The sequence below is a fragment of the Triticum dicoccoides genome, chromosome 6A, assembly GCF_002162155.2.
Source record: "Triticum dicoccoides isolate Atlit2015 ecotype Zavitan chromosome 6A, WEW_v2.0, whole genome shotgun sequence".
Classification (NCBI taxonomy): Eukaryota; Viridiplantae; Streptophyta; class Magnoliopsida; order Poales; family Poaceae; genus Triticum; species Triticum dicoccoides.
The window spans coordinates 493,956,545-494,028,633 of record NC_041390.1 but is presented as its reverse complement, the minus strand read 5'-3'; the positions used below and the strand labels follow the sequence as shown (position 1 = coordinate 494,028,633).

The following is a 72,089-nucleotide window of genomic DNA, read 5'->3' as shown; positions in this document are numbered from 1 at the left end:
TGGACCTCACCCGGACTGACGTTGTTTCAGCAGAACTGCCATGGTGTTATTTTTGTGCAGAAACAAAAGTTTTGGGAATGACCTGAAAATCAACGGAGATTATTTTTGGAATATATAAAAAATACTAGAAGAAGAATCCACGTCAGGGGGCCCACACCCAGTCCACGAGGGTGGGGGGCGCGCCCCCTGCCTCGTGGGCCCCCTGAAGCTCCACCGACCTCAACTCCAACTCCATATATTTGTGTTCAAGGAGAAAAAACTCAAAGAGAAGGATTCATCGCGTTTTACGATACGGAGCCGGTGCCAAGCCCTAAACTCTCTCGGGAGGGCTGATCTGGGGTCCGTTTGGGGCTCCGGAGAGGGGAATCCATCGCCATCGTCATCATCAACCTTCCTCCATCACCAATTTCATGATGCTCACCGCCGTGCGTGAGTAATTCCATCGTAGGCTTGCTGGACGGTGATGGGTTGGATGAGATTTATCATGTAATCAAGTTAGTTTTGTTAGGGTTTGATCCCTAGTATCCATTATGTTCTGAGATTGATGTTGCTATGACTTTCCTATGCTTAATGCTTGTCACTAGGGCCCGAGTGCCATGATTTTAGATCTGAACCTATTATGTTCTCATGAATATATGTGAGTTCTTGATCCTATCTTGCAAGTCTATAGTCACCAATTATGTGTTATGATCTGTTAACCCCGAAGTGACAATAACCAGGACCATTATCGGTGATGACCGCAGTTTGAGGAGTTCATGTATTCACTATGTGTTAATACTTTGGTCCGGTACTCTATTAAAAGGAGGCCTTAATATCCCTTAGTTTCCAATAGGACCCCGCTGCCATGGGAGGGTAGGACAAAATATGTCATGCAAGTTCTTTCCCATAAGCACGTATGACTATATTCGGAATACATGCCTACATTACATTGATGAACTGGAGCTAGTTCTGTGTCACCCTATGTTATAACGGTTGCATGATCGATCGCATCCGACATAATTCTCCATCACCGATCCAATGCCTACGAGCTTTTCCTATATTGTTCTTCGCTTATTTACTTTTCCGTTGCTATTGTTACAATCACTAATAAACCAAAAATATTACTTTTGCTACCATTACCACAACTATCATATTACTTTGCTACTAAACACTTTGCTGCAGATATTAAGTTTCCAGGTGTGGTTGAATTGACAACTCAGCTGCTAATACTTGAGAATATTCTTTGGTTCCTGTTGAATCAATAAATTTGGGTTGAATACTCTACCCTTGAAAACTGTTGCGATCCCCTATACTTGTGGGTTATCACAGTATCAAAAAGAACTATTGAAGTAAATGACTTAACCAAAAACTTACCGATAACTACATCTGGCTGCTCCTCAACCTCCTCCACATTCACGTGGTTCACTTGTCCCTTGTTGAAAGGGTTGGGCTTCTTCCCAGAGCTTCCATTGCCATTTCCATTCTTGAGTTTAGGACACTCATTGGCATAGTGCATAGTCTTCCCGCACTTGAAACAAGTAAGGTGACTTTGGTCCTTCTTGGCGGGCGTGCTTGGGTTAGAGCGGTTCTGACTGCTTGCTCCACTCCCATTTCCATTCATAGAGCCATTGTGGTTATTCGAACTTCCTCCATTGTGGTTATGGCCTCCATGGTTATGGGTATATCCTCCCGAGTTCGGGGCAAAACATGGCTTCTGCTGAGCTCCTGAATTGTACTTCCATTGTCCATTCTTCCTTTTGCGTCTCTCAATTTGTTGTTGCTTTCCTTCAATCATAAGAGCCTTATATACCAACTCCTGGTAGTTGTTAAATGTTGCCACCATTAACTGCATGCTCATCTGATCATTCAGCCCTTCCATAAATTTCTCTTGCTTCGCGACATCTGTGGTCACATCATCTGGGGCATAACGAGCTAACTTGCTAAACTCATCCACGTAGTGCCCCACAGTACGATTGCCCTGGCGTAAGTTGCGAAACTCACGCTTCTTCATGCTCATAGATCTAGTTGAGACATGAGTAGTGCAGAACGCTTGCTGAAACTGCTCCCAAGTAACATTGGCTATGGGGAAGGTGGCTGTGTAATTCTCCCACCATGAGGCTGCAGATCCATCCAATTGGTGTGCGGCAAAACGAACCTTCTCAGCATCTATGCAACCTGTAGTGGTTAACTCCCTTCCAATCCTGCATAGCCATCCGCAACTATGGGCTCGGTGCTACTGGAAAACACCGGCCGTTGTAACCTCAGAAAATGGGCAAAGTTGTCAACTGGAGGTGGTGGCGGTGGGTTGTTGTTATTATTGTTGTTGTTGTTGCCTTGATTCTGAACTAGCAACTACATCAGTGTATTCTGCTGTTGGATCAACTGAGTGAGCTCCGGTGGGAAAGCAAATCCGGGGTCATGTCTAGGAGGCATCTGATGGGTTTAGAGGGGAGAGATTAGGATAGAATGAGATCTAGTGAGAAAACACTATCCATATGCACATGAGACAAACACAAACACATCACACCAAAACAATTTTCAAACAAGGCATACAATCGATCTAACTATCATTACAGTGCTTGGACTACTAATATATACATGGGGGAAATACTGCTAATAGTATGGCGGTCTACTAAAAAATTTGATCCGTAGATGACTCCATGATATCTGCTCTAGCTTCGTCTTCATAATCATCATCACTGGGGTCGGAGTCGGTGTCATCGATGATGATGTAGTCCTTGGGGTGGTCGTCATCTCCTCCTGGCGCAGGGTCTCCCATGAATACTCCTAGCTTCCTTGACAGGTCGTCGTTCTTCTCCACTAGTATTGTGATTTCCTCCTCATATCCGTCACATGTAGACTTGAGTTCCTCTTCGAGCTCCATGTTCCTAGTCATCAACTTCTTCAGATCTATCATTCTTGCGCACATTTGGTTCTCCTAGCGACGAATGTGTTGGTTTAACTCCTGGATGTAAGCTGCAATGGACTTGCCCTTCCCTGTGCTGATCATCTCCCATTTCTCATCTTGGCGCCCACATATCTGGTAGATGGTGTCCTTAAGATCCTTGTGATAAACTTCGCCGATGCGTCCTATGGTGATGTGGGCTGCCATGCTCTTTCCTAGACTCCAGGTTGGTGCATCAAAGGAAAACTCTATGGGCTCAGTTACTGGCATGAATGTCCTTCCTGGAACTTGAACTCGAATCATCCAACGCTCCTCTTCTGGTAAAGTGGTGGTGCAGGTCCTGGTGAACCTTGGTATTCCAATGTTTAGGTATCTAGTGACTTCCTTCAAGTGTCGCCCAAAGGGTGTATTTTCATCCGGTTGTGCAAACTTATTCCTTGTGTCCGCCATCCTATAGACTAGAAAATGCAAAGAAGTCAGAAATGAGTAGAGAAGAGTGACCTATTGCTCATCTTAGTGGTTGTGTCCTACATTCAACGTGTGCTCTGATACCATCTCGTAGTGATCCGACCTCAAATGGTAAAATCTCTGTGCATAAGTGTCATCCTTGGATCGGTAATACTGACACACACAGTACTTGAAGGATTTATAACAGAGTGGCAATCGCACACTTATTACATCCAATGTCTCAAAGAGAACTTATTACAATAAATATGGCTGAAGGCCATCTAGATAAGATAACAGCGGAAGGCTTGGAAGATAAAGTGAGTCCATCAACTCCAACGGCATAGCTGAGTGCACGACAACGACCTAGTGCACCTTACTCTTCGTCTGAAAAGTCTGCAACATGATATGTTACAGCCTGAAACGGGTCAGCACATGGAATATGCTGGCAAGATAACACAGTAGAGCAATGAAACAAGTAAAGTCTATCACTACATGCATATATGGCTGCTGGAGGCTCTATGGTTATAATTTTTTTGCGAAAAGCCAATTTTTCCCTACAACAAAGGAATATATTTTATTTAACTATCATGGTAGTTGAAAAACATTCAGAATGGTAAATCCCCATCTCAATCCCAATTAAAAGTAATTAATATCCCAACAAATTAATTTAGAGTGATGAGATCAACATGATAATCCAAGAACCAGATACTCAAGATGTTCATAACCAGGGACACGACTAACCATGATTAGTTTTGTACACTCTGCAGAGGTTTGCGCACTTTTCCCCACAAGACTCGATCTCCTCCGTTGTATTTCTCGCACTGTATGGTGTCTGAGAAATGGATGACTGAGACACAGTCTTTCCGAAGAGGTCCCCTTGACCGATAGATAGGCCGGTACACCTACAATCCCCTACATCTGCTAGACCATCATGGAAAGGATCCCCACAACTTACCCAACTATGCTAGAGCCCATAATGGCTTGTGGCTGCACACGGAAGTTTCTACATGAATAATCTTATGATCCCTTTGAGCCTGGGTGGCGACCCAAAAAGGACATCACTGGTATATCCCCAGGTGCCCATAACCAATCCACCTAGATGTGTATTTAAGTAGCCACCTTAAGTAAACCATTAATTAATAATCTCACATCTGTCATGGATACACTCAAACCCAATCCACGTCTACGAGCATAGCTTGGCAATAAATAGCACAACATAGAAGTAACTCCCAGGGGTTTGATAATAAAAAGGGTAATAGGTTCTACCTCATCATCTACTTCCCAAAACCCACATGTTAAGAGATCCTACTCATGCAATGTTTGAGGGTTGAGCTAATGCATACAAACTGGGTAATAAAAGGGTATGATCAATTTGTTACTTGCCTTGCTGATGATCCGCAAAACCTAGTGACTCATAGTAGCACGCTGCACACTCCGGGAATTCTAGCGCAAACAAACAATAGCATACATAAGCACTCAAGCAAAGATTCAAGGGGAAAACTTCAAATAAGAAGACCGAAACTGAAAGTTCAACTGAAGAGGTTCGATTTGCAAAAAGAATCGATCAAAACGGAGATACGGAACTGAAACTACGGTCAAAAGAACCTCGTAGATAAATCTTCTTGAAACCAAATTTTAAATTTGTCAAAACCTTGTTCAAGTTGATTAAGCGGAAAGAGGGTTTCAAAACAAAGATTTTGGCATTGGTTTCACTGGATTTGGACAAAGGGTTAAGAATCAGTGAGGGTTTTAAGATCAGGGGCTAATCTGCGATAAAAATAATCGCGGATAGGTCTGTGGCCGAAAATAAAATAAAAAGAAAAGACTAACGAACGAAGTGTTCGCTGTCTGAACCTAACTAGAAAACAACATTCTTTAAAACAAACGAACGGACAAACTTCCGCTAAATAAATAAACCGACGAAAACCGACCTAAGAAAATAACCGCAAAACTAAAAAACCGGGGTTAACCGAAGAAAAACCGACCGGTCAACGGCGGCGGTGTCCGGCGAGATCCGGCGGGCGGGCCGCGGTGCTCGGCGAGGTGGCACGGGGCGGCGGCGGCGGCTGCAGGCAACGGCGGCAGCGGCTGCTGCGCTGCTGCTACTGCGGGGCGGGGCGAGGTGGTGGCAAGGGGCAGTGGCGGCGGCGCTATATAAGAGGGGGAGGGGCGGGGCCGTCTTGGGGAAGGAGCAGGCCGCGGCGGCGGGGGCAACCCGGACTCTGACCGGAGTCTAGCTCAGGCACGCGCGCGAGCGGGAAGGCGGCGACGCTGCCCTAGGCCTGCTGGGCCTTCGGCCCAGTTCGGTCCGGAACTTCTTCTTTAAAAAATGATTCCGCCGAGAAAAATCCTAAATAAAATAAAATAAAAATCTAAAAATGCCAAAACAAATTTTCACCGTCTAAATAAAATATTTAGAACTTAGTGAACATTTTCTTGGCCTAAAAATGCAATTTTGAAAAATGCATATTTTTTCTAATTCAAATAAAATAGCAATAAAATCCAAATAAAATAATTTATTTGATTTTATAATTTTCCTCCAATATTTCATTTATTTTGGAGAAGTCATATTATCTCCTCTCATATATTTTTAATATTGGAAATATTATTTGGAAAGAAAAATAATTAAAACCAAAGTGATCCACTTTTCAATATTTGAGAAAATTCAAATATGAAACAATAAAATCCTAAACTCTCTCCGTGGGTCCTTGAGTTACTTAGGATTTTGGGATCACAAAGCCAAAATGCAAATAAAATATGATATGCATATGATGACCTATGTATAACATTACAAATTGGAAAATCTGGGATGTTACAATAGCTTGCCACGAGGCTATTCTTGTCGAACACCCCAATAACCGTAAGATATCTATCTGACGGTGCCAGTTATTGCATGTACACAGCAGTATAAAAAGAAGTACCATGGCATATGCTACACCACGGCCGAGAACACGTGCCCACGTTACGACATCCGGGAATAGTGCAACACTTCGAAACTAGAACCGTCAATAAATTTTGAGCTTGAGTCTCGTCACATTTCAAATTACTGCTGCCACGCTATATTTAATTGCAAACCTGTTCACACCGATCACACCCTAAATGGTTTCCCACTTAGGAGCGTATTAGTAGTACTCGGTTATAAATACTACTATGCCAAGATGATGACACATTCCTCCTCAACTCCTCATCCACAAAAAATAATCAAGTCATTCAGCATCGTTCCCTTGCATCTGCCATGGCTAGCGTGAGTTCTGGGGCAAGAGGTTTCCACCAAGGAGAGGCGAGCATGGAAGAGGAAGCACGAGAGATGTCCCGCCTCGCCGCGAAAGCAGCCGACATGTCTAGCCGTGCAGCAGTAGCAACACAGAGGTCCCGTCGCGCCGCTGAAGCACCACGGAGGTCCCGCCGCGCTCTCAATGTAGCAGATTGGTCTGACCATGCCGCGGAAGCAGCAGAGATGTCCCACCGTACCGCCGAAGCAGCACGGAGGTCCCGCCGCGCTACGGCGGCCTTGGAAAATTTTTCGCGGGCAGGCGAGGACTCTTTCAGGTGCATGCATGCGATCGTTCGTAGCCAGAGGGATCAGATCTCCGGCTGGGCGAGGTTGTAGGATGAGGCTACCGGTGTCATCCGGCAACTAGGGGAGGGCAATGCGAAGCTCCGGGCCGAGCGCGACCTGCTGAGGGCGAAGATCGCCGGAAGGGTGAAGCAGGCCGAGGAGACTGCTGCCTTGTTGCAGAGGACAGGCGTCATCATCAAGAAACTTATGGACGAGAATGCCATGCTCCGCATCGAGCGCAACAAGTTGGTGGAGGAATCCGGGGATGCTGCCAAGCAGCATATCAAGGACATGAAACTGATGAAAGAGATCATCGCCGCTCGCCGCGAGAACTAGTCTCCGCGACCTGCAGCGCATAAAGAAAGTAGAGATCAGCGAGCCAGATCGGTGTATGCGTATTCCTTCTTCTTTTGCCCTTGTGTATTTCGGGCATAGTCGCATGTGGCTTTGCATTTCTTCAGGGCATCATTCAGTTTTTCATGAGACGCGTTATTCTGCTTGCACCTGTAGGGCCATACTTCTGGCAGTGAACATATTACATGTGCTAAATTACATACCAGTGCACATATAGTTAATATGCTTTAGTTTTGTCCTAAGTATTACTATACTTCCTAGATATCACTGCCTACTATTTTACTTCTTGCATGCTATATTTATGATAATGGTGTTGTTCCGATGCCACCTGTTAGTTCCATCAGACTGCTTCATGTTCTCTATGCTTAATTACACATCAGCAAACTACATGTGGTTTCCGCTGGTTTTTGTTTGTTTTACCGTACATTTTCTGATGCTAGCTATTACATCACTGCTCTGAGCCTATGTTCATTACTTTTGTGTGTGTTCTTGATCTTCCCAAGTTGCATGACTAATTTTGTGCTTCTATTAATTATGGAGCTGCCAACCCCATCAAGCAAAATGTTTGTTCTTTTGGGGCTGGCACCTCAAACAAACATAAAAATAGAGGGAAGCAGATATATTGTCGTGTATGCACACGCCCTTCTTTCATTAGTTTAGATGAACCATTGATGATCAATTCGAACCAGTGCATGCGATTAAAATTAATTTTACCTAAATAGAGGGTGCAGAATAAACTACAACAAGTAGATTTGCAACCACAGGATGCTGACGATATCTTCAACGAACATTGCAACAGCAGCGAGGCTTCACAGCCAGTGTGTTTTAGTACATGTGAAATGTAATGCGTGTGGGCTGATTTCTTGGCTTGTGCCCTCAACCTGTAATCCTACAGAATACCAAATAGTCCAGTTGTCTGCTTTGCTGTATTGCTTGATTCAAATGCTTGTTTGTTACTTGTTACGCTATACCTGAGTTGGCCAATATGTCAGCAGTGCCTATTGTACTATTATAAAGAAATGCATGCCTAGTTCATTTGAGTCCTTAACTTTTCCTCTGAACTTCATCACAAGACTGTCTTCGTAGTTTATATGAGGCCACACTGTTAAGTGCTTTCTTAGATTATTTCAACTGCTTAGATGCCTTGGCAACTTAAATATAGCGGTGGTACACTCCCTTTTAACTAGGGATGTCAAATGGGTCCCGTTTAATCCTAATTAAAGTCCACTAGTGGTATGATAGTTCAAAAGAGTTTTTGTTTTTTGAGGAAAATGAACCAGGGAGCTAGCAAAAACTAACTAGATGGGACTGGCGGATGTCGTTTATTTGCCACTTACATCCCTAGTTTCATCTTAGCATTTTAATTTCTTTTCGGCTGATGCTGCTTCGAACCATTTAAATATAGCTTGCCATGCTCGGCAATAATTCGTATGTCGTTTACCATGTAAGCTTACTGCCTGGATCATGCGATAACTATCTCTTACTTATGTCCAGCGGAAAGCTTTCAAGATGCCGTTCACACTTGGACACAATGTACAACCCCAGAATCTATTTGTGGAAGCAGTGCGCCATCCATGTTACCAGATGGTAGCAGTTCAGAGGCAACACTGCCGAAGAGCAGTCTGAGCACAAATATTATAGTTCTTGAGGCTCTACTAGAGACAGAAAGAGATGGTGTGGCTGCCACGAATGACGTAATCTCGATCTTGAAGCTGGAAATTATGCAATTAGCTGCACGCATTATGCAAGCAACCCAAGAATTGGAGGAAGTAAGAATGTTGCATTTGAAGACGGAGGAGGTCTTGCTGCTTCTGCTATCTAAAGCCCAGGGTAATCCCAGTTCTTCTTTAGATAGCAATTGAAATTGTCATTAGATTATTGTACTTGCATGTTGTGTCATGTCTCTGAATGGATTATGTTGTAAGACCCCCTATGGTGTCCATGTGTTGTAATGATCCGAATTTTTTAGGCGAGGTAATCCTTAGTACTTGTATGATTGACATAAGGTGAACTGTTTTTCGTGTGAGCATATTGTATTGGATGAAATAACTGTTTGAATCAAAGTGTATCCAACCTACTGAATTCGAAGATCACGGCATTTCTAAATCATAATCATATATAAAGGTGGAATAAATCTTTGTTATGGTTTTGAAGAAATAAATAACAAAACATAGAATTATATGTGGATATTTGTAATCGAATAAAAATTGGATTTGGATTTAGTTGCCAGGGCCCAGGGCAAACGTAAATGCTAATTCTCCCAAGTTTTAAACGAAGCGGCTAAACACCCACTATCATTTGCGGGCTGCCTAAAGCAACTGATTGTGAGATGGAAATTACTGTCTACCCCTGACACTTGACATCCTTATCGACTAGATTTACACTGATGTCGATAGGGGTAGACTAGTAACTTCAATCAGAAGTGACACGACAGCCTCTGAGCCCATTCAGACACGGTGGGCGCCAAACATGGGCGGCAAAACACATTTTATTCAAGCTCGTCCGAAAGACATGTGTCTCTCCCTCCATTTCCCCATTCATCCACGGTGGGCGGCAAAACAAACTCTCCTCGTCCGAAATAAATGTAGGCTAATATTTTAAATAGGGGCAGATGTGTAACTTCCCTCAGACGTGACACAACCGCCCTACCTATCAGCCCCGTTCATACATCGTGGGCACCAACCGTGGGCGGCAAAACACCCTCTCCTCGCCCGAAATCGTTACCGGCAAATATTTGGGAGATGCGACATTACCGTCCTATCCCCAACCGAGGTGATGTCCGAAATTTTAAACGGGGGATAAGTTCGTAACTTTCCCACATTTCAGACAAGTGCGTCCCAAAGTTTGAGATCCCCCTCCCCCTCCATTTCCCCATTCATACACCGTCGGCGCCATGACAACCTCCCCACTGCGGCCGGCCTCCTCCGTCCGCCACCCCATCCTCCACCTTGTCGGAGCCACTACCCCTACCCCGTCGTCCACTGCAAGAGATGGACATCTCTCATCCACGACGCTGGACCAGGATCCTTTCATCGCGTCATCTTGCTTCATCGGCGCCGTCGTCGACCTTGCCGTTGCCGCTCCTATGACCGCCTCGTCCATGGCAACATGATTTATCCCCCGACCTGGCCGTTTGCCATCTAAAGTCTTCTTACCCGCCGCCGACAGCCATCGCACCCGCAGCACCCTCAACGTATCAGCAGGGGCCTACATAGAGACGCAAGAGAGGTGGTACTCTTCCATATGTGCTTAAGTTATTGATCTCACCTGGAAAATAGATATTAAATTTTTAATGTACTTTTCTTGTCCGTACCAAATCGTAGTGGCTAGTTGAATGCAAACATTGGTTGCGATGTAGCTTTGTCCGGTTTGCACCTTCAAATCCGCCATGTCACGGTCACAATACTCGTAAAGCTTATGGTTTTCCCCCTTTATATTCACTACCATCATCGTAGGTGCTTCACTGCTTCGTGTCGTGCTAGCACTACTCCTCAAGACCTCAACCCATCAAGCGAAACAACATGCCACTCATAATTCCAAAGCTTACGTGTTGAAATATGAATCTGATATGGTGCTCATATTACTAAAACAGAGAACGTTTAATTGGTCACCTAATGTTCCTATATTCGTTTCGAAAAGCATGTGCGCCACCCACTGGTCCAGCTAGTTCCACTTTCCTGATTTTACTCTTGATGCTTAGGGTTTTCCCCTTTTATCTACTCTACTATGATCTGTGTAGGTGTTTTCTGTCGTACTAGCATTAATCCACCCTTCAAGATAAACAACACAAGACTCAAAATTCCAAAGCTTAGTTGTTCAAATATGATTGTGATATGATACTGATATTAGTTAATAGAAACATTTAATTGGTTAGCTAAAGGCCCCACTTGAGATTCCAAATGCATGTCGCGACATATAGAGAGACTACATAGTTGCATTTCTTTGTCACTTGTTGACTGTACTTTCTTGTCCATACCAAATATTAGTTGTTATTTAAAAGCAAACATCAGTTGCTAGCTACCCTTTGCGCGGTTTGCAGCTTCAGATCTGCCATCCCACTACCACGGCCAACACTATACTCATCATGCTTACGGTTTCCCCATTTTATGATGACCACGATCATCCTACGTGGTTCGTGTCCTAATAGCACTGCTCCACCCATCGAGCTAAACAAGCTTAGTTGTACAAATTCAAATATGATATTATGCTGATATTAGTAAAACTAAGAGATGTTTAATTGGTCAACTAAATGTTCCTACTTTAGTTTCGAAATGCATGTGAGCCACATATGGAGAGACCAGAAGGAATATTATTTCTCTATGCACTTTGGTTCATCATGGGTGGCCAACCGACATTGTATAGAAAGACTTGTAATATCTTCAATATGCTTGCTCTTCTGCTCTTATTTAAGATGACCCTCTTCTCTTGCGGTCGACTGGTCAGGTCGAGTTATCCTCCCTTAGTATGTTTTGAATCTGTCAGGTCAGGTTGACTTGTTCTTCTTTACTATATGTTGAAGCTGTCATCTGCGAAGTATCATCACTTCTGGAGCTCTCATATTTTGAGTAGTAGGCCATATTATATTAATGCACACACCAAATTACAGCATGCATGGCACCTCTTAGAAGAATTGCAGAGATATCACAAAGGGGTTTACAGGGAGGAAGTATTGGATTAGAATCACTTCTGCATTACAAAGATAATCTCACTTGTTTTTATGTTTTCATGCATGTTAGGTATTGAACATTATCAAAATGAATATGAGAATGGGCGCACGAGAGGAATATTGTGGAACAATCCACTGGCTAACAAACTTGCCATGGTGGAGGATGGCCTATCTTATTCACCCATCAAGGTGCATGCTCTAACTTGGCAAGGTTGTATTGGTCGCACATATTTTGCATCTGACCTCTTGCATTAGTTCTACTTTGTTACACCATCTGCTTAGTTTAAGCATCATATATGAGTATATCCCATACCTATACATTTTATGTACCTATTCCATGTGTCGTCATACTATGTTTTTACAGTCAAATTTTGTTCTTTCACAATAGATGTCCAAAAGGAAGAGGGTGAGTGCAGATCCTCAGTGAGTACAAACTCATTATTTGGAAAAGGTAGTGATACCTATTAAATCAGATAGATCAGCAGCCACAGAAAACACAGGCCCAACTGTACCAGACTTTACCCCTACTCAAGTGGCCAAACCCCTATTAGAACTGCTAAGAGCCCAGCGTCAGGTACTGTCTATGATATCAATTCAAAATTTGAACTCCCAAATTTCTACATGTGCCTTACCTTATCTCTTGTATGAAAAATAATTTCAGATGAATCTCCTTGCTCAAAGGATCATAGGATCTCACGACAATACTGGACTCTGCATTGCTCTTATCAGTACCTCTTGCCCTTTGTCAGCATACTTACACTCATTGCTGTTTGATTATGTAGCATCACTGTAAATGTTCGCTTCTTTATCCTCCCTTTGCTTGAAATTATAAGATCTATATTTACTCTTATATAAATGTAGAATTAACACAATGGTTATGAAGTTTTGGATTGCTCATGTAAGTACCTGTTGTCATGCACTCCCTCTGTATCGAATTAATTGTTGATCAATTGGATGTATTTAGAACTTAATAGTGCTAGATACATCCATTTGAGCGACAAGTAATAACGGACGATGGTGGTATTACTATACATGCATCGCGAGATAGTTGATTGTCTAGCATTACTCTGCATCTTATCTGCCCTGCCCTCCACTTTCTCCAAATTATCATATCTACATTTACTCTTACCAAAATGTTGAATAAAGCCAATGCCACTTCACACGTTGATGTCTCCATTCCTCTTGTCAGTACCTTTTGCCTTGTAACGATGTACTTAATTAATTGCTATTTGATTATGTATCATCAGTCTGCACCTGAGCTTCATTGTCCTCTATTTCTTCCAATATTATTTGATCTATATTTACTCTTTGCAAAATGTAGAATAATGGCAATGCTTATAAAGAATTTTCTTTGGGGAATTTATTGAATTATCCTTCCATCAACATGGAGAAGGGCTTTGTCCAGCCCGTGTTAACATGTAATGTAAGTTCATCCTTCTCAAGCCTTCAAACTTTGTTCTAGTACAGATTTGGATAGGCATCATTTCGTCCACTTGTATTTACATCTGATTGGATGTTTGCAACAACTACCAGTTTTAAATTGTAGTTGTTAAAACATGTTCCTTATGTAGAACAAATCCATTTATTTTCTTATATAATTGTTAAACCTGTTACGTGTCTCCTTGTTTCTCTTTCAGAGTCGTATCTCTTATGCCAGGCAGAACTTTAGGAAAGATAGTGAGCCAAACCATCTTGAGGACAGCGAGATGACCCCAAGGTCCTATCTTGATGAATACAGTGAGTTGAAGCTACTCACCAGCAGGTGTGAGACAACCGCTGTGTAGTCGCTGCCTCAATCAGTTCGACTTCTTTAGTCTCAACTTAAAGCAGAAAGGCTTGCTTCAGCTCAGCTCCGACTTGAAGTCAAAGATGTAATGAAGATGTCAGGGGACTGCCTTGTGCACTATGGTGCCATACAGCTAGGGATGAAGCATCTATCATTGACACAACTGAGGTCTCATCAGCTTGTTCGGCAGCTTGCGGGGCCCGACCTTTCCAGGTCTAGTGCCTTCTGGAGTGCTCTCAGTTTTGTATATTCTTTTGTCGGCGCATTTGAGTGCACTGGTGGCGACCTTTGATGCCCAGTGTATGTAATCCGCGGTCATGTTGCGCTTTATTATCACCGGTGGCGAACTTTGATTCCCAGTGGATGTAATATGCCGTAATTTCTTTATTGTATAGTCTAGGTTTATTCTTTGGTCAGTATGCTGTAATTTAGGCTGGAAGGTTCAGTGGATCTCAATGTTGTCGGTCTTCGTGTCGACCCGTTACTCATATGGACCAAAACGTGGGCCTATAATCATCTTGGGCCATTAGCGGGTCTAAACCTATAGTAGTTTCCCGCCTTTAACAGGCCATGGGCTACATATTTACTGTAGTGACACTGGGCCTCCTACATGCCATAGAAACAATGGGCCTTCTACAGGCCGTAGAAACAATGGGCCTTCTACGGGCCGTATCATCAATGGGCCTTATACGGGCCGTATGATCGATTGGCCAAATATGGGCCAAAAACAGATCGCATTATGGCTGTAAACGGGCTAGAGTTGGAGTCGTCCGTTCATGGGCCGACCATAACGGGCCGTCGTTAATAGGCCGTATTTGATGACGCTATGAAAACGGCCCAACGTATTAACAGGCCACAAACGAGCCTATTGTAACCACGGACTGAATTTGGCCCACAAGCAGAAAATGGCAGTAACGGGCCGGAAGTAACCGAATGTTGGAAATGAGTCCAAGAATAAATGGGCCCTGAGAAGGCCAAAAGATAACATGAGCTGCAAACGTCCTAATGGACTAATGGGCCGTTAATGGGTATAAAGTGATACACTGTTCATTACGGGCTAGTTTCACCATGGGCCATTAATGGGCCAAGAGTTAGGAAGGGCTTCATATGGGTCGAAAGACGTCATGGGCCATACATGGGCCGGAACTTAAAATGGGCTGGAATCATATTGGACGGCCCAGATGACGCTACTAGGCCTAATTCGGATAGGTCATCACGGGCCCTGGGTTAGCGGGCTGTAAATGGGCTATATGCGAACAGGCCGTTAACAGACTTTCCGTGGGCCGGCCCGCCACCTTTTGACCAAGTCAAACAGGCCGAACTTTTCACAGGAATGGGCCTCTGTTCGGCCGTGCCACGTGTCGACGTATCATAGGCGCCTTCGGTCCAATGAGTGGATGACATCTGTCCCAACGGTGAGCCGACACGTGTTTCCTCTAGCCAATGATTATTTTACACGTGGAAAATCCCCATTGGTCGGCACTGTTAGCGGGTTATCGGATCCAAAACCGGACCCGATAGCTTAACAGCGTTCCATTATGATGGATGCCACGTGTCAGTCACCCTTGACGAAAGCACTTCTGTGACGCGTGATTTATCATCATGGAAGTGGACACTTCCGTGATGATAATTTTGGTAATGTCATGGAACACTTCTACGACAGCACAGGTATGACTATCTTGATTCTGTCATAAAATTGTCATGGGTGTACATGCATGACAAAAAAACGCGACCTACTGTGACAAACACGTATCATCACGGAAGTGTATTTTTTTGTAGTGGAGGCATGGTTCGCAAGCATGAAGTGATTCATAATCAAGTGATTCCAAAAGTCCATCAGCATGGAGTTTCTTCATGCACTTTACACCAATATGATCTTAATGGCAGTGCCACATATAATTTGCACTATCATTATTAACTTTGCATCTTTTTGGCTTCAATATTATGAACATGTGTATCACTACGATCGAGATTCAATAAACCATTTATATTGAGTGTATGACCATAGAAGGTTTTATTCATGTAAATAGAACAACAATTATTCTGTGACTTAAATGAATAACTGTATTGCAATAAACATGATCCAATCATATTTATGCTCAACGCAAACACCAAATAACATTTATTTTAGGTTCAACACTAATCCCAAAGGTAAATGGAGTCTGCCATGGTGATCTTATCAACCTTAGAATCACTTCCAACTTACATCATCACCTCGCCCTTAACTAGTCTCTGTTTATTTTGCAACTCCCATTTCGAGTTACTACTCTTAGCAACTGAACCAATATCAAATACTGAGGGGTTGCTATAAACACTAGTAAAGTACACATCAATAACATGTATATCAAATATACCTTTGTTCACTTTGCCATCCTTTTTATCCGCCAAATATCTAGGGCAGTTCCACTTCCAGTGACCATTTCCTTTGAAGTAGAAGCACTCAGTTTCAGGCTTGGGTCTAGATTTGGGCTTCTTCATGGGAGTGACAACTTGCTTGCCATTCTTCTTGAAGTTCCCTTTCTTTCCCTTGCCCTTTTACTTGAAACTAGTGGTCTTGTTAACCATCAACATTTGATGCTTTTCTTGATTTCTACTTTCGTTGATTTCAGCATCACGAAGAGCTCGGGAATCGTTTTCGTCATCCCTTGCATAATATAGTTCATCACGAAGTCCCAGTAACTTGGTGATAGTGACTAGAGAACTCTGCCAATCACTTTCCCATCTGGAAGATTAACTCCCACTTGATTCAAGTGATTGTAGTACTCAGACATTCTGGCACATGCTCACAGGTTGAGCTATTCTCCTCCATCTTGTAGGCAAAGTACTTGTCAGAGGTCTCATACCTCTCGACTCGGGCATGAGTCTGAAATACCAATTTCAGATCTTGGAACATCTTATATGCTCTGCGGCGTTCAAAACATTTTTGAATTCCCGGTTCTAAGCCTTAAAGCATGGCACACTAAACTATCAAGTAGTCATCATACCGAGCTTGCCAAAAGTTCATAACGTCTGCATCTGCTCCTGCAATAGGTTTTTCACCTAGCGGTGCATCAAGGACATAATTCTTCTGTGCAGCAATGAGGATAATCCTCAAATCATGGAGCTAATCCGCATTATTGCTACTAACATCTTTCAACATAGTTTTCTCTAGGAACATATCATAAATAAAACGGGGAAGCTACATGCGAGCAATTGATCTACAACATAGATATGCAAATACTATCTGGACTAAGTTCATGATAAATTTAAGTTCAATTAATCATATTACTTAAGAACTCCCACTTAAATAGACATCCCTCTAATCATCTAAGTGATCACGTGATCCATATCAACTAAACCATGTCCGATCATCACGTGAGATGGAGTAGCTTTCAATGGTGAACATCACTATGTTGATCATATCTACTATAAGATTACGCTTGACCTTTCGGTCTTAGTGTTCCAAGGCTATATCTGCATATGCTAGGCTCGTCAAGTTTAACCCGAGTATTCTGCATGTGCAAAACTGGCTTGCACCCGTTGTATGTGAACGTAGAGCTTATCACACTCAATCATCACGTGGTGTCTCGGCACGATGAACTGTCGCAACGGTGCATACTCAGGGAGAACACTTATACCTTCAAATTTTAGTAAGGGATCATCTCATAATGCTACCGTCGTACTAAGCAAAATAGGATGCATAATAGATAAACATCACATGCAATCAAAATATGTGACATGATATGGCCATCATCATCTTGTGCCTTTGATCTCCATCGTCATTGGCATGACACCATGATCTCCATCATCTTGATCTTTATCAATGTGTCGTCACATGGTCGTCTCGCCAACTATTGCTTTTGCAACTATTGCTATCGCATAGCGATAAAGTAAAGCAATTATATGACGCTTGCATCTTATACAATAAAAGCGACAACCATATGGCTCCTGCCAGTTGCCGATAACTGTGTTACAAAACATGATCATCTCATACAACAATTTATATAATCATGTCTTGACCATGTCACATCACAACATGCCCTGCAAAAACAAGTTAGACGTCCTCTATTTTGTTGTTGCAAGTTTTACGTGGCTACTACGGGCTTAGCAAGAACCGTTCTTACCTACACATCAAAAACCACAACGCGGTATAGTGATTGCTTTTTGATCTTCAGAAAGAACCCTGTTCATTGAATCCGATTCAACTAAAGTTGGAGAAATAGACACCCACTAGCCACCTGTGTGTGAAGCACGTCGGTAGAACCAGTCTCGCGTCAGCGTCAGTGTACGCGTAATGTCGGTTTGAGCCGCTTCATCCAACAATACCACTGAATAAGGAATCAACTAGTGATGGCAAGCAATATGTATATACCCACGCCCACAACTCCTTTGTGTTATGCTCGTGCATATAACATCTACGCATAGACCTGGCTTAGATGCCACTATTGGGGAACACAGTAATTTCAAAAATTTCCTACGCACACGCAAGATCCATCTAGGTGATGCATAGCAACGAGAGGGGAGAGTGTTGTCCATGTACCCTCGTAGACCGAAAGCGGAAGCATTATGACAACGCGGTTGATGTAGTCATACGTCTTCACGATCTGATCGATTCTAGCACCGAAGGTACGACAACTCCGCGATCTGAACACGTTCAGCTCGGTGACGTCCCACGATCTCTAGATCCAGCTGAGGTCGAGGGAGAGTTTCGTCAGCACGATGGCGTGATGACGGTGATGATGAAGTTACCGACGCAGGTCTTCGCCTAAGCACTACGACAATATGACCGAGGTGGAAAACTATGGAGGGGGCACCGCATCGGCTAAGACAAATCTTGTGTGTCTATGGGATGCCCCCTCCCCCGTATATAAAGGAGGGGAGGAGGAGGAGGGCCGGCCTCAAGGGGTGCGCCTAAGGGGGGGATTCCTACTCTTAGTGGGAGTAGGTTTCCCCCTTTCCTATTCCAAGTAGGAGAAGAAGGAAGGAGAGGGAGAGGGAGAAGGAAAGAGGGGGGCGCCGCCCCCTCCTAGTCCAATTCGGACCAGCCCATGGGGGGCATGCTGCCTCCCCTTGTGGCCCTTCTCTCCTTTCCACTAAAGCCCAAATAAGGCCTAATACTTCCCCCGGTGAATTCCTGTAACTCCTCGGTTCTCCGAAAAATACCCGAATCACTCGGAACCTTTCCGAGGTCCGAATATAGCCTTCCAATATATCGATCTTTACCTCTCGACCATTTCGAGACTCCTCGTCATGTCCGTGATCTCACCCGGGACTCCGAACAACCTTAGGTACATCAAATCACATAACTCAAAATATAAATCGCCATCGAACGTTAAGCGTGCGGACCCTACGGGTTCAAGAACTATGTAGACATGACCGAGACACATCTCCGATCAATAACCAATAGCGGAACCTGGATGCTCATATTGGCTCCTACATATTCTACGCAGATCTTTATCAGTCAAATGGAACAACAATATACGTTGTTCCCTTTGGCATCGGTATGTTACTTGCCCGAGATTCGATCGTCGGTATCATCATACCTAGTTCAATCTCGTTACCAGCAAGTCTCTTTACTCGTTTCGTAATGCATCATCCCGCAAATAACTCATTAGTCACATTGCTTGCAAGGCTTATAGTGATGTGCATTACCGAGAGGGCCTTGAGATACCTCTTCGACACTCGGAATGACAAATCTAATCTCGATCTATGCCAACTCAACAAACACCATCGGAGACACCTGTAGAGCATCTTTATAATCACCCAGTTACGTTGTGACATTTGATAGCACACTAAGTGTTCCTCCGGTATTCGGGAGTTGCATAATCTCATAGTTATAGGAACATGTATATGTCATGAAGAAAGCAATAGCAATAAACTAAATGATCATAGTGCTAAGCTAATAGATGGGTCTTGTCCATCACATCATTCTCTAATGATGTGATCCCGTTCATCAAATGACAACACATGTCTATGGCTAGGAAACTTAACCATCGTTGATTAACGAGCTAGTCAAGTAGAGACGTACTAGGGACACTCTGTTTGTCCATGTATTCACACATGTATCAAGTTTCCGGTTAATACAATTCTAGCATGAATAATAAACATTTATCATGATATAAGGAAATATAAATAACAACTTTATTATTGCCTCTAGGGCATATTTCCTTCAGATGTCCCAGGTACACATTCTTCTTACATTTATCCAAATATATACTTTCAGTCTCATCTAAATAGTGCGTGCATGCATTGTATCCCTTGTTTGTCTGTCCTGAAAGGTTACTAAGAGCAGGCCAATCATTGATGGTTACAAACATCAACACTCGTAGGTCAAATTCCTGTTGTTTGTGATTATCCCACACATGTACACCTTTTATATCCCACAACTATAGAAGTTCTTCAACTAATAGCCTTAGATACACATCAATGTCTTTGCCAGGTTGCTTAGGGCCTTGGATGAGCACTGACATCGTAATGAACTTCTGCTTCATGCACAACTAAGGAGAAAGGTTATAGATACATAGAGTCACATGCCAGGTGCTATGACTGCTGCTCTGCTCCCCAAAAGGATTCATGCCATTCATACTTATACCAAACCATAAGTTCCTTGCGTCATCTGCAAACTCCGGACACTTTCTCTCGATTTATCTCCACTGCGATCCATTAGCGAGTACTCTCAACATCCCGTCCTTCTTTCAGTCTTCTTTGTCCTATCGCAACAACTTGGCATGATCTTTGTTTTGGAATAAACGTTTCAACCGTGATATTGTAGGATCATACCACATCACCTTGGCAAGAACCCTCTTCCTGGGGTGCTCGCCCTCAACATCACCAGAGTCATCGCGGCTGATCTTATAGCGCAATGCACTGCATATCGGGCATGCATTCAAATTCTCGTACATCCATTGCAATGCCATTAATACAACACATAAAACCATTCCGCTTGTTTGCCTCAGCCACATGCAGAAAACTATGCACACCATTAATGAACTCGAGAGAGCGTCGGTCATTGTACATCCATTGCCGACTCATCATCATTACACAACATAGAAGTGACCAAATTAATACAAGTTCATACATACTTCCCATAAAACCAACATACAACTATCTAGCTAAACATTTAAATGCAACAACAAACACGATCAAAATCGCAACTAAGATAATAAATGATCCAACAACATAATGATACCAAGCCTCTTTATTAATGGCATATTTTCTAATCTTTCTAATCTTCAAGCACATTGCATCCTTCTTAATCTTGTGATCATCGACGACATCGGCAACATACAACTCCACTTTCGTCTTATCTTCTTCAATTCTTTTCAATATTTATTTCAAATAATCATTTTTTTCAACTAAATTTAATTTCTCGACAAGAGGGTCGGTTGCAATTTCCCGTTCACATACCTCCTAGATAAAAATATCTATGTCAACTTGATAGGCATTATTGTCATAAACATGAAATGAAAAAAATAGTTATAAAAGATAATATATCACATCCGATCATAAATCGGAAGAGGGTCGACGGGGACGGATACCAAAACCATGGCACTATATATAACAAACAATCGTACAAGTAAGAAAACTATACAAGTAATTATCTAAATCATACAAATAAGATTTTTTTTTACAAAAAGAATAAGAACAAGAGACTCACCAAGGTGGTGCCGGCAACAAGATGACGCAAGCGATCGATGAAAGTGAGGACGGGGACGGGAAGACACTAAGTAAACCACACCTACACGTATGCAAACTAAAAAGTTAATTTGAGCTCAAATTGCATATAAATCAAATAAACTCCCACATAATTACTCTCAAACTAAAACCCACAAATCACTATACTTATAGAGCATGAAACGAGCTAAACTAGCAATGAGAGATGAAAGGATGAAGTTGCTAACCTTTTAGAACCTGATAGATGGGGTGCCTCCAATCTTGACAAATTTTGGCAAAAAGGAAGGACGAGCTCGAGCTAGGGGAAGGAAACAGAGAGGAGAGAAAGGAGAAGCTTGGACTCTAGACAAAGCAACTTTATATAGGAATATCTTTAGTCCCGGTTGGTGATACAATCGGGACTAAAGTGGCTCGCAGGGGCCTCAGCCTGCCGCAACCCCTTTAGTCCCGGTTGGTATCACCAACCGGTACTAGAGGTCCCATTTGAACCAGGAGTAATCCTGGCCGTGCCCGCGTCCGCTCCTGGCCGTTGGAACCGGGACTAATGCTCAGATTAGTCCTGGACCCAAACCCGGCCAGGACTAATGCTCCGGATCAAAGGTAGGTTTTCTACTAGCGAAAGTACTGATCATCTTTTTTTTAATGTGCTCTAGCCAAACTAGTCTTGCAAGTGGTGATTTGTGCTTTTGGTATTCCAAAATCCATAGGTAAGCTCAAGGATTTGGTGGGTGGGTTGATCGAGAATTTTCCCAGAGATCAGAGAGAACTTGTTCGGTGTAGAGGGGTCACCATTTGCTAGACCATTTGGAAGACTAGGAATAGTGCATGCTTTGATTGGAACTTTCCCGATGGCCATGCTTATGTGGTGTATCACCTGTGCTACTATCTAAATGCTTGCAGTGTCTTGCAAAGATAAGATAGAGGCAGAACTTAGCAAGGGGTGGCTTTGATCAAGAGGGTGATTGAAGAAATTTATGCCAGAAGCCATGGTTGTAACGCTTATGTTGACCCTACGTGATCAGGTCTTTCTTCTCCCTCATTTTGGTGCCAGGTTTGTTGGGCCTTTCGCCTTTATTGTGACTAAGAAACTAGTCTGTCGTTAGCTTCCTGTGGTTCTGTTCGTTCTTTTATCTTTGTTTCTGTTGTAAAACTTTGTGGCAATTTCTTTAATGTAAATCGACGAGGAGGCTCATTGTTTCAAAAATAAAAATCTAATCAACGAAGGTGCAATTGAAAGCAAACTATTCCACTTCTTGGAACCTACGTGCAACCTCTGATTAATCACCCCTGCTTGCTCAACTAGGCACTATCAGCACCAATGTGGAAACACAAAAAATCTGACGTCAGATTTTTAGGCATGACAAATTTGACGTTTTTCATGGCAATTTATATTGGCACAATGATGGCAAATTTAGTTTGCAAGCATGGCAATTTTTCGACAAAAAGTGAACTGAGGTGGATATGCCATGCTAGCCAACTAAACTTGCCATCCTCGGAGAACATAATTTGGAATGAAAAATGTTTGATTTGCCATGATAAAAAATCCGACATCAGATTTGTAGTAGAGTTTTTTATGGATATGATCAAGATGGCCATACATGTTTGCAAGTTGATGACTCTGAATAATTAAAAAAAAAGTCATTGGACACCCGCGCGCACACACACCAATCAACGGATAAGTGATGAGTACACACGACATTCTACCTTACACTTAATTGTGGCAAGTTATGATTCCAATTGTGCAACAGTACAATAATTCGCACATATTCTCGAAAGAATAGTAATCAGCCTTTGGTATGTCCTTGTCATCGCATTGAAGAGCTCAACGGCACATTCTGGATGTGATTCAAAAAGAAGATTGGCGTGTTGTTCCTTGGCAAGAAAGTTGCACACGTATAGCAATTGTTTATCAACTTCTTTTTGGGTGGGGGTGGGGGTCACTACTTATTGAGTCCCATGCGCAAGTACTGCTAGTCCACTTAGTTCAAACAAATGATGAAACACGCATGAGCAATAATTGTCCACAAATTATAGTTTTACTGGTAGATAACTTGGCATGCATGCATGGACAGCTTGGAACTTGCAAGTGTTTTACAAGACCCATGTAGTAGTTCAAATACTCAAAATATAGAAGTGGTTCTTGGTTCTTACTTCTTACACACACAAACAACGAGTAAAAATAAAGAAAGAGGCACGCGCCACGCAGGGTACTTCTCGTGTAGAGCATGCGGGAGCAGCACACGCATTTTATTTGGTTTCTTGGCTGATGGGCAGACAAGCTAACCAGCTGCGCTAGCAGCTCGGTAGCTCAGAGAACCCACCCCAGCATGAAGTTGTTCTCCCCTCCGGGGGCGCTGCTCCGTGGAATATTATTGGCTGCCTGATCAGGAGCCGCGAACTGATGAGGGTACCTGCGGCATAGATAATCAGTTCAGTTGCATGCATGGGAGATGGAACAGGTGGATGCAAGGTGCTCGATCGTAGGTACCCAATTTGCAGAGTGGGTTCACAGTCCATAGCAGCGGAATGATTAGGGTGCTGCTGCTGCTGCTGCTGCTGCATGTGATATGCGGCGGCGCCTTCATCCACGACGGTGCCGGCAGCCCAGGTGATCTGCTGCATGGCCCTGTAGTTGTTGCTGTTGCTGCCTTCAGCGTCGAGCTGCAGACTCGGCAACAAGTAGCAAAGCCAACAGTTAAAAAGGAATACAGATGCGAATGCAGTTAGTGTTCTGTGTGTGCAGTTCAAATAGGAATAATAACATGTGTGAACTATTTATTAACCTTGTGCTTGAGTTGCCTGTTGATGTCTCCCAGCTGACGCTCCTGCATGTAGCAAGTACATCCGGTGAATTGTATGTTGGTAAAGTTCCTCTGTATGTTACAAAAATCCACTGATTCTCGGGTGCAATAAAGATATCTACAAGAGGGTGAACGAGCAAGCTGCTGGCTCATACATAGATATGCGGTCAAAGGCTCTGCCAAAATGTCTTTTTTTGCAATACGTCCCTAGATAGCTAGCTACATTGACAAAGCTACGGCAATGCAAGTCATCCTAGTAGAAGAGCGAAGCAGTAGATAACTAGCAGTAGCGCACACACACACAAACATGTACAAGTAAGGGCTCGCCCATGCTGCTATGTTGCATACCTTCCTCCGAAGTTCCTCCACCTGCTCCATCATAAGTTGTGTCTGCGAACCGATAACTTGGTAAGTATTGAATTGGTAGTTGAATGAACAAAGCAAAGAATAACCATTTATTTCCCATACTTCATTTTGACGGGAATAACAATTTTCCATCGGCCAGTAAGCTAATTAAAGCAATAAAGATGTCTTCAGTTTCTGAAGTTATGCATATATATCTACTTGTAATATTCCTTATCTTTTAAATCCATTTGGACAGATCATAGAACAATACAGCTGTGAAATTTAAATGGATTTTGACATACATATATGTGCGCATGAACATCATGTGCTTAGAATGATGTATTCCCAAGCACCACGGTACATGAAAACTTCATGCATAAACTATTGGAAATTCGGTTAGGGAAATATGCAAAAATAATGTAGCCAATCTTGCATGGTGTGCATTTGCACCAAAGGGCACCAGTTCCTTTTTATACCGTTCATGTATAATGATATCCATTATTTGTTTTGGAACATTTTTTAATTCGGCATGACTATTTCTCAGGCGACTAACATGTAGTCATTTCTAGGTCGACAATCTTGATTGGTCATTTCTAAGTCGACAATCTTGAATGTTGGTTCCTTATGTAGCAATTAATTAAGTGGTTGTAATTTATAGAAATAATGTGCAACTTATAATAGAGAAGTTCAAAAGGCAGTTGCACATTTCTAAGACCTAAAATCACACAATCTTTTTTGTCCATTGCAGACCCGTCGACTCAATGATGTGCAACCTAGCTTCTTTTTTTTTTTTGCGAGAGATGTGCAACATAGCTGACTTAGAAATAACCATTTCTTAGGTGGCTACAAATTGAAGTATTTTTCAAAAAATGTATGTAAAGCCAGATTGCATGGCATGAATTAGTACTCTAAAACGCTACTCATACAAGTGATTAGTAATCATGAAATATATGGCAAATATGCATGTTACCTCTTTCAGTTGAAAAGGTCCATATCATCCCTTGAGGTATGAACTAGACTAGGTAACTCCCTTCGCCTTATTAATGTTTGTAAACCGAGCACCGCTAGAAGTTTTGCAGGATGGTTTCGCCACCATATATCTAACATGTTGTATTTGCTCTAAGATAGACTATTTTAAGCTTTGGCTGTTCTGTTCTGTACAGCCTCAAAACTTCAGGGGCGATGTAAACGTTTTCTATTTCTAAAAGAAAACAGCAGGAAAGGAGATCTGCTACTAATTTATTACATTGTTTAGAGCCACTGAACCGTACCATCAGAAAAACCGAAAGTGGATTTGAATCGTCAGGTACAGTGTAGATTACTAGAACTGTTTTTTCCGACAAAACGTATATCTTTTACATCCCAATGAATAGATGAAAACGAGAGCAAGTCTAAGAGGGTAATGTAGTTCTCTAGAAAAATTATAACAAACATTTATCAGTTATATTATGTTTTAACTTTCATTAACATATATGGTAGTCATTCTGTACCCATATTCCATATTTCCTGTATGGTACGCCTCAATTGTGATCCCAGTGCCATTAATAGATCCAAGAATGACTTCATTAATTGGCAAGCCAGTTGGTGCATATAACACATGAATAAATATGTGAGTTGAATATATTTGAACCTTTCGCTGTCTGGCCAGTGACAGAGAACATTCTAGCTGTTTCTCCAGCTGCTGCAGTTCTTTCACGCTGAGCGGTCCTAGGTCCTCCCCAAGCAAGTGTCTGCTCAAAATAAGCGCACAAAGAGTATGTAATCCAAATATCTTAGTCACTTAATTTGAATCTACGCTCTGTGAATGAGATGTGAAGCTAGAGCCTAGAAGTGGACCTCTGAGTTCGCTGCAAAGCTTCGAATTTTGCCTTTAGCTTTGACATTTCCTGGTACCAGCTCTACAGAGCAGAAATATACAGCCAAATTAGTTAGATAACCAGAATATTTAACAGGTTTTAGCTACATGAAATAATGCATCACAAGATAATGTTTGTCTAGCCTCTTAAGTTTGTTTAACATGTACTATACACAAATAAATCTATGTGTCCTACTGGACTAACGTGGCATTGATACTACATAATATATGAGAGGCAAATAATGAATCCAAGAGCTTTTAGTGAGAAAAAATGTCTGTGCACTTATTACAAAAGTCGCCTACGTACTAATGAAATTAATCCTGGAGGTTAACAACATGCATGATTGATGAGCATAACAATCCAATGGTATTAAGGTTCAAATACGCGAGCCTTAGTTTTCAAGACATGCCATGGGGGAAAAATGATAGAACAGAAGGACATAGTAACAAAGATATGGTAAGGCTATTCATTCTCAAAAGTTTCAATTCTTATATATTCTTTAGAGGTGAAAATTAGTTTACCAGAACTTCATTTAAGAACATTTTTTAAATACGTACTGAACCACTGACATTTGTTCCTTGGTATATATATAACATATATACATATGTTGGTGTTATGTTGGGTTTGGGTTCTGAAATTAATTGAGTAGATAGATGGTGGACTGCATAGTGAAAATTTTAAAATATGACTAATGTTTCCAGTACATGGATTAAACTCAACAATTAAACAACTTCAGGTTTACAAGAAACTTATTATACATCATTTGTTCAAGATAAGGGACCACCATAACTCGACATTTATGTCACCACATAAATAAGACAGTATGTTATTGTTTCTCACTTCGTTAAGTGCTAGCATGAATGCATGAAAGGATGGAATTTTTTGGCACGTGTCATATATGTTATGTGTAGAAAATAGTTACAAGCCATGACCAAATAAGTAATGTCCAATGCCTCAGCCAGCTGGTGGTCTAAAAGAAAATTCTCCTTATATTATCGAGTGACCTAAACTAAGGAATATTATTATTTCTTTTTGATTTAAAATAGCAACTATCTAAGATGGTTATGAACTTCGATATCTGATATATATGACCTAGTATTACTGTATTTAAATAAAATTTTGAAAAGAGTCAGGATATAAGAAAATCATATGGTGGTACAATGACCAATTGATAGATATATATACCTGAGTTTCAGATAGTGCGCCATTGGAATCTTGAGCATTATAGCAGCAGTGTTGGTATCTTTCCAATGTTTTTGTTGTGCTGCGCAAGAAATTTAATTTACAAATAAATTTCTAGCTCTCTGGAATTTCAAACGTTGATACTTTGATAAATCTCACAAAAAGATATGCTTGGGAAATAAAACATATCGGTAGAGTATAGAGCATCTTGATTCCAATAGGTAATTAGCTAATATTAACTACAGTAGTGTTTCGGCATAAGAAGTTTTTTTTTGTTAACTAGATATGGCTCAAGAACAATGCATGTGTACTCAGTTTTCATATGTTTTGCAAGTAGACATGTATATATTTTATTAACAAAATAGTAGTATATGTGTTATTTAGTGAGTTTGCTCGCATATGGCACTTCCCCACATGTGGCACAAAATTCCTCTATGATGCGCCGATACTCCAAGATTAGAAGATTTATTCACGATCTTCGGTCATATGATAGAAAATTCATTTTTACTATGGAAAATCAAATAAATCTTAAATCTGTGTCACATGAGAAAAATAAATGTTTTCTTAAAACAATACAGTTACCAACATGGATTTCGTAAATGCTTAGTACTTCTCTTATTACAAAAAAAATATTTATTGTAGATTGGCTGCACACATTAAGGTACCATCGATTTTGTAAGAAAGGGGGAACATATCAGTTAACACAGAGCTCTAGAAATGAAGCCACCCTAATTTTTTTTAGGGAAAAGGTACCCTCAATTTGATGGTCTAAGCACATGATAATGAACTATAACACATTAACAAAATGAAGAAAGAAGTGGAGTGAAAGATCTACCGGGATAGATACTCAATGACATCCTAAATATCAGTTAACACACGTGCATGCCAGATCTACTGGGACTTTGGCCTTTAGGCCTATCTCTTAGATGAGTGCCATGAGTAAAGCTCAAATGCTTGGTGAAAGTAGCTTCATCTTATGATGCAATAGACAGATATCTGCTCACTTTCTTGAGAGCACACATGTTTGTAATATTTCAAACAATCTTGAGGAATACTAGTATACATACTTTCCCAAAGAACCGTTCTGCACTAAGACATACCAGCCATACCAAAAAAAAAAAGAACAGAAAGTGTGATGTAACAAAAGGAAAGATCCAAAGGTGAATGCTCCTAACCAAGAACCACCGGAACAAAGAAGCAAAGAACAAATCAAAATACTAGTTACACTTGACCGTAGTCCTACATCTAGTTTGGACGATTACCACCATCTAAGAAAACTTAGTGTGGATTAATTAGTTGGCACTAGATAAAAATAAGATGCTCAGTATACGATTTGCTACCACGCTTACACAATACAAATACGCAAATGAAAATATTAGTGCCAAACATCAATCCTGCCCCAACGGAGATATAACATGGGAAAATAAACTGCTTTTTCGTAATAAATGAACTGCTTCGGTACATATAGAACAGGCAAACAGAAACTAGATCTGCCACATTAGTAGAAGAAAATTGCAATACAAAAATAACATGGGAGAGCCAGCAATTTCCAGGAGCAGTAAACTCCAAAGACCGATTAATAATTGTACTACGGTAGCACTCATCAGCATAAAATGAGGAAAGGAACAAGAAGGAAAGCAAAATGCACTGTCTTCCGACATCTTTTGACCACACTACCATAAGAGGAAACTGATGCGTGCTTGAGAATAAGATCAATTATGGGAAGGAAAGATGGTGAAGTTACTTTTGCTTGAACTTCACACGGCCAGATTGTGGATACATGAAGAGAACCTTAGAGAAAATGAACCAAGACAAGATAAGGAGACAACGAAAGGAGATTGAACAAGAAAAAGGGGAAAAGGGGGGAAGGATCTCGATTTCAGCACTGAAAATGTTGATTTAAAGATTCTCCCGATAGGCAAAATCTAAATCTCTCTTTAGACAAAAAATCATACTACAAGAATCTCAAAAAAGACATAAAATCAAATCAAAACAAAACAAAAATTTCCTTAGTGAGGAACATGGCATGAAATCGGATGGAAAGATGATGTGCAGAAGAGTGAAGAACAAGCAACCAACTCATGACACATGTATACTCAGATCGGGCCAGATCAGCTGGCGCTGCCTCAAGCCCAGGGCAAAACAAGTACCAAATCGAACGTTTACACTGCAGTATTTTAATAGCCCGGATCAAAATGGAAAGAGCATACCTCCCCTTTCCCCTCGCAGCCCCCCGACTTCTCTATTGCTCCACACAAAAACAATCCCAGCTCTCTACTAGCTGAGCAATTAACTAAAGTGTTCTCTGACACACACCAGCACGGAGGATGGCCGCTCCGGAGAAGCTGGAAGAAAGAGGTAAAGGGTGTAGGGTTCGTAGATCTGCGGAAAAGATGCCTCATGCTAGTTACGGATCCACCCCTCCGGGTTATAAGAACATCGCCATGCCCCTATAGTAGCATACGTAGCAGGAATAAAATAGCTTTGCGTAGCCAAAGCGCAGGAACTACTACTACAAAGCGTAGCTCGGCTACGTGCTACAAAAACCACGAAACAGCGGCAAAAGAAAGCATCAGAAAAGAAGCAATTGTGCAAGGTGAAACAGCAGATCTGCATGCTGCAAGGCGAATCAGCCGGTGATGCAAGGGAGGGGAGCGCGTTGATTTTATGTATGTGTATACCCGGCGCTGCCGAACTCGTAGAGCTTGCCGCGGCTGGAGAAGATGATAAGCGCCACCTCGGCGTCGCAGAGCACGGAGAGCTCGTAGGCCTTCTTGAGCAGGCCGTTGCGGCGCTTGGAGAAGGTGACCTGCCGGTTGATCTTGTTCTCGATGCGCTTCAGCTCGACCCTTCCCCTCCCCATGATCTCCTCCTCCTCCTCCTCCTTCCAAGCAAGCAAGAAAATCAAGCAAAGCTCTACCGATCAGCAAGCCAGCTCTGCGCTCTTCCTCCTGCGGCGGTTCTGACGCGCAACCTACTAGCGCATAGGGCTTGGGATGGGGAGCGATGGTGCCCCAGCGAGCATATAATGAGAGCCGGGAGGGGGGCGCGGGATATTAGTGGAGGCAAGGGGAAAAAGGGGAGCAATGGTGGGTACTGTTACTGTAGCTCGGTGCTGGTTTCTTGCGTCGATCTCGCTTGACACATCCCTGTCGCGCGCCCTCTCTCTCTCGACTTTAAAGGAGGGTAACTTTGGGGCGGGGCGGGGCAGTTACCACGGGTTTACCCTAACTAGAAGCACGGGCCGGAATGAGGGCGATCCAATGCTGCGTCCCCAACGCCACAAATACACACGTCGCTCTGCAGGGGCGATGGGTGCATGTGCGCATACACCAGGGAGGGGGAGCGGAGCCGCGCTATCCTACGCCGCCCCTCCTAGACTTAACCCGAACCATGTATGTCGCCACCTACTGGTCCATTTGGACCACCTCCTCGGCCGGTGGAGGATGCCCCATAAATAAAGAGGCAGGAGCTTCCCGGCTTAAGCCATGGGGAGATGATCTGTTTCATCTAGTATAAACCCTATAAGCGGTTCGGTGCTAGCTAGCTAGAAGTACTTGTGCCTCGCGTACTCCTCCCAAAACCAAGTTCTCTAATGCTACCTAGTTCCTGGTTGCCTGCAAGAAGTTTTGTTAACCTGAGATAATTGACCCTTATGTTGCACAATCCTAAGCTCAAAAGGTATACGTACTTTTAGCACAACACAAAGTTGTGCATGTGCTCTTAGATACTGCTAGTACTTTCCAATTTAGATATCTTCTACTGCTGTCCTTTGGCTGTCTATCAAGGTCTCAATTGATTTATCTGATTCCGTCTTACAAATGGTGAATGTTGATCCAACTATGAATACGTATGACTGAGATTTCAGGAATCCGAATCGAACAAGACATAGACAATCTCACTTCTCACAATTATCATTTGAAACATTGGTGAAGTATGCGCACACGTTCATGATTGTGACTGGTAATGTAATATATATTAGTTCAAATTGATATATAGTTATGTACATCAATGTATATTAGCACACGATACGTCGCAAGAATCCTACCTGATAAGAAACATGGTGTGAAAATAAACACCTATATTATCAGCAAATGGTTTTATTCACAACCACATGTGATCGTTTTAGGTGGTCCTATCCATATTGAAGTAACCGACATTATGAGATGCTTATCCATTTATGCCGGTTCCTTCATATATATGACAAAGTCTAACATTGAAATCCATATATGTATGACAAAGTTCACAAACATCATAATATATGCATATCATGAACCACGGATTAAATTTTGCTAGGAGAAAAAAATAAAGTATAATTTTCTTGGCTACGTTGTTACCTTTTGGAATAATGAGATGCAGCAAAGCAAATGTCTCATGCTTGATACTCCCTGCATCTCCTTTAAACGAGGGCCTCATGGCATCTCCAAGAAACAGCCCGTCACGACATCTCCAAGAGGTGGGTCTCTATCTCTATGATCAACCGCTACTCGCCTTTGACGACAATTTGGCACCGACTTATGCATAAAACCCTGATTAAAATACAAAAAACCACGGGAATGGCCCAATATCCCCTATATATGAGCTCCATTTTTTGGTATTGTTTCTATCCATATTAGCCATGGGGGTAAGGGGCATCTCCCCATTTTCGTTCCCCTTGGACGAGAAGAGAGGGCAAGAGCAATAGAACAGGAGGCACATGCTAGGGTATTTTATCTATTACAGGTAATACAACTAAGTGAAAACATTTTCAAGATAGTGAGACAACCCCAAAGTCATGTCTTGATGTAGTGTTCGAGATATTCACCACTACCACACAAGCTCGCTGAAGTTGGCACATGAATCAGTTCGACTTATTCATTCTCAACTCCAATCGGAAAGACATGGTTCAGCTCTGCTCTGACTCGAAGTTGAATCTCTAAGGAAGATCATGGAGAACTCGAATGCACACATTAAAGCTAGCTAGCTAGAGCTAGAGGATATAAGCGTCAAACAAGGGGAATCTCATCATCTTGCTTCGCTGTTTGTGCAGCAGCTTTGCGGCAAGGTTTATGAATCTCATCATCATGTAATATGTGTAATTTCCAATTATGAAGTGCATCTTTATTGTTAATTACTATATCTTGCTTTCTGTGGCCCGCAATTCACAAAACGTACCATTGGTTGTTAACGTGCTGAAATAGCCATGGGCTAAAAATAGACTGAAAGCCCATGAGGCCACGAATGGGCTAAAAGATGTTGTGGGCCGCAGATGAGCCTAAAGCACTACGGGCCATAATTGGACCCAAACACATGATGGGTCGTTAAGGGGGCGAAAGACATCACGACCGAAAATAGTCTGAAAGACATGACATGGCGTTATGGGCCTAAAGACAACACATGTCTTTTAATGGGCGCAAAGAGATGACGGGTCGTTAACGGGTCGAAAGACATCATGTACCAGAAATGTCCCAAGGCCTAAGTTGGCCGAGAACCACCAGGGGCCATTAACGAGCCAAAACATAGCACATACCAAAAAAATTCCCTAGAGACACCACGAGCTAGTAATGGTACAAAAGACACCGACGGTTCTAAATTGTCCCAGAGGTACCACGAGACTTTAATGGACCGAAAGACACCATGGGTCACATATGGGCTATAAGAACCAATGGGGTGTAATCATGCAACTGACCCACATGCCTTTGAGTGGGCCTTCCATATGCAAGATCCTCTTAGTTTTTGATTATTTACCATGGGGGTTTAAACATGCCTTTGAGTGGATGTCCTTTTTAACTTAGGGAAAATTGATCGGTGTCATTGGCGAAAGTTGGATATTTATCCTACCTGGCATACGAGTAAAAATACAACGCATGATGAGATTTCTCTCAACTTCACTCAGGGATAGGTTCCTAGTTAAGCATCAATATAGACCTAAGTATCGAATAACTTGGACCCCCCCCCCCCTTAATTGTACGGTTGCCCTATGACTCAATGAATACAATCAAACTATGGAAAATAACTACATCTTCATGTTGTCTTCATTTTTCTTCATTGTAGTCTATTGTTCCTCGAACAACACATCAAACCAGTTGCGTCAACACAACAATTTTTAGGGGTCATCTCCAACATGCAATCTTCTCGAAAGCATAATCCTCAAAATAAGCTCAGCCATGTTCTCTGCGGCGCAGATTATCTTCGCAGAAGTTTTAGCAAACTTCTCAATAACTCCTCGGACCATTTTACTTTGTGTGCACTAGCAAACACATTACTCCCTCAATTTTTTTGTCCAGCAATCTCCAAAACACTCAAGAGTCACTAAATTGCACCAATAGTGCCTTTAATATGTTGATTGGAAATATATTGATGAGCGTTGCCGGCAAAGCTTCCTTTGCCGAGAACCAGAACACAGGGACTCGGTAAAGTCTTTGCCGAGTGCTAAAACGCGAATTTGGGAAAGAAAAGAGACTTGACGGGCTGGACGGAGACGGCGGGTGCCACGTGGCCGAAACTTTGCCGAGTACTTGCAATAGGCACTCGGCAAACATGAAAGCCCATGGCGAGACATGTCAGACTCAATTATTTGCCGAGTTTGTCATTTGTCGAGTGGCCCACTCGGCGATACGGTGCCCAGGCAGGCCCCAACGGCCCCCTTTTTGCTGAGATCCGTGACTTTACACTCGGCAAACACTACTAGAATCAGGATCTTTCCCGTCAGCTAGTTCTTTGCCGTCTACTACCTGACGGCAAAGAATGTCTTTGCCGTCAGCTTACAGAAAACTGACACCGCTAACAGCTTACAAAAAAACTGACGACAAAGAACTGCCTGATGGCAAAGATCATATTTGCTGTCAGCTGGTTCTTTGCTCCCTCTGTGCCGTCTACTAGCAGAGGGCAAAGCTTCTTTGCCGTCTGCTAGCAGACGGAAAAGAAAGTCACCAAGCTAACGGTCGTTCCCCCCGGCCTACCCCACTAGCTAGGCTCTTTGCCGTCTGCTAGCAGACGGCAAATTTTTTTTGACCTAGCTAAAACAATTAGCGCCCCGCCCTGGCCCTCTCTCTCTCCCGTGACCTCACTCGTGCCGCCCCCGTAGCCCGAGCCGCTGCCTTACCGCGCCAACCCCGGAGCCCGAGGTGCCGCCGGCCCACTCCGCCCCTCGGAGATCGCCCCGTCGCCGGCCCGCCTGCCCGCCCCGCCCAGCGGACCCAGGCCACGGCGACCGCCCTGCCCCGCCCCATCGCCGGAGCCGCGCCGCGCTATCCCACCCCGCCACCGGAGCCACACCACGCCCCGCCGCCAGAGCCGCGGCCTTCCTCAGCCCGCGCCCCCTCCCCATGGCCTGCCTCCACGGGCCGACCTCGCCGGAGGTGAGTTCTCGTGTCTTATTTCTGGTTTTTAGATTTAGTTTGGTTTAGTTTAGTTTAATTTAGTTTATTTTAGGTTTAGTTCATTTCTTCTATTTTTTAAGAATAAACAAGAAAGATGAAAAAATATAAGAAGAAGAAGAAGAAGAGGAGGAAGAAGGAGATGAAAAAAAGAACAAGAAGAAGAAGAAGAAGAAGAAAGAAGAAGATGAAAAAAGAAGTAGAAGAAGAAGATGAAAAAAAGAAGTAGGAAAGGTAGAAAAAGAGGGTCGCCGAGGTCGAGGGTAGCCGAGGGGTGGAGGGTCGCCGAGTGGTCGAGGGGTCGAGGATCGAGGGGAAAAGAAGTCGACGGTCGAGGGGTCGAGGGCCGAGGGGAAAAGGGGTCGATGATCGAGGGTCGCCGAGGGGTCGAGGGGCTGAGGATTTGCCATCCCGAACCCGACACCCCGACTCCGACCCAACACCCCAACACAGCACCTCAACCCCGACACAGCACCTCGATACCGACGCGACACCCCCGACACCTCCAGGAAAGGTGCGCCTTGGCCTTCCACAGGCCGACGGGGTCATATATTTGTGAATTATGAGTTAGGTCATATATTTTTCGATTTTTTTATAAAAAACATCATATTTGTGTTGATCGGGAGGTTTTACATGTGCAGTTGTTTCGTCGTTGCGAGGGTCTGGTGTTCGACGACTTCCCCGTGCGTTCGACGAGCTCCGCCCCTGCATTCATGGGTGAGCACAAATGACATCTCCTCCTGCCCCCTACATTTGCTCTGTTATAGTCTTCGTGCCGATGAAACTTGCTAGCTATACGTGTCTACAATCATTAGTATGCGTGACCACTATGCGTATCTCACCAGCTCATAAAGCTCAAGAACACCTCTCCTTAGGAGGTCGTTGGCCCACTGTAGTAGTTCGTCCTCAGCCTACAAGGCAATCCACCACAACACACTAGAGTAGGGTATTACACCACAATGGTGGCCCGAACCAGTATAACTCTCGTGTCTCTTGTTCCTTGGGTTCGGTGAGCTAGGCCTAGAGATCGTTGCGAGAGTGAGCGAGGAAGAGAGAGATCTTCGTGCGCACCCTAGTGTTCGAACCTCAAGGGTTTGCTGATACCCACGATCCGACATTTGGCGCGCCAGGTAGGGGTGCGCTGAAGCTGTTGTTCCGTTGATTCGTGCTCCACTGCTCCACCGCATCCATGTCTGATGCTCGTCGAGCCCGTGCTGAGCGCCGGGCCACCCTCGCCGCCCGTGTTGCTCAGACAGCGCCCGTTGGCAGACCTCCCCGCCGTTCTCCGTCACCCGCTGCCAACGCCGCCACCGGCCCAGCGGCGAATGAGCAGCAGGTCTCATCGTTGCACCCCTCCATGCGGCGGGACGGACGCACCACCACCCCATCGCTGACTCCGGCCAGTTCATCGTCCCATGCTCGTCTCGCTCCCACGGATACGCAGGCTGTGCTGCTCTTGGCACGCGAGCTCCTATGTTACCGCCCGGTCGACGATCTCTACGACGACTGGTTGGACCGCATCGCCGAGCTTGTCAGTGCTCCCAGGGGCTCCCCCGCTCCATCCCTCTCGCTACCTCGCCCATCTCCAGCCGCGGGCGATGTAGCTCACTGAGCGCCTCCGCCGCCTCCGCATCAAGACGGCGCCCTTGCACCAAGACGTGCGGCTCACAGAGCGCCCCCGCCTCCTCTGCATCAAGACGGTGTCCTCGCCCCAAGACGCGCGGTCCCGCTGCGTGATCCACCACGATGTGTTCCCGCGCATGAAGAAGGAAGCTGCTAGGAGGTCCCCCGACCGCGAGAGAACGCTCCTGCACTCACTGCACCACCACGTCAAGACCGCGCGCCACCTGCGGTGGCGGTGCGTGGATATCAAGATTAGGCTCCACCACTGCGACGGGCTTCGGTGACCACAGATGTAAGTGCATCTAGCGCCCCTTAGTGATTTTGGTGTATTGAAGACTTATAGGTCAAGGGACTAATGCGTTTGTGAGTGTACACAGGTCTATAAGTCTATGAGGAGTTTGATATTTACAGAGAAAGTCAACCCCTAAAAATGAAGTTCTTTGACCGAAGACTTTAAATCTCTAAAGACTTTCTGAAGACTTTGAAAGTGAAGAAATTGGTGTGACCTTGAAGACTTGGTATTCATTCTAGGAACATGAAGCATGAAGACTTTTGTTTTAGTAGTTTCATTTTCTCTTTCTTGAGTCATAGGAAACACCGTACTGTTAAAGGGGGTCGAGGAAATACTAAGGAAAATTTTCCATGTGATGCTCAACTCAAAATCCCACACCTACCAATCCCTTCGAGTGAAGCCATTGGAAATCTCATACAGTCCAGTCATGTTCTTCAGCGATAGAGACGAAGTTCTTCTGGTCTCTGAGGAATTTGTTCTGACTAGGGAGTTAGGAATTCGCCAGTGCGGATTTCCTACACAGTGAGGAACATGATAGCCCTGAGGATTTTGCTACTCAAAATTCCGACCGTTGCTGTGCTATGCGCCAGCTGTCCCAAAATATCTATCCACCAAACGGTCATATCATCGAAGGGAATTTATGTCTTATCATGTCGGGCTGCTCCCTAGGCTATAAATAGCTGCCCCCTACAACCACTAGCTGGTTGGCTGCTCCGAGAGAAACTGACACTTGTCATTTGAGAGCAACCCATCCTTCGAGGACTTTGAGCGAAAATCATCAAGTGAGGAAAAACACAAACCCAAACACCTACAAACCCCAAGTGATTGAGCATCACTGAAGAGATTGATCCTGCATGGATCTGACGCTTGTTACCTTTGAAGACTGTGCTTCTTCCAGACGGTTAGGCGTCATGGTCTAGAGCATCCAAGAGGAATTGTGGATCGCCGAGTGACCAAGTTTGTGAAGGTTCGGAAGTCACCTGAATACTTACCATGAGTGATTGGACAAGGTCTGTGTGACCTTTAGTTCCAGGAGAATACGGTGAGGACTGGGTGTCCTGAGCTGTGTAAGTGCATCTAGTGCCCCTTAGTGATTTTGGTGTATTAAAGACTTATAGGTTAAGGGACTAATGCATGTGTGAGTGTACACAAGTCTATAAGTCTATGAGGAGTTTGATATTTACAGGAAAAGTCGACCCCTAAAAATGAATATCTTCGACTGAAGATTTTGGTATTTCTGAATACTTTCATGAAGACTTTGAAAGTGAAGAAATTGGTGTGTCCGTGAAGACTTGATATTCATGCGATAAATATGAAGCTTGAAGACTTTCGTGTTCATAGTTTTGTCTTTCTCTTTCTTGAGTCATATGAAACACCGTACTGTTAAAGGGGGTCGAGAAAATACTAAGGAGAATTTCCATGTGATGCTCAACTCAAAATCCTACACCTACCAATCCCTTCGAGTGAAGCCATTGGAAATCTCATACAGTTCAGTCAATTTCTTCAGTGACAGAGACGAAGTTCTTCTGGTCTCTAAGGAATTTGTCCTGACTGAGGAGTTAGGAATTCGCCAGTGCGGATTGCCTACACAGTGAGGAACATGATAGCCCTGAGGATTTTGCTACTCAAAATTCCGACCGTTGCTGTGCTATGCGCTAGCTTCCCAAAATATCTATCCACCTAACGGTCATATCATTGAAGGGCATTTATGTCTTATCATGTCAGGCTGCTCCCTAGGCTATAAATAGCCGCCCCCTACAACCACTAGCTGGTTGGCTGCTCCGAGAGAAACTGACACTTGTCATTTGAGAGCAACCCATCCTCTGAGGACTTTGAGCGAAAATCATCAAGTGAGGAAAAACCAAAAATCCAAAACCCAAACACCTACAAACCCTATGTGATTGAGCATCACTGAAGAGATTGATCCTGAGTGGATCCGACGCTTGTTACCTTTGAAGACTATGCTTCTTCCAGACGGTTAGGCGTCATGGTCTAGAGCATCCAATAGGAATTGTGGATCGCCGAGTGACCAAGTTTGTGAAGGTTTGGAAGTCGCTTGAAGACTTACCACGAGTGATTGGATGAGGTCTGTGTGACCTTAGTTCAAGGAGAATACGGTGAGGACTGGGTGTCTTGTACTAAGTGTCCTTGATTGGGTGTCCGGGACTGTGTGTCCTCGAGTTTAAATACTCAGCCGCTCCAACCAGACATACAACTGAGACAGCAGTTGGAACTGGTCTACCAAATCATTGTCTTCACCGAGCTTACTAGTTCTATTCCCTCAACTCTTTCATTTCCTCATAACTGTGTTGTGTGTTTGTTCATATCTGTGTTTGAAGACTTTGATTGAAGACTTTCTCAATTTCCTCAGTTCAATTTCTTCAGTCTGTTTGTCTTCGTCCTGTGTTATCCTGTGATTACGCTTCCTGTACTCTGTGCCTGTCTTCATTTCATCATGATGACTATGCTTGTATTCTGTTATGTTTACTTTTGAGTACTTATTCCGCTACTAGTAGTTCTTTGCTAAGGAATTTCCTCACCGGCAAACTCCTCAGTGAAGAATTTCATAAAAAATGCCTATTCACCCCCCTTTAGTCGATATAACGCACTTTCAATTGGTATCAGAGCAAGGTACTCCCTTGTTCTATGTGATTTTGGTTTAACCGCCTGGAGTTTTAGTTATGTCGACCGCAGGTATGACGAAGGTGGCATGCCCCATCTTTGACGGTCACGAGTATCCCAAGTGGAAGGCCATGATGAAGAAACGCCTCATGGCGATGAACAGCGAGTTGTGGACCGTCACTGAGATTGACCTGACTGATCTGTGCAAGATGGCGGATGCTGATGACATTCGCATGTATACTCTTCTCAACCTCACGGCGAAGTATGTCATCTGCTCCAGCCTGTCACAAAATCAGTTCAGGAATATCATGCATCTCGATCATGCGAAGCTCATCTGGGACCGTCTCTCTGAGGTCTATGAAGGTCATCGAACTTGTCATGATCCTTGGTTTGAGGACTTCAAGGAATCTCTCAAAACGATGACATTCGAACCAGAATCATCATCTTCTGCATCATGCCTTATGGCAAAAGATGCTGAGGTAACTGAATGCTACCTATCCGAGTCCAGTGATGATGAATCTGGTGATGAATTTGGACCCAGCTATGTCAAACTTGGTTCCCTTGCTACTAAACAACAAAGAGCTTTGGAAAAAGCTCACTATATGCTAAACAAGAGTGATGATATGTTGGGTGAGGAAATGGATCAGTCAAAAGCTTTGGCTGAAAGTCTTCAGAGACTTCATACTAAGTATGACACCCTTCAAGATCAACATAACACTCTCTTATCGGATCATGAGAAGCTTTCTTATGAATTTCTTCAAAGAAAGCAAGACCTTGAGAAGCTAAGAGTGAGTTATGAAGATCTTCAGAAGGAGCGCGATTCATTACTTGCTCAACAAATTAGCGCTTCTCAGGAAGAATTTGTTCCACCATGCTTGAAGTGCATTGAACGTGAATCTGCTAATTCTTCACCTGAATGTTCAAATGCTGCTAATGTTTCAAATTCTTCACATGCCTCTGCTATCACTAATTCCTCATTTGAGGACATTGCTAGTATCACTAACAATGCAGGGCTGAAGGAATTGTACACGACAGGCATGTACAAAAGCCTCAAAGGGCATCAGGCTCTTTGTGATGTGCTTAAAAAGCAGATCCTCAACAAGAACCTTAGGAAAGAGGGTATTTCCTTTGATAGGAAACGCAATGCTGATGGTACATATTGGAAGCCTGAGCAGTACCCCAAAACTACATGGGTTGCTGCAAAGGGACCTCGAGTTGATCCATCTAACTTATCTGGATTTGTATGTGAATCTCCTCATTCTGATGATGAGTCAATTGACTCCAACTATAAACTGTTCAAAAATCAGAATGGTGAAGTATTTGCTAGATATGTTGGCACTAACTGCAGGAACGGCTCCCCTATGAAGAAAATCTGGGTTCCCAAAAGATGCCTTGAAAATCTTCAGGTGAATGTCATCATGATGCCACCTGTGAATTATAGGAACCCCAGATCAAATTCTTCATATGGATCAAAGTCCTCATATGAACATCATCGTCCTAACCCGTCTGTTTCGCAGGGAAGATCTAAGGATTATGGATATGTGCATTATTCTTCAAATCATTATGTCCATAAGTCCTCGGAGAATTTCTCTGCATACTCTTATGCTTACTCTAACCCCTCTTATGTGAGATGAAATGGACTGGCTTCCATGCCATCCTTTTCGTATGGAGCTCGCAGAATGATGAACTCTTTGCCACCCCTTCAGATGTGGGTGGTGAAGAAAAAGAACTAATCTCTTCTGCAGGGTTAGGTCTCCAGACGCACATAATCGTCTGAAGAATTTGCTGGAGACCTGAGCATGCCTGATAGGATGCAGGCTAATCATGAAGAAATGAAATTTCATCTCTCACGTCCTCATATTGCTTTATCATTTCTTTTACTTGATGAAATTGATCTGATGAATTGATGTCATATTCTTCATTGATGAAGTATATGAGTTTGTAAGCTGCACTAATTCATCTGCAAGATGATCAACCCAAAGCCACTGAGTGGGTCCTTGATAGTGGATGTACAAACCACATGACTGGTGAAAAGAATCTATTGATGGATGCTCCATTATCTCCATCGCATCTGAAGCATATCATCTTTGCTGAGAAAGGCAAAGTCAGGTATTGGGTCTAGGTAAGGTTGCGATTACAAAGGATCGACACATGGACAAAGTCATGCTTGTTGAGTCCTTAGGATACAACCTTATGTCTGTCTCAATGCTTTGTGATCTTGATATGGTTGTTGTCTTTGGTAAGTACCATTGTGTTGTGGTTATGGAAGCTGACAATTCCAAAGTCTTCGAAGGCTTTAGGAGAGGAGACCTGTATAGTGTTGATTTCTCTACAGGACCACAACCAGCCGTGTGCTTACTTGCAAAAGCTTCAGAAGGCTGGCTCTGGCATCGACGACTTGGTCATGCAGGCATGAGGAATTTGCACACGCTTGCAAAGAAGAAGCATGTCATTGGCATCGAGAATGTCAAATTCCTCAAGGATCACCTATGCGGAGCCTGTGAAGCTGGGAAGATGACCAAGGCCAAGCATCCAGCGAAGACTATCATGACCACCACTCGCCCATTTGAATTGCTTCACATGGATCTCTTTGGTCCTAATCATTATTCTGCTATCTCAAATGAAGCATCTCAATATGGCTTCATTATTGTTCATGATTATTCTCGTTACACATGGGTACACCTTGTTACTTACAAACATGAAGTGCAGGAAGTCTTCAAACGATTTTCCTCGAGGGCTTCAACCAACTTTGGTGTGAAGATCAAGCACATCAGAAGTGACAATGGCACTGAGTTCAAGAATTCTAGTCTCGATGACTATCTTGATGAACTTGGTATCACTCATGAGTTATCTGCTCCTTACACTCCTCAGCAGAACGTCGTCGTGGAGCGCAAGAACAGGACTCTTGCTGAGATGGCTCGCACTATGCTTGATGAATACAAAATGCCTCGTCGTTTCTGGACCGAGGCAATTGATACTGCGTGCCACATCATCAACAGAGTATATCTCCACAAATTCTTCAATGACAACCAGCTCATCCTCGCGTTGCAAAAGAAGTGCAAGTTGAAAATATCATCAATGACATCAAAGCACCGGGTCCTCTGACACGCTCAAAAGCTTCACATTTGTCTAACTTTTGCGGGCAGTATGCTTTTGTCTTTATTACAGAGCCCACTAAGGTAGATGAAGCATTTCTAGAGCCTGAGTGGATTCACGCCATGCAAGAGGAATTGCATCAGTTCAAGCTCAACAATGTTTGGGAACTGGTCAAACGTCCAGATCCTCGCAAGCACAATATCATCGGCACAAAGTGGATCTACCGCAACAAGCAAGATGAAAATGGCCTTGTGGTGAGGAATAAGGCACGACTTGTAGCTCAAGGCTACACACAGGTTGAAGGAATTGATTTCAATGAAACTTTTGCACCTGTTGCTAGACCTGAGGCTATTCGCATATTACTTGCTTATGCTAACCATCATGGTATCACTCTATATCAAATGGATGTGAAAAGTGCATTCCTCAATGGTAAGCTTGAGGAAGAAGTATATGTTGCTCAACCCCCAGGTTTTGAAGATCCAAAGAATCCCGACAAAGTCTTCAGACTCAACAAGGCCCTCTATGGCCTCAAGCAGGCCCCACGGGCTTGGTATGATACTTTGAAGGAACTCTTCATGAAGAAAGGCTTCAAACCCGGTTCACTCAACACTACTCTTTTCACTAAATCTTATGATGGTGAATTGTTTGTGTGCCAAGTATATGTTGATGATATTATCTTTGGCTGTACTGACCAACGTTATAGTGATGAATTTGCCTATATGATGAGTGAAGAATATCAAATGTCTAGGATGGGAGAGTTGAAATTCTTCTTAGGTCTTCAAATTCGTCAACAACACAATGGCATATTCATATCTCAGGAGAAATACCTCAAGGATGTACTAAGGAAATTCAGCATGCAAGATTGCAAAGGCGTCAAAATTCCTATGCCCACAAATGGCCATCTATGCACTAATGAAAATGGTATTGACTTCGATCATAAGGTATACCGCTCCACGATAGGTTCCTTATTATACTTATGTGCATCTAGGCTAGATATAATGCTTAGTGTTTGCATGTGTGCCCGATTTCAAGATGCACCGAAGGAATCACACCATAAGGCTGTGAAGCATATTCTTCGATATCTAGCTCACACACCAACACTTGGATTATGGTACCCCAAGGGCTCGACTTTTGATCTTGTTGGATATTCTGACTCTGACTATGCTGGTGATCGTGTGGATCGCAAGTCAACATCTAGTACATGTCATTTCCTTGGACGATCTTTGGTCTGTTGGTCCTCGAAGAAACAGAACTGCATATCACTATCGACTGCTGAAGCTGAGTACATTGCCGCTGGTTCTTCCTGTGCCTAATTGCTATGGATGAAGCAAACTCTCAAGGACTACGGCGTCAACATGAAGAATGTGCCTCTCTTCTGTGACAATGAGAGTGCCATCAAGATTGCTCACAACCCAGTTCAGCACTCGAAGACAAAGCACATTCAGATTCGTCATCATTTTCTTCGTGATCATGTGTTGAAGGGTGACATTTCTATTGAGCATGTGAAGACTGAAGAACAGCTAGCTGATATCTTCACAAAGCCCTTGGATGAGAAGAGATTTAGCAAGTTGCGGTGTGAGCTAAATATCCTAGAATCTTCGAATGTTCTGTGAAAAGGACACTCATCCTAACACTTATGCAAAATTGATGACTTAGATGTGCAACACATGAAGAAACGTTTTACTTCAATCAATGAAGAATAACACTCTTAGTGTGAAGAAATTAACGAAGAATTTGATTCTCAGAACCCTACAATAATTGTACGCGGTGTTTGAAATCATCATTCTTATACGGTGGGTCACGCCACCACCAAAAGTTGAAATTCCTCAAATTATTCATATTCTTCAACTTTGCATAGTCTTCACTTGTTTCGTTGTTTTTCTTCATTGGCTATATATATATATGAGTTTATGTCCTCTACAGCATTCACTTATTGCTATTTCTTCAAGTTGGTTTTCTGCTGAGTGAATGTGATCGGACCCTTCCCCTCTATGCTATACTCAACCCAATCTATTCACAAATTCTTCATGTGCGTTCTATTTGAAACTCATTCAAAATCTTCACTGTGTCCTTGTCAGCTGAAGAAATTGCAAACGGAACTTTAAAACCTATCTTATCGAAATTTTCGGTCTTGCCGCTCAAACCGTTCCGCATCCCTCGATACACTTATCCACTCACCCACGATCTAACACGATCTCCACCTCTCACTACGTGGGTGACACATGTCATGCGAATGAGAAGGGTTAGGGGCACGTTCGTCCAATTTCTTCGGGCGAGCAGTTTTTCACCGTGGCTATAAATACCCCTCCTTCCCTTCCTCACTTCTTTTACTCCGCTCGACCTCTCTCTCTAGCTCGAGCTTCTCAAACCCTAGCGCCACCGCTACTTCATCGCCGCCGGTGAGGAAGAGCTTCACTGCCTCGACCTCGTCGCCGACGTCCTCGCGCCGACCGCGGACATCTTCACTCCGCCGCTGCCGTAGCCGTCTTCCTCCGCCAAGTTAGGGCGTGGAAGATCTGCACAGACGAACTTCACATATCCTCACTCCAGTTCGTCGTGTTCTTCGTCCAGGGTAAATAAAAGTTACTTTTACTGCCCTCGTTGATTTGAATGATTATCTACAAAATCTTCAAAAGTGTTTTTCTTCATATCTTCACACACTGAACACCTCACGAAGTCATCTGTTCTTGATTCGTTTCTCTAAGCATCATTTTTCTTCAAGACTCCTCAATTGTGTGGATCTTCGATCTATACAACTCTGGAACCTAAGACAAAGAATGCTTAGTGAAAATCTTCAAGACTCATCTGGTCAAATTCCTCAAACTTGTTCATTTTGAAAAAACCTTCTTAGAACGCATATGACCTCTCCAAATTCCTCGCAACTATACTCTGTTCACAGGTACACATGTCAGCTGCTGAATCACTAGGTTCTCATCAACTTAACTCATTTGCAGCGTTCCTCGAAGAAAAGTTGCATACTTCTTCAGAGAATTCAATTGTTCAAATTCCTCAACTGAAGAAAATGGTTGATGGTAAAAGGCCACAGAAGGGAGGAAAGAGGCCTGAGGTAAATACAGCGTTTGAAATCCCTGATGACATATATGCTGGGTACTGCACACCTACTGAGGAAACCTAGAATGAGTGCAAAGTACGCATTCAGAAGATAGAGAGGAGATGGGCAAGAGAATGGAGGGAGTACAGATATGTCACTCCTAACTATATGAAGAAATTCGCACTCAATCCTCCATGCCCAAGAGTACCACTGGCACCTGGCCAAATTGCTGATCCCACCAGCACTAGTAGAAAAAGGGCCTGTTGTCTCGGTTCGTAAGGGCCTTTTGTCCCGGTTCCTGAACTGGGACTAAAGGGTCAGTACTAATGCCCTGTCCCTTTAGTCCCGGTTCAATCCAGAACCGGGACAAATGGGCCTCCACATGGCCTGTGCGCGGAGCCCAGGCAGGAGGGCCTTTGGTCCCGGTTGGTGGCACCAACCGGGACCAATAGGCATCCACACGTCAGCATTTCTGTGGCTGGGGTTTTTGTTTTTTTTGAAAAGGGGCAGGGGGGGGGTTGTGGGTTTTGGGGGGTTAATAGAGAGAAGTGCCCTCTCTTATGTCCGTGCTTGGTCGATGCTACGTACTATACATACATATAGAGAGGACTAGACACGCTAGCTAGCTAGTAAGCAAACGAAGGAAACAGATGATCATCATGAACATATATGCATACAGAGAGAAGTGATATCGACCACCTCTCCTTCTCCGAGAGATTGGTCGAACAACAAGTTCTCGTATATTTATCCGACACTACCAGCTACATATATACAATAATTATCTCTTACAAATATAATCTCCTAACATACGGACTCATGGTCCACATAGTATTCTCCGTCTTCAGCGATCACGTGGTCAAGAAAGAATGCCGCCAATTCCTCTTGAATTGCTCGCATGCGAGCTGGTGCTAGGAGTTCATCCCGCTTCTGAAACATCTAATTTGAAGAAGGGGGTCAATACATACATATATATATATATATATATATATATATATATATATATGAATGAATGAAACTCAACACAAATGATGGTAATAAAATAAAATTGTGAATATTGTTATTTACGCACTTCATATTGTTCGTCAGTGTAGCCCCGCTCACAGGTCGTGTGGCGGATGGACTCACAAATGTAGTATCCACAGAAATTATTCCCTTGTTCCTGCCACAACCACTTTACAAGAAATAGAGGTCAATCAAACTGGTAAGCAAGAATGCCAAATGGTATTGATGAAACTAGCGCTTGAATCAATAGGAGATGCGCGGAACATGCTACTATAGTACTTACTTTCGGGTGTCTAAATTGCAGCTTCTTCGGGAGTCCCGGAGCTTTTTTGGTGAATTTTTTCCAAACCCTGCCAGACAAAGAAAACAATTACTTGATATATCAGGAAATGAAGAAAGTTGCTGATGTGGGGGATAATGATCGATTTAACTTACTTCTCGAGCATTTGAGTCATGTCCGCATAGTCCTGGGGATCTTTTCGTCTTGAGTCTAAGACGGTTACTAGTCCCTGCTCAAGCTTAATCTCTAGGAGAATATAGTGGAAACTGCACACGCATGCATAACTCATCAATTACATTACTTTAACCTTGACTAATATATAAGGGAAACCGAATACGCAGAAGACAGTAACACTCACTTGAAGTTGTAAGGAAAGAGTATTATATCTTTGTTTTCATTTATTACCAACAATCGTAGCAAGTTGTCCTTGGTATCTGCGGGATGAAATTTAACCTCAGTTTCATCTATGAGATATGTGTTAATGAACCCAATATCACTGACTTGTCTTTTCTTCAATTCGGCGATCTTCAATCTGCATAATATAGTGAGGATAATTATAAATACATGCAATGAAAGAGTTGAGCTATATAGAGAGACTTAATGACAGAAGTAGTACTACTTACAGACAGTAGCAGGTGACCGTTGCTTTATCGAGGGCCAATTGATTGAAAAACTGAAAGAACTCCTCAAATGGAACAGACAACAGATCAATTCCAACAAGGTCATGCTCCTTTTTAACTCTCACATACAAAGTACTCCTCCCCCCAGACTCTCTGCAGATTTTCAAGTACCAATCATGCAATCTTCGCATCATCGTTGATAGAGATCTTTCATCTTTGACGAGAGGCTTCCCGTACTCGTATCTTTGTATCTGCACCTCCATGAAATCATAATGTACATCGTCGGGCAGGTAATCTCCAAGATTTCTATAACCGGGCGCCATCCTCGGATCATTAGCGACGATGTCGCTAGGCACCTTGAGCGGGGGGCACGATTGCTTCGCTTGTTCGCTGAGCTGTGCAATTTGTTTCTCAGCTCGTCGTTTTTTCAGCCTTTGATCACTGACAGTACTTCCCGACCTCTCCGCTTCGACAAATTCCTTTCCAATAATGCGCTCATAGTTTCCTTTCAACGGAGACTTGGGTGGTTTTGTCAGGGCAGCCAGAGTGCACTTCACTTTCACCGGATCTACCTTCTCCAACGGAGGTGGATGTTTCTTTGCTTTCACCCCTTCAAAGAAGTTCCTCACTTCTTCTCGCGCGATCTCGGCATTCTCCTCCGGGGTCCTCTCGTATGGTAACTTCTCTGGAGTCTTCAGAGAAGGACCGAATCTGTATGTCCTCCCGCCTCTGGCTGTACTGCTAGACGCCGGCAGAGCAGACGGAGCGGTTGTCATCTTTACTTGCTTACGAGGCGGAGGAGAAGGAGTACGACGCACCAGAGCAGCCGGAGCGGCGGCAGGTCTCTTCCGCCCTTGCTGACGAGGCGGAGAAGGAGGAGGCTGGCTGCTCGGGCGCGCCGGCGCAGGCGGAGAAGGAGGCGGGGTGCTACCACATGCCGGAGAAGGAGCCGGCCGAGTGCCATGATCGTCACTCGCTGGAGGAGGAGGCGGTGGAGGAGGCGGAGTGCCCTGACTCGCCGGAGGAGGATTAGGAGGCGGAGGCGTCCAGTTCGGAAGGTTGATGAGCTCCTTCTGCCATCGGCATGGAGTCTTCAGAGCAGAACCCAGCCTAGTCTCCCCTTCACCGGTAGGATGGTCAAGCTGGAGGTCCTCAAATCCCTCCGTTATTTCATCCACCATCACCCTAGCATATCCTTCTGGAATCGGCCGGCAGTGAAAAGTTGCGCTGGGTTCAGTAGGATAAACAGAGCCAACAGCCGCCTTGACCTTCAAATTCATCCATTGCATCATAAGGTGGCAATTTTGAGACTCCATGATAGCATCCACGGGATAGCTGGCAGGAGCCGTCAAGACATGCTCCGGCTGAAGCAGCTCGGTGGAAGCCATGCTGCTTCTCCGCTGAGATGGCGGGATAGCTTCGGGGGAAGCTTCGGCAGTTCGTTTGCTGCGATTTGCTTCTCGTTCCTCTATCGCTTGTACCCTTGCTTGCAGCGCCTGCATTTGGGTCTGCTGCACTTTTTTCCTCCTCTCCTGGCATTTGTAACCGCTTGCGTCCGGAAACCCAACCTTCCACAGAATGGAGCCTGGCGTGCCTCGTGTCCGTCCAGGGTGCTCAGGATTCCCGAGGGCCATTGTGAGCTCGTCGTTCTCTCTGTCTGGAAAGAACGTCCCTTGCTGCGCTGCTTCGATATACTGCTGAAGCTTCTTGACTGGTATGTCCATTTGATCATTCGTCCAAATGCACTTCCCTGATACAGGGTCCAAGGTTCTGCCAGCCCCAAAGAACCAAGTCCGGCAACGGTCTGACCAGTTAATTGTCTCTGGTTCGATCCCTTTATCGACCAGATCATTCTCAGTCCTGGCCCACTTATGCTGGGCTACGAGGTAGCCACCTGACCCCGTGCGATGGTGATGCTTCTTCTTCGCAGCATTTTGCTTGTTTGTCGCCGACATCTTCTTACTATTTTCCAATGTCTTGCGGGCCACAAATGCGGGCCACTGATCTCTGATCTTCTCATATCTGCCCTTGAATTCTAGTGTCTCTTTATTTTCGACAAACTTATTCAGCTCTTTCTTCCACCTCCTGAATAGTTCTGCCATCCTCTTAAGAGCAAAAGACTTGATTAATTGCTCTTTAACTGGCTTCTCCGGATCATCCTCTGGCGCTAGGGTGAAATTTGACTTCAGCTCAGTCCAAAGATCATTTTTCTGCATATCATTGACATAAGACACCTCAGGGTCTTTTGTAGCCGACTTTAACCATTGCTGGATGCTGATCGGGATCTAGTCCCTAACCAAAACCCCGCACTGAGCAACAAATGCGCTCTTTGTCCGGAGGGGTTCAATCGGTTGGCCGTCGGGCGCGATTGCTATGATCTCAAACTTTTCATCCGAGCTCAACTTTTTCTTCGGGCCTCGTCTCTTTACCGAAGTTGTGTTTGATCCGGAGGGCTAGAAAAAAGAACAAAGACTTAATTAATATGTGTACATACCAAAACAATGAATGCATCAATTAGCTAGTCAGCAGAAGCTTAACTAATATATATACCTGGCCGGAATCGGTTCGGTCACCGGAGACGTCATCACGGTCTCCTTCTTGCACCGGCATTGGGTCACCGAAGCCTCCCTCACGGTCTCCTTCTTGCACCGGCATTAGGTCACCGGAGCCATCATAATCATAGCCAGCTGCTTCCAGACCATCGGTGTCGTTGAGAAACAACGAGCAAACGGCATCACTTCCTCGTGCGATTATGTCCCCCAACAACTCTTCTTGTACTTCGTCTCGGGCAGTGTCCATAGTTTCTATAAATATTTACAACATGGCAATTATTATTGAAACATGACAGATGGATATATTAGTGGCAAAAGTAGAACTAATATTAATTAGTTGCCTCGATGCTGCTTCTCTAGGGTTTGGGGTGGCATCGACGCTGCTTCTCTAGGGTTTGGGGTGGCCTCGACAGCGCTTCAAGGATAAAAGAAGAAGAGGAAAAAGAAAAAAAAGAGGAGAAGAAAGAATAGAGGAGTAAGAACTCCTCTATTCTTTCTTCTCCTCTTTTTTTCTTCTTCTTCCTCTTTTTTTTATCGGGAACGAGGGTCGTCGAGGGTCACCGAGCGGTAGAGGAAACCCTAAATAGCAAGTATCGTGGGTGTGAGATACATGTGGCCGTCGGTGTCGGACACTACATCCACATCCCACAAGTGACGTGGGCGTCGAAGCCCGCATCACTTGTGGGACGTGGATGTAATGTCCGACACCGACGACCACATGTATCTCACATCGACGATACTTGCTATTTAGGGTTTCCTCTACCGCTCGGCGACCCTGACCCTCGACGACCCTTGTTCCCGATAAAATAAAGAGGAAGAAGAAGAAAAAAAAGAGAAGAAGAAATCTTTCTTCTCCTCTTTTTTTTCTTCTTCTTCCTCTTTTTTTATCGGAAACGAGGGTCGTCGAGGGTCGCCGAACGGTAGAGGAAACCCTAAATAGCAAGTATCATCGGTGTGAGATACATGTGGCCGTCGGTGTCGAACAGTACATCCACGTCCCACAAGTGAAAAGCCCGCGTCACATGTGGGACGTGGATGTAGTGTCCGACACCCACGACCACATGTATCTCACACCCATGATACTTGCTATTTAGGGTTTCCTCTACTGCTCGGCGACCCACGACGACCCTCGTTCCCGATAAAAAAAGAGGAAGAAGAAGAAAAAAAGAGGAGAAGAAAGAATAAGGAGAAGAACTCCTCTATTCTTTCTTCTCCTCTTTTTTTCTTCTTCCTCTTCTTTTTTTATCCTCTTCTTCCTCTCATGTTCGACCCCCCCCCCTTCGTGTTGAAGTTATCGGGAGGGGGTATATCGACCCCCCACGTGTTGAAGTTATCGGGAGGGGGTATATCGACCCCAACCCACGTGTTGAAGTTATCAGGAGTTTATATCGACACGACATACGTACATGAGGGAAAATAATATTATCGGGGAGGGGTATATATATCGACTCCCCCTCGTGTTGAAGTTATCGGGAGTTTATATCGACACGACATACGTACATGGGAAAATAATATTATCAGGGAGGGGGTATATATATCGACCCCCCCTCGTGTTGAAGTTATCGGGAGGGGGTATATCGACCCCCCCACATGTCGAAGAAAAAAAAGAGGAGAAGAAGAAAGGAATAGAGGAGAAAAGAGAAAATATAATATATATTCTATTTTTTTCTTCTTCTTCTCTATTCCTTTCTTCTTCTCCTCTTCTTTTTCTTCTTTTTTCTTCTTCTTATTTATTTCTCCTCGTCTTCCTCTCCCCCGTTCTTCTCCTTTCTTCCTCTTCTTATTTCCTTTTTCCTCTCATTCTTTTTCTTCTTCTTCCTTCTTAAAAATACATGAAGTAGTATTTCCTAATTCATTGTTCATATGAATATACAAACATTTGCATATTTACAATAATTAATATCACCAAAAAATCTATGAACACAAAAAATCCTAATTTTTCTAAAAAACTATCTTTTGCATATATACATGAACATATATATACACAGAGAACATATATAAATATATATAAAAAACAAGCATATATAAGAAAAAAGCATATATGTGAAAAAAATGCTAGCTAGGGAGGGCGCCGGCCGGACCAGGAGGACCACAGGGTCGGCGGCGAGGATGGTGATGGGGCAGTGGGCGCGCGCTCGGGGTAGGGGGTGCGGGCGACGGCGACGGCGGGCCGGGGCGGCACATGTCGAGGAAGGGGCCGGCGCGGGCGACAGCGAGGGCGGGCCGGGGCGGCGCGCGTCGGGGTAGGGACGCGGGCGACGGCGACGGGGGCGGGCCGGGGCAGCGCGCGTCGGGGCAGGGGCGCGGGCGACGGCGACGACGGGGGCGGGCCGGGGCGGGCGGCGTCGGGGCAGCCTGGCGGCGTCGGCGTCGTCGGGGGCCGCAACTGCAAGATGAGAGTGAAAATTTCCTAAGTGTGGACTCATATAGCAGAGCCTTTAGTCCCGGTTCATGGCAGCAACCGGGACTAAAGGTGGGCATTAGTCCCGGTTGGTGCCACCAACCGGGACCAAAGGCCTTGTGCTGCTGCGGCGTCGAAAGTATAGCCCCACGTCGCTAGTTGAGAGGGGTGCGCAGTGGTTTATAAGCCCCACTGCCGCACCCCTCTCGAGCTTCTCTCTATTGCAGGCTTATGGGCCTAATTGTCACTGCTATGCATGTGGGCCTACTGGGCCTCCTGCGGGCCTGAATCTTGGCCCTTGGATGGGTTTCTAGTCGTATTCAGGCCGTGGGGGCCCAGTAGGTGGCACTTTTTTTGTTTTTTTGTTGCTTTATTTATTTTATTTCCTTTTGTTTTTTGCTTTATTTTTTAATTCTTTATGCTTTTAGTTTTAGAAAAATTATAAACTTTTTGTTAATGCCATTAGTTTTCAAATTTGAAAACAGTTTTTTGTTTTCTTTGTTGCTTTATTTATTTTATTTGTTTCTACTTACAACAAAATACTTATTGTTGCTATTTTTTCCAGTTTTTTGTTTTGTTTTCTGCATTATTTATTTTCTTTTGTTTTTTGCTTTATTTTTTATTCTTTTTGCTTTTAGTTTTAGAAAAATTATAAACTTTCTGTTAGTGCCATTAGTTTTCAAATTTGAAAATACTTTTTTAGTTTTTTGTTTTCTTTGTTGCTTTATTTATTTTATTTTGTTTCTATTTACAAAAAAAATACTTATTGTTGCTATTTTTTTCTTTTCCAGATTTTTTGTTTTGTTTTCTACATTATTTATTTTCTTTTGTTTTTTGCTTTATTTTTTATTTCTTTTTTGCTTTTAGGTCAGCTAAATTATAAACTTTCTCTTAGTGCCATTAGTTTTAGAAAAATTATAAACTTCTTGTTAGTGCCATTAGTTTTCAAATTTGAATAGTTAAAATTTGAATTCTTTGAAATTTGTGTGAATCACAAGTTTGTGATTAACTCTGAAAAAGTTGGCATAGCATACTCGTGTGTTACAAAGTTGGCATGGTATCATCATAAGAGTTGCGGGAGAAAGTCTTCACTTTTTCTTCGCTTGTGTCATTTTCTTATTGCGCCGTAACCATGGATAATCTTCATCGTTTATTAGGATGCTTGGGTCAGCCTTGACATTGAAGGGAGGAATTTCATGAAACTTTTCATAATCTTCAGACATGTCTGTCTTGCCGTCCACTCCCAGGATGTCCCTTTTTCCTGAAAGAACTATGTGGCTCTTTGGCTCATCGTATGATGTATTCGCTTCCTTATCTTTTCTTTTTCTCGGTTTGGTAGACATGTCCTTCACATAGATAACCTGTGCCACATCATTGGCTAGGTCGAACGGTTCGTCAGTGTACCCAAGATTTTTCAGATCCACTGTTGTCATTCCGTACTGTGGGTCTACCTGTACCCCGCCGCCTGACAGATTGACCCATTTGCACTTAAACAAAGGGACCTTAAAATCATGTCCGTAGTCAAGTTCCCATATGTCCACCATGTAACCATAATATGTGTCCTTTCCGCTCTCGGTTGCTGCATCAAAGTGAGACGTGTTTCCAACCAACTACTGAAAGTCCTGATGTGTTCACATGTAATCCAGTCGTCGCACTGCTCCGGGTGTTTGGAGCGCAGATTGTTCTTGTGTTCATCGACATACGGGGTCACCAAGGTAGAGTTCTGTAGAACTGTGTAGTGTTCTTGAGACCAAGAATATCTGTCCCTGCATATTATTGAGTCACTTCCAAGAGTGCCTTTTCCAGTCAGTCTCCCCTCATACTGCGATTTAGGGAGACCTATCTTCTTAAGGCCAGGAATGAAGTCAACACAAAACCCGATAACATCCTCTGTTTGATGGCCCTTGGAGATGCTTCCTTCTGGCCTAGCGTGGTTACGGACATATTTCTTTAGGACTCCCATGAACCTCTCAAAGGGGAACATATTGTGTAGAAATACGGGCCCCAGGATGACAATCTCGTCGACTAGATGAACTAGGACGTGCGTCATGATATTGAAGAAGGATGGTGGGAACACCAGCTCGAAACTGACAAGACATTGCGCCACATCACTCCTTAGCCTTGGTACGATTTCTGGACGATCACCTTCTGAGAGATTGCATTGAGGAATGCACATAGCTTCACAATGGCTAATCGGACGTTTTCCGATAGAAGCCCCCTCAATGCAACCGGAAGCAGTTGCGTCATAATCACGTGGCAATCATGAGACTTTAGGTTCTGAAACTTTTTCTCTGGCATATTTATTATTCCCTTTATATTCAACAAGAAGCTAGTCGTGACCTTCATACTGAGCAGGCATTCAAAGAAGATTTCTTTCTCTTCTTTCATAAGAGCGTAGCTGGCACGACCTTTATACTGCTTCGGAGGCATGCTGTCTTTTTCGTGCAAACGTTGCAGGTCCTCCCGTGCCTTAGGTGTATCTTTTGTCTTCCCATACACGCCCAAGAAGCCTAGCAGGTTCACGCAAAGGTTCTTCGTCATGTGCATCACGTCGATTGAAGAGCGGACCTCTAGGTCTTTCCAGTAGGGTAGGTCCCAAAATATAAATTTCTTCTTCCACATGGGTGCGTGTCCCTCAGCGTCATTCGGAACAGCTAGTCCGCCGGGAACCTTTCCAAAGATTACGTTTAAATCATTGACCATAGCAAGTACGTGATCACTGGTACGCATGGCGGGCTTCTTCCGGTGATCTGCCTCGCCTTTGAAATGCTTGCCTTTCTTTCGACATTGATGGTTGGTCAGAAGAAATCGACGATGGCCCAGGTACACATTCTTCCTGCATTTTTCCAGGTATATACTTTCGGTGTCATCTAAACAGTGCGTGCATGCATGGTATCCTTTGTTTGTCTGTTCTGAAAGGTTACTAAGAGCGGGCCAATCGTTGATGGTCATGAACAGCAATGCCTTTAGGTTAAATTCCTCCTGTCTGTGCTCATCCCACATACGTACACCGTTTCCATTCCACAGCTGTAAAAGTTCTTCAACTAATGGCCTTAGGTACACATCAATGTCGTTGCCAGGTTGCTTAGGGCGTTGGATGAGAACTGGCATCATAATGAACTTCCGCTTCATGCACATCCAAGGAGGAAGGTTATACATACATAGAGTCACAGGCCAGGTGCTGTGATTGCTGCTCTGCTCCCCGAAAGGATTAATGCCATCCGCTCTTAAAGCAAACCATACATTCCTTGGGTCCTTTGCAAACTCATCCCAGTACTTTCTCTCGATTTTTCTCCACTGCGACCCGTCAGCGGGTGCTCTCAACTTCCCATCTTTCTTCCGGTTCTCACTGTGCCATCGCATGAATTTGGCATGCTCTTTGTTTCTGAATAGACATTTCAACCGTGGTATTATAGGAGCATACCACATAACCTCCGCAGGAACCCTCTTCCTGGGGGGCTTGCCGTCAAAATCACCAGGGTCATCTCGTCTGATCTTATACCGCAATGCACCGCATACTGGGCATGCATTCAAATCCTTGTATGCACCGCGGTAGAGGATGCAGTCATTAGGGCATGCATGTATCTTCTCCACCTCCAATCCTAGAGGGCATACGACCTTCTTTGTTGCGTATGTACTATCGGGCAATTCGTTATCCTTTGGAAGCTTCTTCTTCAATATTTTCAGTAGCTTCACAAATCCTTTGTCAGCCACAACATTCTCTGCCTTCCACTGCAGCAATTCCAGTACGGTACCGAGCTTTGTGTTGCCATCTTCGCAATTGGGGTACAACCCTTTTTTGTGATCCTCTAACATGCGATCGAACTTCAGCTTCTCCTTTTGACTTTCGTATCGCGTCCTTGCATCGACAATGACCCGGCGGAGATCATCATCATCGGGCACATCATCTGGTTCCTCTTGATCTTCAGCAGCTTCACCCGTTGCAGCATCATTGGGCACATCATCTGGTTCCTCTTGATCTTCACCAGCTCCCCCCGTTGCAGCATCACCGTATTCAGGGGGCACATAGTTGTCATCGTACTCTTCTTCTTCGCCATCTTCCATCATAACCCCTATTTCTCCATGCCTCGTCCAAACATTATAGTGTGGCATGAAACCCTTGTAAAGTAGGTGGGAGTGAAGGATTTTCCGGTTAGAGTAAGACCTCATATTCCCACATTCAGTGCATGGACAACACATAAAACCATTCTGCTTGTTTGCCTCAGCCGCATCGAGAAACTCATGCACGCCCTTAATGTACTCAGAGGTGTGTCTGTCACTGTACATCCATTACCGGTTCATCTGCGTGCATTATATATAATTAAGTGTCCAAATTAATAGAAGTTCATCATCACATTAAAACCAAAGTGCATACATAGTTCTCATCTAACAACATATAGCTCTCCATAGCATCTAATTAATTAAACCATACGTTGAAACTATGTAAAACATTTTAATGCGAAAACAAATGCGATCATAATCGCAACCAAGGTAACAATTGATCCAACGGCATAATGATACCAAGCCTCGGTATGAATGGCATATTTTCTAATCTTTCTAATCTTCAAGCGCATTGCATCCATCTTGATCTTGTGATCATCGACGACATCCGCAACATGCAACTCCAATATCATCTTCTCCTCAATTTTTTTTATTTTTTCCTTCAACAAATTGTTTTCTTCTTCAACTAAATTTAACCTCTCAACAATAGGGTCGGTTGGCATTTCCGACTCACATACATCCTACATAAATAAAATCTATGTCACGTTGGTCGGCATAATTTTCATAAACAATAAATGAACCAATAGTTATAAAGATAATATATATACCACATCCGAATCATAGACAGGACGAGGGCCGATGGGGGCGGATACCAAAACCATCGCACTATATAAGATGCAATAATAAAAGTAAGAAAATAATACAAGTATCTATGTAAACATACAAGTAAGAATATTTTTCCTTTCAAAAAGAAGATAAGAACAAGAGGCTCACCACGGTGGTGCCAGCGATGAGCTCGGCGCGGGTGATCGACGGTCGTGAAGACGGGGACGGGGCGTGATGGACCGCTAAATCTAGACAATTATTGAGGAAAATGGAGCTTGGAGGTCGAGTTTGGAGAGGAGAAAGCTTAAGTAGTGTGGCTCGGGCATTCCATCGAACACCTTGTGTGCATAGGAGGTGAGCTAGAGCACCACCAAGCCCTCTCCTCCTCGTCCAGAAAAAAACAGAGTAGTGTGCTCTGCTCTTACGCGAGGGGGTATATATAGGCACCTCATTGGTCCCGGTTGGTGGCATGAACCAGGACTAAAGGGGAGCCTTTGGTCCCGGTTCAAGCCACCAACCAGGACCAATGGTGGTGGGCCAGGAGCGAGGCCCATTGGTCCCGGTTCGTCCCACCAACCGGGACCAAAAGGTCCAGATGAACCAGGACCAATGGCCCACGTGGCCCGGCCGGCCCCCTGGGCTCACGAACCGGGTCCAATGCCCCCATTGGTCCCGGTTCTAGACTGAACCGGGACTAATGGGCTGACCCGGCCTGGACCAAAACCCTGTTTTCTACTAGTGCAGAGGTGAGGACTATCCTGATGAATGGGCCAAGCACCAAGGCAAGTTGGCTAAGCAAGCCAAAGAAGCAGTGAATAAATTCAATGAAGACTCTGCTGTAGCTGCTGCCTCTGCTGAGGTCCTTACTGTCAAGCCAAAGAAGGCTATGTCAAAGAAGCCTGCGCGCAAGCCAAGTGCTTCCTCAGCAATGCCCTCACGACTAGAATCAGCAAAGCCCTCACGGCCAATTCCTCATGCTGCTCCTATTCCTCCAAAGTCCTCAGCTCCTCCGCCAAAGCCTTCAGCTGTTCCGACCAAATCCTCAGCACCTGTGCATCTCGCTTCGTGCCAAAGGACAGCCGGCATCTCCATTGCCTCAGGTGTCTCAGCTAGTTCCTCAGCTGCACCAAGTTCCTCAGCTGGCCCCTCACTGCTCAAGACAAAGGCCACTGCTGGACGAGGTCCACGCCCAAGTCCTCAAAAGAAGCAAGTCACTTTGCAAGTGCCGTCTGATGAAGACGAAGCTGATGATAATGAACTTGCAGAAATCATCAGAGACAGGCAAGTCAGGGCCGCTAGAGCCAAAGGATCAGAGGTGCCACTGCTTTTGGATCCCAAGCTGATCCTCGACTACATTGATGATTGGCACAAGGACCCCAACACTCCCTTGCCTGACTTCAAGCTGACTCCTGGCGGAAGTCACATGCTGACCCACTTTATTCAAGAAGAAAAGTGGAAATTTGAGAAGGCTAGGCAGATCAAGAAAGCGCAGTACAAGAAAGAGCACTATCTGAACAAAAATGTTGTCTCTATGACAACTGAAGAACTTGTCACTATTCATACTGAGATTAAGAAACTCAGTGATGACTTTGACGCGTATCACGCTAATTGGCTTGGAGCCAAGGTTCGTTTTGTGAAACTTGCGGATAACTTCACTTCCAATGTTGTAGCCCCAACGCAACAGGAAATTCCTCAGGCTGAAGCATCTGCTCAGCCTACTGAAGAAAATGCCAGCACCGCTGATGACAATCAGGCTGCTGAAGATAATGTGAGTTCTAGGGCTGATGACTGCATTCCAGCCACTGAAGAAATTGCCAGAGCACCCGCTAGTGGTGTGCCTGAAGAAACTGAAGAACTCAAGGCAACTGCATTAGTTGTGCCTAAAGAAAATCAACCAGATTCCTCAGCTGCTCCTGCACCAACTTCAACTCCAATCCTTCCATCTGCATCAGATGTGAAGAAGACCAAGGCTGCAAAGCGTGCCGAAGTGAAGAAAAGGAAAGCATCAACTGCTTCAAATTCTTCAGCTCCGAAGAAAATGAAGCCTATGACAAGTTCATTTGCACATCCGATTGATGGTGTTCCCATCTCAACCAGGCCATCAAAGGACCTTGTTCCTTTTGATGAAGAATATGTGATCCCTAGCGGATCTGATGAAGCAACTCATTCTGCTACTTCGTCTGAACCGTTGGATGAAGAAATTGAAGTGGACGCGATCCCTTCAACACCTATCATCTCCTCGCCTATGCCTCAGTTCACAGCTGAAGAGTCTGGCGTTGAAGAAATGGAAGATGAAGATGTGGACATTGGCTGCTCCACACCCGTAATCAGTGATGAATTCTGGGAAAGTCAGCATCCAAACTCTCCAATGTTCACCCCTCTACAGCAAATTCCTCAGTCCCCCACACAAACTTTTCACATGGGCTCTGAAGAAACTCATCCCACTGCATCTGTCCATGAGGAAATTCCAGCCACTAGCGCTGAAGAAACTGCTGCTGCTGAACAACCAACGATGCAGACTGCCACTGAGGAGGAACCAGAAATTCCTCAGCCTGAAGAACCTGCGATTGAGATTCCTGAGGTCATGATGCAACTCACTGACACTCCTCTGCCGAAGCCAAAGGACCCATTCTCACGCAAGCAAAAGTTCAAGGCGGATGATTTCTTCGGCGAGCACGTATTCTTCGAAGATTACAACCCATATGACTCTTCTCGCATTAGGAAGAGGCGTTTCTGGACTGCTAGTCAGGCCAATTTCTATTCCTCAGTGCTGTTCAACAAGGAGAAGATTTTCTACCGTGAGCATATTCCTCACGTGGATATGGAATCTCTGCCGTGCTTCGCACCAGTCCTCAGTGTTCTTCACGACGCTGGGCTGCTCAACTTTTGCTCTGACATCTGCGATTGGAATGAAGAACTGATTCTTCAATTCTATGCAACGCTGCACATCACCGGAGATGCTGAAGATGTGAATTCACGGGTGCTGGACTGGATGTCTGAAAATACTCACTACACTACACCAGCCTATGAATTGCTTCGTGCTCTACCACTCAGTCCTCCCCTTGAAGAAGCTCGCTGCATCTACAGCGAACCTGAGCTCACACATCATTACATGCAGGTGCTGATGAAACCTTTGAAGCCAGGTCAAGAACCAAGAACCAAATTCCTCGTGAAGGAATTGTTGTATGTGCCCAGAACTGTCTATCGTATTCTTACGAGGACAATCAGTCCTATCAAAGGCCACGACTCATCTGATGAGGAAATTGTTGGCATCATGAAGAATCTGGTATTCAACATCGTTCATGGCATTCCTGTTAATTATCACGATTTCTTCATGAGGACTATGGCCAATGTTGCACTGTCTCCGTTTGAGCTGAAGCCTTATACACCTTGGATCATGAGATTCCTTAGGACAAGGTCTTCACTCAACTACAAAGCTGATTTCCAGAATCATCTCAGCTACTTGCCCCCAATTGAAGTCCTCAAGCAGACATATTCCTCAGTTGATGGCAAGGGCAAGGCACCAGCTGTAATTGATGAAGGCATTCGTCCATTGGATGGTTAGTTTTGCAAAGCTTCATCTTATTCCACCAATGATGACTCTGCCACACATGACTCTGCCAATGCACCCAAGTCCACTCCTCAAGCCACTGCTCCGCACGTGATGACTGATCGTGAACTTCTGCTTAGTCTTCACCAGAAGGTGGATCGAAATCACAAATGGGTTAAGCGTCAGTTTGGTTCACTTCTTCACAACATGACTGCCACACACAATGCAGTGAAGAAAAACCACTACTACCTCCATCAAGTCTTCGGTCGCACCTCGGCAATCCTGTCACATCTGTATGGTGAAGAAGATCTGAAGAACATGGGTCTTAATGAAGATTTTGACTGGTCTGCACCAACACCGAAGAAATTCAAGAAGGTCAAGGTTCCTTCTTTGGTGGCCAGCTCATATTCTTCATTGCGCGACACTGATGAACATGAAGATTTGGACGACACTGCAGCAGGACCTACATCAACCACGACCCCAACAACGTTGGCGCTCCTTCATCAACATGATTATCTTCAGGGGCGTTAGTCCTCATTTTTGATCCTTTTGGTCATTCGATGACAATGGGGGAGAAATATGAGTTAGTCTTCAAGCGGGTCTACTATATGGATGTTTTTTTGCTAAGTTACAACTCTCGTTCTTCTGAAACTTTATTAGATCGAGTTGTAATCTTAAACTGCATGGTGCTCTGATACTTTTGATGCACTGTGCTCTGATACTCTTGATGCACTATTCTGCATGCTTATTCCTCGTTAATATTATTGCACGCATGCTGAATTTCATCAGGCACCATATTTCATCATGCATTTCAAATTCTTCATATTATATGTTAAATGCGTGTATGAATTACAAGATATAGGGGGAGATCTCCATGATTCAACTCTTCAAGTGTGCATTGCTTCAAAAGCAAATTCCTCACTATGCACATCTTCAGGGGGAGTTCTTCTATATCTTGCAATCAAATTCCACAATATCAGTATTTACACTTCATATGTTTATCCCCGTTGAAAACTTAACCTATATTGTCATCAATCACCAAAAAGGGGGAGATTGTAAGTGCATCTAGTGCCCCTTAGTGATTTTGGTGTATTGAAGACTTATAGGTTAAGGGACTAATGCGTGTGTGAGTGTATGCAGGTCTATAAGTCTATGAGGAGTTTGATATTTACAGGAAATGTCGACCCCTAAAAATGAATATCTTCGACTGAAGATTTTGGTATTTCTGAAGACTTTCATGAAGACTTTGAAAGTGAAGAAATTGGTGTGTCCGTGAAGACTTGATATTCATGCGAGAAATATGAAGCTTGAAGACTTTCGTCTTCATAGTTTTGTTTTTCTCTTTCTTGAGTCATAGGAAACACCGTACTGTTAAAGGGGGTCGAGGAAATACTAAGGAAAATTTCCATGTGACGCTCAACTCAAAATCCTACACCTACCAATCCCTTCGGGTGAAGCCATTGGAAATCTCATATAGTTCAGTCAATTTCTTTAGTGACGGAGACGAAGTTCTTCTGGTCTCTGAAGAATTTGTCCTGACTGAGGAGTTAGGAATTTGCCAGTGCGGATTGCCTACACAGTGATGAACATGATAGGCCTGAGGATTTTGCTACTCAAAATTCCGACCGTTGCTGTGCTATGCGGCAGCTGTCCCAAAATATCTATCCACCTAACGGTCATATCATTGAAGGGCATTTATGTCTTATCATGTTAGGCTGCTCCCTAGGCTATAAATAGCCGCCCCCTACAACCACTAGCTGGTTGGATGCTCCGAGAGAAACTGACACTTGTCATTTGAGAGCAACCCATCCTCTGAGGACTTTGAGCGAAAATCATCAAGTGAGGAAAAACCAAAAATCCAAAACCAAACACCTACAAACCCCAAGTGATTGAGCATCACTGAAGAGATTGATCCTGAGTGGATCCGACGCTTGTTACCTTTGAAGACTGTGCTTCTTCCAGACGGTTAGGCATCATGGTCTAGAGCATCCAAGAGGAATTGTGGATCACCAAGTGACCAAGTTTGTGAAGGTTTGGAAGTCACCCGAAGACTTACCACGAGTGATTGGACGAGGTCTGTGTGACCTTAGTTCAAGGAGAATACGGTGAGGACTGGGTGTCTTGGACTAAGTGTCCTTGACTGGGTGTCCGGGATTGTGTGTCCTCGAGTTTAAATACTCAGCCACTCCAACCAGACGTACAACTGAGATAGCAGTTGGAACTGGTCTACCAAATCATTGTCTTCACCGAGCTTACTGGTTCTATTTCCGCAACATTTTCATTTCCTCATAACTATGCTGTGTGTTTGTTCATATATGTGTTTGAAGACTTTAACTGAAGACTTTCTTAATTTCCTCAGTTCAATTTCTTTAGTCTGTTTGTCTTCGTCCTGTGTTATCCTATGATTACGCTTCCTGTACTCTGTGCCTGTCTTCATTTCATCATGATGACTATGCTTGTATTCTGTTATGTTTACTTTTGAGTACTTATTCCACTGCTAGTAGTTCTTCGCTAAGGAATTTCCTCACCGGAAAACTTCCTAGTGAAGAATTTCATAAAAATCGCCTATTCACCCCCCTCTAGTCGATATAACGCACTTTCAAGCAGCGTGTTCAGGACCGGGTGTCCGGGACTGTGTGTCCTCGAGTTTAAATACTCAGCCGCTCCAACCAGACGTACAACTGAGACAGCAGTTGGAACTGGTCTACCAAATCATTGTCTTCACCAAGCTTACTGGTTCTATTCCCTCAACTCGTTCATTTCCTCATAACTGTGTTGCGTGTTTGTTCATATCTGTGTTTGAAGACTTTGACTGAAGACTTTCTCAATTTCCTCAGTTCAATTTCTTCAGTCTGTTTGTCTTCATCCTGTGTTATCATGTGCTTACGCTTCCTGTACTCTGTGCCTGACTTAATTTCATCATGATGACTATGCTTGTATTCTGTTATGTTTACTTTTGAGTACTTATTCCGCTACTAGTAGTTCTTCGCTGAGGAATTTCCTCACCGGCAAATTCCTCAGTGAAGAATTTCATAAAAATCGCCTATTCAACCCCCCTCTAGTCGATATAACGCACTTTCAACAACAGGATGCCGAGCCTTTACTCCCGAGTTGTGCAGCATCGTCTGGCCAGTAAAACTCAAGCCAGACTTGCCTCTGCACTACGATGGCACCCCGACCCTACGTAGTTCTTGCAGCTCTACGAGCTGAGAATCGAGGCAGCAAACGGAGACGAGAAGGTCATGGCGAACTGGTTTCCCATGGCCCTCAAGGATGGCGCGCACTTGTGGCTCTTGAACCTGCCCAATCGGTGCCTCCTTGGACTTCTCCAACTCGGCAGTAGCAGCAGTCAGCTACGTCCGACACTGCTCCAGCTCCAGAGATAGCATGCTGTTCTTCTCCGTGAGTACCTGATTACACATTGATCCTTAAAATCAGTTGCTTCAACTATTTTCAAGTCTCGGGAGCTACTGGTATATGGCTATTAAATCTACACGAAATCATCTTACTCGCATATCCTTTGAAAGCTGGCGAGTGGCCCCAGCAAGCCCATCTCGAGCAGCTTGGATGTATGCGTCCACCGAACTAAAGGCATTAAATGCCTCTTCAATAAAGGTAGGTGAGGGAGTCCTGGACTAAGGGGTCCTCGGGCGTCCGGCCTGTTGATACGTCTCCAACGTATCTATAATCTTCGATTGCTCCATGCGATATTATCTACTGTTTTGGACTATATTGGGCTTTATTTTCCACTTTTATATTATTTTTGGGACTAACCTATTAACCGGAGGCCTAGCCTAGAATTGCTGTTTTTTTTGCCTATTTCAGTGTTTCGGAGAAACAGAATATCAAACGGAGTCCAAACGGAATGAAACCTTCGGAAACGTGATTTTCTCATCAGGTAAGATCCAGGAGACTTGGACCCTCCATCAAGAAAGCCACACGGCGGTCACGAGGGTGGAGGGTGCCCCCCTAGGGTGCGCCCCTACCTCGTGGGCCCCTCGAAGCTCCACCGACGTACTCCTTCCTCCTATATATATCCACGTACCCCCAAACGATCGGGGACGGAGCCAAAAACCTAATTCCACCGCCGCAACTTTCTATATCCACGAGATCCCATCTTGGGGCCTGTTCCGGAGCTCCGCCGGAGGGGGCATCGATCACAGAGGGCTTCTACATCATCATCCAAGCCCCTCCGATGAAGTGTGAGTAGTTTACTTCAGACCTGCGGGTCCATAGTTAGTAGCTAGATGGCTTCTTCTCTCTTTTTGGATCTCAATACAATGTTCTCCCCCTCTCTCATGGAGATCTATTTGATGTAATCTTCTTTTTGCGGTGTGTTTGTTTGGACCGATGAATTGTGGGTTTATAATCAAGTCTATCTATGAATAATATTTGAATCTTCTCTGAATTCTTTTATGTATGATTGGTTATCTTTGCAAGTCTCTTCGAATTATCAGTTTGGTTTGTCCTACTACATTGGTTGTTCTGGCCATGGGAGAAGTGCTTAGCTTTGGGTTCGATCTTGCGGTGTCCTTTCCCAGTGACAGAAGGGGCAGCAAGGCACGTATTGTATCGTTGCCATCGAGGATAACAAGATGGGTTTTTTATCATATTGCATGAAACTATCCCTCTACATCATGTCATCTTGCTTAAGGTGTTAATCTGTTTTTAACTTAATACTCTAGATGCATGCTGGATAGCGGTCGATGAGTGGAGTAATAGTAGTAGATGGAGGCAGGAGTCGGTTTACTTGTCTCGGACGTGATGCCTATATACATGATCATACCTACATATTCTCATAACTATGCTCAATTCTGTCAATTGCTCAATAGTAATTTGTTCACCCACCGTAGAATACTTATGCTCTTGAGAGAAGCCACTAGTGAAACCTATGGCCCCCGGGTCTCTTTCTTATTATATCAATCTCCATCACTTTATTATTGCTTTGCTTTTACTTTGCCTTTTACTTTTCACTTTGCATCTCTATACCAAAAATACCAAAAATATTATTTATTATCTCTATCAGATCTCACTTTCGTAAGTGACCGTAAAGGGATTGACAACCCCTAAGCGCGTTGAGCTATTGTTTTTGTGTAGGTACAAGGGACTCGCGCGTAGCCTCCTACTGGATTGATACCTTGGTTCTCAAAAACTGAGGGAAATACTTACGCTACTTTGCTGCATCATCCTCTCCTCTTCGGGGAAATCCAACGCAGTGCTCAAGAGGTAGCAAGAAGAATTTCTGGCGCCGTTGCCAGGGAGTCTGTGCAAAAGTCAACATACCAAGTACCCATCACAATCCCTATCTCCCGCATTACATTATTTGCCATTTGCCTCTCGTTTTCCTCTCCCCCACTTCACCCTTGCCATTTTATTCGCCCTCTCTCTCTATCTAACTCTCTATTTTCCTCTTTTTGTCTGTTTGTTTTTTGTTTTCTTGTTTGTTAGTTTGTTTGCTTGTCGTTATGGCTAGTCCCTTTTCTTCTCCGTTGACCCCTGAGTTCAAAATCTTTCACTTTAAACAAAGGTTAGGAGAAAACCTAAAAGATGCCTGGTTGAGAATAATGGAATCTCATCGTAATTGTACCTCTGAAATAAATCTGAGAATTTTGCTTCACAATTTTTATGTTGGATTAAACATGTCTTATAGACAACTCTTGGATTGCGTTGCCAAAGGCAATTTTATTGAAATTGATCCCCATATTGCACTTGAAATTATAGAAGGTATAGTGGGAACACTACCTCAACAAAAGGGGCCTCATCCTACTCAGGAAGGGACACAAGTTTTTGAAAAAAATTGTGAAGTTACTAAAATCTTGCAGAAATCTCTTGAACCTCTTAAGAACATTAGTGGAAATATTCACCGCATGAATATGTTGATTACCCTTTGCAATAAGCGGTTGGATGCTTTAGATCTAAAAATTTCAGAATATGAAGGGAAACATAAATAACCTCCCGAATTCGAGCTTGATTCCGCTAAAAAATTGAAAACCAAAGATGACAATACCTAGATCTATTCTTGCTTGTTATGCCTAGCTAGGGGCGTTAAACGCTAGCGCTTGTTGGGAGGCAACCCAATTTTATTTTTATTCCTTGCTTTTTGCTCCTGTTTAGTAATAAATAATTTATCTAGCCTCTGTTTTGGTTGTGTTTTTTGTGTTTAATTATTGTTTGTGCCAAGTAGAACCGTTGGGAAGACTTGGGGAAAGTCTTGTTGAACTTGCTGTAAAAAACAGAAACTTTAGCACTCACGAGAACTGCTGTAATTTTATTTGGAAAGTGCTATTTAGTTAATTCTTTTTGCATATGATTAATAGATAAATACCTTACGTACAGAAATTTATTTTAGAATTTTTGGGGTTCCAGATCTTGCGCTAGCTACATATTACTACAGACTGTTCTGTTTTTGACAGATTCTGTTTTTTGTGTGTTGTTTGCTTATTTTGATGAATCTATGGCTAGTAAAATAGTTTATAAACCATAGAGAAGTTGGAATACAGTAGGTTTAACACCAATATAAATAAAGAATGAGTTCATTACAGTATCTTGAAGTGGTCTTTTGTTTTCTTTCGCTAACGGAGCTCACGAGTTTTCTACTTTAAGTTTTGTGTTGTGAAGTTTTCAAGTTTTGGGTAAAGATTTGATGGATTATGGAACAAGGAGTGGCAAGAGCCTAATCTTGGGGATTCCCATGGCACCCCCAAGATAATCTAAGGACACCTAAAAGCCAAAGCTTGGGGATGCCCCGGAAGGCATCCCCTCTTTCGTCTACTTCTATCGGTAACTTTACTTGGAGCTATATTTTTATTCACCACATGATATGTGTTTTGCTTGGAGCGTCTTTTATGATTTGAGTCTTTTCTTGTTAGTCTACCAAAATCATCCTTGCTGTACACACCTTTTGAGAGAGCCATACATGATTTGGAATTTGATAGAATACTCTATGTGCTTCACTTATATCTTTTGAGCTTTATAGTTTTTCTATAGTGCTTCACTTATATATTTTAGAGCATGGTGGTGGATTTGTTTTATAGAAACTATTGATCTCTCATGCTTCACTTAGATTATTTTGAGAGTCTTATTAGCATGGTAATTTTCTTAAAATCCTAATATGCTTGGTATGCAAGATTAATAATAAAACTTTCTTATGAGTGTGTTGAATACTAAGAAAAGTTTGACGCTTGATGATTGTTTTGAGATATGGAGGTAATAATATCAAAGTCATGCTAGTTGAGTAGTTGTGAAATTGAGAAATACTTGTGTTGAAGTTTGCAGGTCCCGTAGCATGCATGTATGGTAAACGTTATGCAACAAATTTGAAACATGAGGTGTTATTTGATTGTCTTCCTTATGAGTGGCGGTCGGGGACGAGCGATGGTCTTTTCATACCAATCTATCCCCCTAGGAGCATGTGCGTAGTGCCGAGGTTTTTGATGACTTGTAGATTTTTGCAATAAGTATGTGAGTTCTTTATGACTAATGTTGAGTCCATGGATTATACTCACTCTCACCCTTCCATCCTTGCTAGCCTCTTCGGTACCGTGCATTGCCCTTTCTCACATTGAGAGTTGGCACAAACTTCGCCGGTGCATCCAAACCTCATGATATGATACGCTCTTTCACACATAAACCTCCTTATATCTTCCTCAAAACAGCCACCATACCTACCTATTATGGCATTTTCACAGCCATGCAACTTTCCATCATTCCGTTCATCATGACACATTCATCATTGTCATATTGCTTAGCATGATCATGTAGTTGACATAGTATTTGTGGCAAAGCCACCGTTCATAATTCGTTCATACATGTCACTCTTGGTTCATTGCATATCCCGGTACACCGCCGGAGGCATTAATATAGAGTCATCTTTGTTCTACTATCGAGTTGTAATCATTGAGTTGTAAATAAATAGAAGTGTCATCATCCTCATTATTAGACCATTTTGCCAAGTGAGGAATAAAAAAAGAGAAAGGCCATAAAAAAGAGAAGGCCCAAAAAAAGAGAAAGGCCATAAAAAAGGCCCAAAAAAATTGAGAGAAAAAGAGAGAAGGGACAATGTTACTATCCTTTTACCACACTTGTGCTTCAAAGTAGCACCATGATCTTCATAGTAGAGAGTCTCTCATGTTATCACTTTCATATACTAGTGGGAATTTTTCATTATAGAACTTGGCTTGTATATTCCAACAATGGGCCTCATCAAGTGCCCTAGGTCTTCGTGAGCAAGAAAGTTGGATGCACCCCCACTAGTTTCTTTTATTGTGCTTTCAAACATTTATAGCTCTAGTGCATCCGCTGCATGGCAATCCCTACTCCTTGCATTAACATCAATCGATGGGCATCTCCATAGCCCATTGATTAGCCTCGTTGATGTGAGACTTTCTCCTTTTTGTCTTCTCCACATAACCCCCCTCATTATATTCTATTCCACCCATAGTGCTATGTCCATGGCTCGCGCTCATATATTGCGTGAAAGTTTATATGTTTGAGATTACTAAAGTATGAAACAATTTCTTGGCTTGTCATCGGGGTTGTGCATGATGAGAGCATTCTTGTGTGATGAAAATGAAACATGACTAAACTATATGATTTTGTAGGGATGAACTTCCTTTGGCCATGTTATTTTGAGAAGACATAATTGCTTAGTTAGTATGCTTGATGTATTATCATTTTTATGTCAATATGAGCTTTTGTCTTGAATCTTTCGGATCTGAATATTCATACCACAATTAAGAAGAATTACATTAAAATTATGCCAAGTAGCACTCCGCATCAAAAATTCTATTTTTATCATTTACCTACTCGAGGACGAGCAGGAATTAAGCTTGGCAATGCTTCATACGTCTCCAATGTATCTATAATTTTTGATTTCTCCATGCTATATTATCTACTATTTTGGACTATATTGGGCTTTATTTTCCACTTTTATATTATTTTTGGGACTAACCTATTAACCGGAGGCCCAGCCCAGAATTGTTGTTTTTTGCCTATTTCAGTGTTTTGGAGAAATAGAATATCAAACGGAGCGCAAACAGAATGAAACCTTCGGAAACGTGATTTTCTCATCAAATAAGATCCAGGAGACTTGGACCCTCCATCAAGAAAGAAACGAGGCGGTCACGAGGGTGGAGGGCGCCCCCCTAGGGCGCCCCCCTGCCTTGTGGGCCCCTTGAAGCTCCACCGACGTACTCCTTCCTCCTATATATATCCACGTAGCCCCAAACGATCGGGGACGGAGCCAAAAACCTAATTCCACCACCGCAACTTTCTATATCCATGAGATCCCATCTTGGGGCCTGTTCCGGAGCTTCGTCGGAGGGGGCATCAATCACGGAGGGGTTCTACATCATCATCCAAGCCCCTCCGATGAAGTGTGAGTAGTTTACTTCAGACCTACGGGTCCATAGTTAGTAGCTAGATGGCTTCTTCTCTCTTTTTGGATCTCAATACAATGTTCTCCCCCTCTCTCATGGAGATCTATTCGATGTAATCTTCTTTTTGCGGTGTGTTTGTTTGGACCGATGAATTGTGGGTTTATAATCAAGTCTATCTATGAATAATATTTGAATCTTCTCTGAATTCTTTTATGTATGATTGGTTATCTTTGCAAGTCTCTTCGAATTATCAGTTTGGTTTGGCCTACTAGATTGGTTGTTCTTGCCATGGGAGAAGTGATTAGCTTTGGGTTCGATCTTGCGGTGTCCTTTCCCAGTGACAGAAGGGGCAGCAAGGCACATATTGTATCGTTGCCATCAAGGATAACATGATGGTTTTTTTATCATATTGCATGAAACTATCCCTCTAAAACATGTCATCTTGCTTAAGGCGTTACTCTGTTTTTATTTTAATACTCTAGATGCATGCTGGATAGCGGTCGATGACTGGAGTAATAGTAGTAGATGCAGGTAGGAGTCGGTCTACTTGTCTCGGACGTGATGCCTATATACATGATCAGACCTAGATATTCTCATAACTATGCTCAATTCTGTCAATTGCTCAACAGTAATTTGTTCACCCACCGTAGAATACTTATGCTCTTGAGAGAAGCCACTAGTGAAACCTATGGCCCACGGGTCTCTTTCTTATCATATAAATCTCCATCACTTTATTATTGCTTTGCTTTTACTTTGCCTTTTACTTTTCACTTTGCATCTCTATACCAAAAATGACAAAAATATTATTTATTATCTCTATCAGATCTCACTTTCGTAAGTGACCGTGAAGGGATTGACAACCCCTAAGCGCGTTATGTGTTGAGCTATTGTTTTTGTGTAGGTACGAGGGACTCGCGCGTAGCCTCCTACTGGATTGATACTTTGATTCTCAAAAACTGAGGGAAATACTTATGCTACTTTGCTGCATCATCCTCTCCTCTTTGGGGAAATCCAATGCAGTGCTCAAGAGGTAGCACCTGTTAGCCATGGGTCAGACTATTGGGCTGTGAAGATATGAAGACCGAAGACTCTACCCGTGTCCGGATGGGGCCCGCCTTGGCGTGGAAGGCAAGCTTGGCAACCAAATATGAATATTTCCTTTTTTTCTGTAACCGACTTTGTGTAACCCTAGATCCCTCCAGTGTCTATATAAACTGGAGGGCTAAAGTCCATAAAGAATAATCAAAATCATAGTCATACAGGTTAGACTTCTAGGATTTTAGCCATTACGATCTCGTGGCAGATCAACTCTTGTAATACTCATATTCATCAAGATCAATCAAGTAGGAAGTAGGGTATTACCTCCATAGAGAGGGCCCAAACCTGGGTAAACATTGTGTCCCCTGTCTCCTGTTACCATCGACCTTAGACGAACAGTTCGGGACCCCCTACCCGAGATCCGCCGGTTTTGACACCGACATTGGTGCTTTCATTGAGAGTTCCACTATGCCGTCGTCAAAAGGATTGATGGCTCGCCTTGTCGTCAAGGAAAATATCACCTCCGGAGGAGCCCTGGCCTCAGGCCAAACCCTCTCGCTGGGCGGCTTCATCATGACCGCCCGTTCGGCCCTTTAGCCGACGATGACCTCTCGAGTCATCCAAAATCGTCTCCGCATTGATCCCGAATACTCTAAATGGATGGATCTGACGGAGTTATCGTCATTAAATGAAATCCTAGATTGCATTGCCGCCTTGGGGGTCTCTACAGACTACGATCGGATTGGGCTTAAACCCGACCAGGGAGAAATTAAAACTCCGCCATCACCCACTAGATAGCGGTAGTCGAGGAGCAAGACAACTCTTCCTCTATATTGAGGACAAACTATGTTCGGATCTCCAATCTC

General features: G+C 43.6%; 1 protein-coding gene across 1 annotated transcript; it reads right to left on the bottom strand.

The window, feature by feature from the left end:
• Positions 1–23,363: 23,363 nt before the first annotated feature.
• LOC119317442 (MADS-box transcription factor 6-like) lies at positions 23,364–30,396 on the bottom strand. The gene is made up of 8 exons (XM_037591902.1): positions 30,215–30,396; positions 27,537–27,615; positions 26,332–26,393; positions 26,126–26,225; positions 24,499–24,540; positions 24,133–24,174; positions 23,838–24,010; positions 23,364–23,760 (listed from the first exon to the last, which is right to left on the bottom strand). Exons 1-8 carry the CDS (start codon positions 30,394–30,396, stop codon positions 23,658–23,660), a joined length of 783 nt encoding a protein of 260 aa, XP_037447799.1. The 3' UTR covers positions 23,364–23,657.
• Between the last annotated feature and the right edge of the window lie 41,693 nt (positions 30,397–72,089).

What these genes read in the sequence shown, in the direction of transcription:
- LOC119317442 (XM_037591902.1), bottom strand. Translation starts at nt 30,396, where the DNA reads ATGGGGAGGGGAAGGGTCGAGCTGAAGCGCATCGAGAACAAGATCAAC. An exon ending in ACAGGCAACTCAAGCACAAG is followed by an intron (nt 24,011 to 24,132) that starts GTTAATAAATAG and finishes CCGAGTCTGCAG; the next exon opens with CTCGACGCTGAAGGCAGCAA. An exon ending in GAACCCACTCTGCAAATTGG is followed by an intron (nt 23,761 to 23,837) that starts GTACCTACGATC and finishes TCTATGCCGCAG; the next exon opens with GTACCCTCATCAGTTCGCGG.